We start from the raw sequence: 72,089 nt of genomic DNA, 5'->3' as shown, positions 1-72,089 counted from the left end.
TGAGTCTTCAATAAAGACTTAAAGGTCGAGATCGAGTCTGCGTCTCTCACATGGATAGGCAGACCATTCCATAAAAATTTACCTCTATAGGAGACCTTAACAGAAAGCCAGTGTAGAGGCTAGCACTGGAGTAATATGATCAAATTTTTTGGTTATAGTCAAGATTCTAGCAGCCGTGTTTAGCACAAACTGAAGTTTATTTAGTGCTTTATCTGGGTAACCGGAAAGTAGGCCATTGCAGAAGTCTAATCTAAAAGTGACAAAAGCATGGATACATTTTTTCTGCATCATTTTTGGACAGAAAGTGGACAGAAAGTTTTTGAATTTTGCAATGTTACAAAGATGGGAAAAAAGCTGTCCTTGAAGTATTCTTGATATGTTCGTCAAAAGAGAGGACGTATGGTTCAGAGTAACACAAGGACTTTCACAGTTTTATGATGACTGTACAACCATCAAGATTAATTGTCGTATCCAACAGCAGATCTCTTTGTTTCTTGTGACCGAGAACAAGCATCTCTGTTTGTCTGAGTTTAAATGTAAAACATTTAATGTTTCTGAATGACATCACTTAGAGGTAAAATACATAGTGAAAACAATAGTGGTCCTAAAACGGAACCTTGAGGAACACCAAAACTTACAGTTGATTTGTCAGAAGACAAACCATCCACAGAGACAAACTGATATCTTTCCGACAGATAAGATCTATACCAGGCCAGAACTTGTCCGTGTAGACCAATTTGGGTTTCCAATCTCTTCAAAAGAATGTGGCGATCGATGGTATCAACAGCAGCACTAAGGTCTAGGAGCACAAGGACAGATGCATCACCATCTAGCAGTCCGATGGACGAATCTGGGTTTGGCGGATGCCAGGAGTAAACTACCTGCCCAAATGGATGGTGCCAACTGTAATTTTTAGTGGAGGAGGAATAATGGTCTGGGGCTGTTTTTTCATGGTTCGGGCTAGGCCCCTTAGATCCAGTGAAGGGAAATCTTAACGCTACAGCATACAATGACATTCTAGACAATTCTGTGCTTCCAACTTTGTGGCAACAGTTTGGGGAAAGCCCTTTCCAGTTTCAGCATGACAATGCCCCTGTGCAATAAGCAAGGTCCATACAGAAATGGTTTGTCAAGATCGGTGTGGAAGAATTTGACTGGCCTGCACAGAGCCCTGACCTCAACCCCATCAAACACCTTTGGTTTAAATAATTTTGCACGCCCATTTTTTCAGTTTTTGAAACCACCAACTCCAATTTTGATTTTGGAAGAAATGAAAGTTTGAAATATCCAATAAATGTCATTCCACTTCATGATTGTGTCCCACTTGTTGTTGATTCTTCACAAAAAATACAGTTTTATATCTTTATGTTTGAAGTCTGGAATGTGGCAAAAGGTCGCAAAGTTCAAGGGCGCCGAATACTTTCGCAAGGCACTGTATATAGTACAAAAGTTTTGACACAACAACTCATTCAAGAGTTTTTCTTTATTTTTCCTATTTTCTACATTGTAGAATAATAGTGAATAAATCAAAACTATTAAATAACACATATGGAATCATGTAGTAACCAAAAAAGTGTTTAAAAACATCGAAGTAGCCACCCATTGCCTTGATGACAGCTTTGCACACTCTTGGCATTCTCTTTTCCAACAGGCTTGAAGGACTTCCCACATGAGCACCTGTTGGCTGCTTTTCCTTCATTCTGTGGTCCAACTCATCCCAAACCATCTGAATTGGGTTGAGGTAGGGTGATTGTGGAGGCCAGGTTATCTGAAGCAGCACTCCGTCACTCTCCGTCTTGGTCAAATAGCCCTTACACAGCCTGGAGGTGTGTTGGGTCATTGTCCTGTTGAAAAACAAATGATAGTCCCACTTAGTGCAAACCAGTTTGGATGGCGTATCGCTGCAGAATGCTGTGGTAGCCATGCTGGTTAAGTGTTCCTTAAATTCTAGATAAATCACAGATAATGTCACCAGCAAATTACCCCCACACCATCACACCACTTCCTCCATGATTTACGGTGGGAACCACACATGCGGAGATCATCAGTTCACCTACTCTGCGCCTTACAAAGACACGCCGGTTGGAACCAAAACTCTCAAATTTGGACTCATCAGACCAAAGGACAGATATCCACCGGTCTAACGTCCATTGCTCGTATTTCTTGGCCCAATTATTTTCTTCTTATTGGTGTCATTTAGTAGTGGTTTCTTTGCAGCAATTCAACCATGAAGTCCTGATTTACTCCTCTGAACAGTTGATGTTGAAATGTGTCTGTTACTTGAACTCTGTGAAGCATTTATTTGGGCTGCAATTTCTGAGGCTGGGAACTCGAACTAACTTATCCTCTGTAGCAGAGATAACTCTGCGTCTTCCTCTCTTGTGGCGGTCCTCATAAGAGCCAGTTTCATCAAAGTGCTTGATGGTCTTTGCGACTGCATTTGAAGAAACCTTCAAAGTTCTTGAAATGTTCCGCATTGACTGACTTTCATGTCTTAAAGTAATGATGGACTGGTATTTCTCTGCTTATTTGAGCTGTTCTTGCCCTAATGTAGACTTGGTATTTTACCAAATAGGGCTATCGTCTGTATACCACCACTACCTTGTCACAACACAACTGATTGGCTCAAACGCATTAAGAAGGAAATAAATTCCACAAATAAACTTTTAACAAGGCACACCTGTTAATAATAATTGAAATGCATTCCAGGTGACTACATCATGAAACTAGTTGAGAGACTGTCAAGATTGTGTAAAGCTGTCATCAAGGCAAAGGGTGGCTACTTGGAAGAATCTAAAATATATTTATAAGTTTTTTTGGTTACTACATGATTCTAAATGTTTTATTTAATTGTTTTGATGTCTTCACTATTATTCTACAATGTAGAAAATAGTAAAAATTAAGAAAGTAGGTGTGTCCAAACTTTTGACTGGTACTATAAGTGAATTTGTCCCAATACTTTTGGTCCCCTAAAATGGGGGTACTATTTACAAAAAGTGTTGTAATTCCAAAACGGTTCCCCAGATACAGATTAAAATACCTTCAAGTTATAGCTAATCGTCTGCGCTTTCACTTCATAGTCATTGTATAATTTCAAATCCAAAGTGCTGGAGTACAGAGCCAAAACAACAGAAAATGTGTCACTGTCCCAATACTTTTGGAGCTCACTGTAGATAGAGGGTTCCACTTTATTCCTTGAGTGCATATATTTGAGAAACCTTTCAAACTCTGACCATTGTTCTGTCTTTCCTAACTGTTTTGTCCCCTACTGACTATATAACACAGCTTTATTGTGGCATATATTTTCCAGAATGATTGACTGAAGTTGAGAGCCGCTCACTGTGCTGAGATGGAAATATAATAGAAATCATCACCATTTTCCATCTCAATAAAGATGAATAATCAAGAAGTTGACAGCTTATTTTGTATGCGTTTCCCTCGACAATCAGTTCATGTTTACAAGAAATATGAATACGCTGTTGCTCTTGGCAACAGATCACATCCGGTGTTGCACTTGAGAATATATTGAAATTACTTCAACCATCTTGGATTAATATTTCATTTGTGAGCAGATGCTTCAAAGGGTAAAAACAGATTAGACTGCGTACCCCTGGGAGGACTTTCAAAGGAATCACATAATGTATCTGCTCCAACACGGTGCCCTTCTCCACTGATCTGGGATCAGAACCTCCCACTCTTAGGGTGCTGGTATAATCTCCGGGGATCACAGCAGGGTTACTCAGGATCAGTGTGGTAGAGATCATAGGTAGAACCCTGTTGCTGGGTGAAACTCCCTATCCATGTTTTATGCTATGTTCTTCATCTCTTTTGTATTTTCTCCAATGACCAAAGAAAAATTCCTATAGTCTGTACAGTATTTGTGTTCACTGCTTCCAAAAGTCCATAATCCACAAAGATCTTGGATCTGACACTTGTAGGAGTGAGCAAACTGGGCAGACTGCAGTGGGTCTTGGGCCTTTTCATTCTTAGCTGTAAGTCCATTTCGCTGTCACTGACAGTAAGGTCTCCATTGTCTCAGAGAGTTTTGAAACTGAGTAAGTGACTGGATGAGGGTGAGTAAGTGCACTCAGGTGTGTAGTGTTGGAGTGGATGAGGCTCTTCTTCTATGGCTGTGGTTTTGCCTTAATCTGGCCTGACGTTTGTCTCTTCATACTCTTCCTGGGAGAGCTCTCCTTAAATCAGACACACCGTTGTGAAAACGATCCAAGGGAACCCAGGGAAGGGGAATAGACGGCCACATCTTCACTAATGGATACTGTGCCCTGCATCCTCTGACTGCAGAACAATACAGGACTTGATTTACGAGATGCACTATTTGATATTCCTTGCATGTTTTGTTGCAGGTGATGAGTGTCATGGTTATTTCACTTACTTGCTACCGGAATATGAATTCAAATGAGTTGGGAATCTTTTGTTATATCATTTTTATTGACAAACACAGTAACCCATTTTTTTAACATTTTCAGATGAATTGATGGAGCTTGGAAAACATAAACTTGTCAATGAACCACAGCACAGAACATAAATATATTTTTTAAATTCACTGAGATGTGGGGGAATACACAGGAGTTGCAAAAAAATCAAACGGGCTGTGGAGCAATTAATACTGCGTTACATGAATTTATTGGACGTGAGGATTAATGACTCAAGGTCACACAAGGTACCTAGAATGAATACGCTTTGGCACTACCAGTGCATGACTATAAAATCAAAATCATTGCAGGACATCACAAACGGATTGTTATAAGGGCATTGGGATATTACATTGATTGACAATATAATATTGACAACAATCTTACCCATACACATCTGTATCATAAGGCATTCATAATCTATATTGTATTTAAACAATTCTCACAACTGCATATATAAATCTTGACATTAAAGACGGTTGGGCTGCAATGATTTTATTTAACTTTTTTCATCTCCGGTACTGTTGTATACTTTTTAGCCAGTAGTTCTGAAAGTAGTGCTCACGAGCCAAAAGTGATCCCTGAAAATTGTGTACGACGTCACATATGTGCAGATATGGGCACCACTTCATTGCTCTCTCTCTCTCTCTCTCTCTCTCTCGCTCCGCTGTGTGTGCAACTTGCTAGCTGTCACTCAGATGACGAGGGGCTCAAGCTCATTGGTTGAAATTGCTAGGGGGCTAGCAATGTGGGGGAAATGTAGGGAAAATGGCGCTGCACACCTTCCAGAAAACAGTCACTTTTAAACTAGGGGATTTCGTGGCTAATTCGTGGCTAATTGAGGTAAAAGCTCATAGATTATGCATGCATGAACTACACATTGACACATCCAGCCCAAAGCGGGAGGTTTAAAAACTACTTAGTCGTCGTTAAAGTTCCGGCGCATGTCTTTAATACAGTCCCTTTGATGCCTCCATAAGCAGCTATTGGGAAAAATCCTCCTTTGAAGTTGTTTCCCAAGTATTGGTCGTCTTAGAGATCCCGGGAGAATTCTCTTACTTTCTAGAGAGTCTGTTACAAGAAATCCATTTCTGTATGCAGATAAAAAAATGTGGGTCGGTGTCTTTGAGCAAGTTGGTTAGATTGGGGTCAGCATGAAGTATAGATACATTTTTGACATTCCGTATGTAGATAGCTATATGTATTTTACAGGATTTTTTATTGCATACCTGTTTTATACTATGCAGGGGTACTATTACTATTACAGGGGCTGAGTCACTGGCTTACTGGTGCTCTTTCATGCCGTCCCTAGGAGGGGTGCGTCACTTGAGTGGGCTGAGTCACTGATGTGATCTTCCTGTCCGGGTTGGCGCCCCCTCTTGGGTTGTGCCGTGGCGGAGATCTTTGTGGGCTGTACTCGGCCTTGTCTCAGGATGGTAAGTTGGTGGTTGAAGATATCCCTCTAGTGGTGTGGGGGCTGTGCTTTGGCAAAGAGGGTGGGGTTATATCCTTCCTGTTTGGCCCTGTCCGGGGGTATCATCGGATGAGGCCACAGTGTCTCATGACCCCTCCTATCTCACCCTCCCGTATTTATGCTGCAGTAGTTTGTGTCGGGGGGCTAGGGTCAGTTTGTTATATCTGGAGTACTTCTCCTGTCTTATCCGGTGTCCTGTGTGAATTTAAGTATGCTCTCTCTAATTCTCTCTTTCTGTCTTTCTCTCGGAGGACCTGAGCCCTAGGACCATGCCTCAGGACTACCTGGCATGATGACTCCTTGCTGTCCCCAGTCCACCTGGCCGTGCTGCTGCTCCAGTTTCAACTGTTCTGCCTGTGGCTATGGAATCCTGACCTGTTCACTGGAAGTGCTACCTTTCCCAGACCTGCTGTTTTCTATTCTAGAGACAGCAGGAGTGGTAGAAATACTTCTGTTATAATCTCCACCTGGCACAGCCAGAAGAAGACTGGCCACCCCTCATAGCCTGGTTCCACTCTAGGTTTCTTCCTAGGTTATGGCCTTTCTAGGGAGTTTTTCCTAGCCACCGTATTTCTACACCTGCATTGCTTGCTGTTTGGGGTTTTAGGCTGGGTTTCTGTACAGCACTTTCAGATATCAGCTGATGTACGAAGGGATATATAAATACATTTGATTTGATTTGATGAGATTTCCCCATGGAGAGCAAAGTGTCAGAGAGGCTGACTTCCGTGAAACTCTCTCCCTCTCTCTCTCCGTCCCTGGAGGATGTAGCTCACTGAGATTTACATGTTTGAGATGGAGGTTTCAGAGTGTGTATGCTTTGTGATGCGTTCAGGCCAAGAAGCTCCTCTGTCTCATCTCAATTCTGCTCTCAAACACTCCCTAGGCTTTGTGCTCACTGAGGTTTCTTTATAAGCATGTTGCTATGGCCTCACCACAAACTACTGCATTCCTTAGTAGTTACCCTCCAGTGTTTACTACTTTTGGATTGTGATGTCACACCGGAGTATTACAAAATATTGCAGTATTAGTGGTAATTCCCTGATTTATCTAGCATAGTCTTTTTAAAATACATTTTCATACTAGTTCAGTATAGACATACTGTAAAAGCTGTATGCTTCAAGAGGCAATTCAAGAGCCTACAAAAACTGTTGTAAGGGCTTTCAGTAATGCTTGATAAACTTGTCACACCAGCAAATGAGGACTCCACTGATAATCTAGAACCTTATTGTGAAAGTATTGACTAAGACGGTTCCCTACTGTGTGAGGCGAAAGATCTCTTTATTACAAAACAATGTTCACCAAAAACAAAGCTTCTCAAAGTTTCTGAAGGTAGGATTTCTAAAAATGTCCTCCCCTTCTCCTTTATGAGCAGGATTATTTGACAGACTCTAGCACTTAATTGCAAGTCACAATCCTGCTGTTGAACCGCCAGTTATTAAACACGTCGTTATCACTTCAGTGATGCTGTCTGCTTCCTCTCCTCTAGTCCTAATCTTTGTCTTTTGAGTGAAAATGTTTGTTTTTAAAAAAACAATCACAGCGGTTCTAGCGAGCGGTGAAGGCAGCAACCCCTCTGCTGTCTGTTGTTGATATTTTCTATGGGATGGCGTTCGGAGGTGCCACAATTTCATCCTGTTGAGTGAGCAGTGGATATATGTTGCAAGCGTTCCTGAGCTGAACGAGCAGCGGGCACCGGCCGATCGGACTGTTTGAAGGAATCCATTAAAACAGGACAGATATCCCCTCCTGGGAGTGTATTGTTTCAACAACCTTCCACCATCATTCTCCCCCTCTGACATAGAGAAATGAAAGAGACAACAGCAAAAACAAAACTGAAATACGTTTTTCAAATGGACTCTTGTCGCTGGAAAGTTCTGATTCATTTAGAACCATTATCATTTATCAGTCAAATATGACCGTTGTATAATAAATGGAGTGTCAGTTTTCATGCTGAATATGGTTGGCGGGAACACTGGCTATGTGTGAGTGACATGGGAATATGAACAAGAGGGGAGAGAAGAACTGAACAACAGTAACTGACAGTTAGTTTACTGTCTCATTTCTCTGTTAATTCTTGATAGAGTGAATGAAATGTTAACCTTTTACATCGCTGATCAGTGAATTAACCCTATCACTCCCGAGACCACAGCAAAAAAAATCTGCTTTTCATTTATCTGACTTTCATTTATCTGCATGACCTGCCCTTATATTTAGCCTCACAATGAAGTGTTTTTACCATTTTATTTTCAAGACAACCAGGGCTACAAGTAGAACACAAATTAATTTGACATAAACAGTTGCATTCATGAGTTTTATTGACAAATGTCCAGAAAAAAAGGTCAGCCAAAGCTGTAAAAATTTACAGAAAAGTACAGAAATAGGATGCTCACTGTGTGGAGTTTGGAGTTCGTGACAGCAACTATGTGAGCTTATTACAGTACTATAGACACGATGTCCTTGGATTTCCTATGATCTATGTAGAAGAGCCCCTTACCTTCTAACTACTCGTGTGGCTTGTGAGCATCATAGAGCAAAACATGTCTCAGATTTTTTTCAATGGTTTGTAGCTCAAACCATTCAGACTCCACAGGCGTTTTTGTAAAAAAGACCCAGCCCCGGGGCCCTTTTGGGATCCTTCCTTGTGTCACAAGCACGCTCGAGCTCAGCCCCTGTTAATTATGATTATTATTAGTCATTTTTTTAAATCATTTAGCAGACGTTCTTATCCAGAGCGATTTACAGGAGCAATTAAGGTTAAGTGCCTTGCTCAAGTGCACATCGGCAGAGTTTTCATCTAGTCGGCGCAGGGATTCGAACCAGCAACCTTTTGGTTACTGGCTCAACGCTCTTAACCCCTAGGCAATATTTTTAAAGGGGTTAGAAGTCCACCACGGTGGTACTCATTAGGCAAATCCACTCACTGACTGAAGTATTTTGTGAAGGTAATAATATTTCTCTGAAAATAACGAGGCAGTGATTGCTTCCATCTGATAATTTGACATGACATTTCTATGAATGATGAATCCAATTCAGCCCACAAATCCCCTCATGTTTTCTGCTTTACCTGGCGAGCAACAAGAGAACAGAAGAATACTTAACTGCTCAAGACAGGAAGGTTGAATAGCAAACACACGGCCTCTCATTTTTACATTTTTTTTTGTCTCCAATTCTGTTTAACAGCTAAAAAAACAAAGCATAAGCCATGTCTAGACATGATGACTAATTGCTCTACTGGTACATTTTCAAAAATCCCCTTATTATCTATAATTTATGCCTTGCAATTTCAATCTGTGAGAATAGGCACCTTTTCATGCCACACCATACACAGTGCCTAATATGAAGGCCCTTTTGTGTTTGAGCAAAGCGGCATTTTGATGTCTAACACTGCCATCCTTAGCTGACAAATCCACAACCTATTCATTTGAATACACAGATCACTGCTCTGAGCTTCCATTTTTGCATTTCAGAGAAGACTTGAGCAAAACGTCTCGCACCGATGGAAATAATGGCATCTGTTATGCTTCCTGTGGAAACTGAAACAGCTCTTGTGTTTGTGATTATTGCTCTGTATTTTAGAACGGTGAAGTGACAAGTTCAAGCGGGGCCGTCTGCATCACAGAAAAGCTGTCGGAATTACGCCAGTGCAAATGCCTCAAACGCGCACACACACCTCCCCTCTCAAATCATATTAGGCTACGTCAGAGGAGACAGAGTGGGGCTGCTAGGGGCCCGAGGTCCTCCACTGACTATTTTAGCCTGGGCTGGCTGGGACCTTGTCTTTTGCCTGTCACTGGACTCTGGTCTCAGGCACTTGTATTGGTCCATTACTGTCAACCAGAAATATGGCAGTAATGGAGGTATTCTACTCTGCCACAATAACCATAACTGTCACTAGGAATATACAGTATATTCTATTGCGCCCAGATACACCATCACTGGGAAAGGGCAAAACGTTCCAAACACAGGTCTGAGTGTCACTCACAACAGCTATGTCGGAAACAAAATGTATTTGACTCCTGCTCTAACCCTATCAAATGACACCCTTTCAAATGACAACCATTGTTCAGATATTAAAACAGGTGTTAAAGAACCCTTCCACCCAAGTCCAATACTGGGCCTGCTCATCAGATATGACTGTTTTACTGCTGAGCAGGAAGACCCTGGGCACAGTAGGCTAAATCAGAGCCTCCAAGGTGATATAAATGCGCCCGTCAGCCCCGTACAAACCACCCATTTAAACCGAATGGACAGGCATGACTACGCAAGCCTCCTCTTCATCTATGAAGACAAGGACCACTGTCAGAGCAGGTGATGAGGTGATCTCTCTCCTACAGAACCGCCAAAGGAGAAAGATAGAGAGACAGGAGAGAGAGAGAGAGAATATCATCTGAGGTGTTAATAATGACACCACGTGATGGAGCCAAGGCAGATCAATTTGTGGGTGTGTAAGAAAAACAATCACCTCCTTAACTGTCCCCATCAACCACAGACATAAACCACGGCCCCTTTCTCAGGACGATGATCATGTCATCATGAGCATTGCACTGTGTGCCCAGCCACCATGGAGACAATCTGTGCCTGTCCGCTTTTTATACATTTCAATTCACGGCTTTCTGAAGTGCCATTAGGAAGATTTCCATCCGACCTTTTCATGCGGATGAATTACCTGACACATAAAAATAAAGTCACCACAGGGGTGATGGGACGCTGAAATGTCATATTCATAGATGTCGACAGACAATTTGTTCGTTCGACACGGCAAAATGCACTATGAGAGAAATGGCCATGGAAACGCCCTTATTCGCAGATATTGCTAAAATGACCATAACATCAACAACAACAACAAATGTGGAGTCACGCAATGATGTGTTAAGTTGTAGGCCTACCTCCACGAGGAGGAAAGGCATGAAGAGTTTCCAGGCATATTAAACATGGAACAAGGATGAACTTCAGAGGACCGAACAGTTGCTTTGTGATCATGCTCATTTCCAATAGGCTAAATAGCGAGGGTAGGCTATTTTTTTTTTTTAAATGCTGGTGACATGATGATCGGTGCTTGGCTGCCAGTTATCAAATCAAATATTCTTGCTCTTATCCATATCTCATCATATAAACGGTCCACTTTATCAACAAACAGTTGTCTAGAGAGCAGAGTGAGCACATTTTTATCAAGCACAACAGCTTTTGTGACGACCGTCGGTAAAGTTGAACATGTTTTTATGCCGATTTGATGAGTATTTGCATTCAAATCTGTCCCCAAATGAATGGGAACCTAGCTAATGACAGTTCAAGAAGACGATTGGGTTAATGAAAAGGTCAATGAGATAAATAGACACGGTATCCTTGGCTACTGCTAACAACATGATTCATGTTTAACCATAAACAGACATCTACCACGACTCAGGGTAATTCACTAGCTAGGTGTGCTTGGACATAACCTCTGCTCTTGTATATTCTAAAGAGCAACACTGTAGGTCTATGAATGTGCTGAAAGGAGGCTGGGATGGAAATTATATAATTCCTCCCTCTCCGACTGCGAGTCTCATTCAGTGAGAGAAAGGCCGAAATGATTACCGACTTGCCTCGCTAGCTCTCTCTTTAATTACTGATATTGTGCAGATGCAAATTTTGGATGATGGAATGTGTAATTTAAATCAGATGAACTGCAAAGTTCTCGACAGGATGCTTGTTAAGGCGCTCTCTTTGTCTGGGAGGCAAATGTGTTGCAATCAATCCATAGTTTGGTGACAAGCCCTCTTGAAAGCCTAGGCAACTTTTTATTATATTCTTCTCCAGTATCTATTTACTGTGATATAGTATGTCTGGAAGGTGGGAATCATATTCTAATTGTAGTGGCTATGGTTATGAAAATTCGTAATCTACAAAAAGCTCAGGTGGTAGGATCTGTAAAATAGTTGATACGTTTGTTTGATTTGCCCTCAGTAATGAGCACTCATCCAAATGTATATGAGGGTAATGAGGGCATACTGTGTGTGTGTGCACACAGGGTGTGTGTGTGTGTGCGTGCGTGCTCTGTCGATTGATATGTGAGCTCATTGCCACTCTGATCACTGGTTGCCGAGGCTCCAGGGCCACATCATTAATTAGAGCTGGTATAATCTGTGCCCCATGCTGAACTTTGCAGGGATTTCAGGGCTAGTGCAGCTGCCATCAAATTAATGTCAATGTATTTGTATGTAAATGAGCGTCTCCTATTTTTGTACTGCCCTCACAGACATCAGTGGCTCTAATGCTCATTTCTCTGCCATTCAAGAAGTGAAGCTACACTGATTGCATAATCCCTGACACAACTATTTTTGGTAAATACATAAGTAGAAACTGTATACAAAACATTGATTTAGCATGATATGAATATTGGTTAAGGTTATTGATTGGCACAAGGACAGACTTTGACCATGACAACAGATGGTTTACAAGTCTACCTACTGCTAATGAATGTAGCTTGACAGTAGCTCTCGATGTGAGGGCCACCCCTCCCCCTCTCCTCTCCTCTCCTCTCCTCTCCTCTCCTCTCCTCTCCTCTCCTCTCCTCTCCTCTCCTCTCCTCTCCTCTCCTCTGCTGGTCATGCCAGTGGGATCAATAGCAGCATGACGAATGTGAACTTTCCAGGGTTAATGAAACTGGAGGAATATTTCAAATGGTAATAGGAGGAAAGGGACAGGCTGCATTTACCATGCATGTCAGCGTCCCCACTGAATAATCAATCTCTCCATCTCCTCTTCTCTATTTCTTCCCTCACCTCACTCCATCCTGACTGGGACACCTCTGCACACAACAGCATTGGACTTTTTTAGTTATGTCATATTATTGTATTTAAATATTAGTTCAAATACATTGCCTGCAGTATGGTGCTAGGGGGTGATGCCAGGACTTGCTTTTACAGCTGCAGTGTGATCTGATTTTGTTATCTCTTTTTTTGTAATCAGCAGATGAGATGCTGTTGGCCGTCCGTCGCTGGTGAAAAAATATAGATGACAGAGGTCATGTTTATTGCATGGCTGAGCTCACCGGCCCATCCGATCTGATTACTCAGCCCATCTCGCTTACTGACCTTTCATCTCCTCTGTACAGGGAGAACTCCTGCACCTCACCAGGCCAAACTCATTTACTGTTGCACTTTTATCCCCCTCTCTCTCAAACTGCCAAACTGCTCCGCTGCTCATATCCAAAGGGGAATATCAAGACAGCCGACAAGACGCCATGGGAAAACGCCCTCGGTTAGTCATCGTAGCCATTCATATTAATACATTATTATTAGCTTTTGTTTAGCTTTATAGTTTGCCTGGCTAAGAGCTAGATTCAGACTTTTAGTGAGTCTGCAAAGCCTTGTCGTTATCAATCTAATCTCGTTGCATGACTTGCAGAGTGGACCACTTTTCCATGACTGGGAGCTTGCAGAGTGTACTCATACTCTGTGAGATTATGATTCATATTTGACTGGAACTGTCCCTGGACTCTTGTCTCTCCTTCCCCCAGAGGGGCCTGTATTGATGCATGAAGAGCACTAAGTTCAGCTTGTTTGATCTGCCCAGTCAAGGCTATACAATAGAGTACAGTTGCATCCCAATTCACCGGTCTCATCTATCTTTCACCCAATGTTGTTTGTCACATCCCCAGCAAAGCAGGCCAGTGATTATTTTTATTGCCTTATGTCACTGTAATAAATCATGGTGAGCAGTAAGAAAAAGTGTCTCTGTAATCACATTGCTTTTGTATGGACACCTTTATAAGGGTATCACTATGCACTGTATACACAAACTGTATTCATGTCAATAAATAAAGCACCTTATCACTGGCATCGCCAACCCTGGATAAAATAGCTTTTAAGCACGTTAGAGTGGTACACTCCACAAATAATGTCACTTTCAGACCGACAGGTTTCTTTCTCTACGTACACTACTAAATCCCTGTAAAAAAATGAGTGACATTCAGCTCTGACCTTTAAAGGGAGCCATTGTTACCGTAAAGTTTAGCATCAGCTGTTGACCGGGCGTGCTCCTCTCCGAACAATGTCTCTGGAGTTGTGACATTCAACAGTACAGAGCAGCTAACGCAGCTATGAACACTCTGACACTAGCCTGACATTTCCTCACACCAATACAAGCTGTCAGAAATAGCCCTCGTCTGCACACTGATGCCCATGGACAGCATTTGAACTCAAAACGCTTGAGCCGCAGGTGCATAATACTACGACAGAGAGTTAAACGCATGCATTGTGAAGAGTTAAAGATATTAACTACCTGTAAGGCCTATACTAATCCATCACGACTGGACTACCGATGTAATCTGCTCGAGGGTTCTTTTTCCAACAGGACCCTCCGTCGCAACGTCCTCTGAATCTGCTAGCCTGCTAGCCACGGCCCACTAGCTGTCTAGAGCATATAGGACTGTTAGCTGAATAGGTCCATCGGCCAATTTCTTGGGCCACTATACCTATTTTGCCAATTGGACTGGGCAGCTTTACGACACGGAACCTTACTAATCCATCACGGTGCTGGTCTGTCGACGGAACCACACGAGGATGCTACAACAAACTTCTTCCGTCACGACGTCCGAGCCCCGGCCCGCTAGCTGTCTGAATTGCCATTCTCCAGCCAGCTTAACTACTCACTGGACCCCTATGATCAGTCAGCTACGCATGCCTCTCCCTAATGTTAATATGCCTTTTCCATTGCTGTTCTGGTTGGTGATTATTGTCTTATTTCACTGTAGAGCCTCTAGCCCTGCTCAATATGCCTTAGCTAACCCTTCAGTTCCACCTCCCACACATGCGGTTATATCACCTGGTTTAAATTATGTTTCTAGAGTCAATATCTCTCTCATTGTCACTATTTGCCTAGGTTTACCTCCACTGTATTCACATCCTACCATACCTTTGTCTGTACATTATGCCTTGAATCTATTCTATCGTGCCCAGAAACCTGCTCCTTTTACTCTCTGTTCCGAACGTACTAGACGACCAGTTCTTATAGCCTTTAGCCGTACCCCTATCCTACTCCTCCTCTGTTCCTCTGGTGGTGTAGAAGTTAATCCAGGTCCAGCAGTGACTAACTCCACTCCCATTCTCCAGGCGCTCTCATTTGTTGACTTCTGTAATCGTAAAAACCTTGGTTTCATGCATATTAACATTAGAAGCCTCCTCCCCAAGTTTGTTTTATTCACTGCCTTAGCACACTCTGCCAACCCGGATGTCCTAGCCAAGTCTGAATCCTAGCTTAGGAAGACCACCAAAAACCCTGAAATTTCCATCCCTAACTATAGCATTTTACGACAAGATAGAACTGCCAATGGGGGCAGAGTGGCAATCTACTGCAGAGATAGCCTGCAGAGTTCTGTCATACTATCCAGGTCTGTGCCCAAACAATTTGAGCTTCTACTTCTAAAAATCCAATCTTCCAGAAACAAGTCTCTCACCGTTGCCACTTGCTATAGACCGCCCTCTGCCCCCACCTACGTCCTGGACACCATATGTTAATTGATTGCCCCCCATCTATCTTCTGTGCTCATGCTGCTAGGTGACCTAAACTAGAACATGATTAACACCCCGGCCATCCTACAATCTAAACTCGATGCCCTCAATCTCACACAAATTATCAATGAACCTACCAGGTACAACCCCAAATCCGTAAACACGGTCACCCTCATAGATATCATCCTAACCAACTTGTCCTCAAAATACACCTCTGCTGTCTTCAACCAAGATCTCAGCGATCACTGCCTCATTGCCTGCATCCATAATGGGTCTGCGGTCAAATGACTACCCCTCATCACTGTCAAACTGTCAAACGCTCCCTAAAACACTTCCTGGAAGGATATTGACCTCATTCCGTCAGTAGAGGATGCCTGGTTATTCTTTAAAAGTGCCTCCTTCACCATCTTAAATAAGCATGCCACATTTAAACAATGTAGAACCAGGAACAGATATAGCCCTTGGTTCACTCCAGACCTGTCTGCCCTTGACCAGCACAAAAATATCCTGTGGGGTACTGAATTAGTATCAAATAGGTGTTATGCAACTTTTCAGGGAAGTTAAAAACCAATATACACAAGCAGTTAGGAAAGCTAAGGCTAGCTTTTTCAAACAGAAATTTGCATCCTGTAGCACAAACTCTAAAACGTTCTGGGACACTGTAAAGTCCATGGAGAATAAGAGCACCTCCTCCCAGCTGCCCACTGCACTGAGGCTAGGAAACACTGTCACCACCAATAAATCCATGATAATTGAGAATTTCAATAAGCATTTTTCTACGGCTGGCCATGCTTTCCACCTGGCTACCCCTACTCCGGTCAACTGCCCTACACCCCCACATCAACTCACCCAAGCCTCCCCATTTCTCCTTCACCCATATCCAGATAGCTGATGTTCTGAAAGAGCTGCAAAGTCTGGACCCCTACAAATCAGCCTGACCCTCTCTACAAATCAGCCGGACCCCCCAATCTGAACCCTCTCTTTCTAAAATGATCTGCCGAAATTGCTGCAAACCCTATTACTAGCCTGTTCAACCTCTCTTTCATATCATCTAAGATCCCCAAAGATTGGAAAGCTGCCGCGGTCCCCTCTTCAAAGGGGGTGACACTCTAGACCCAAACTGCTACAGACCTATATCTATCCTACCCTGCCTTTCTAAGGTCTTCGAAAGCCAAGTTAACAAACAGATCACCGACCATTTCGAATCCCACCGTACCTTTTCCGCTATGCAATCTGGCTTCCGAGCTGGTCATGGGTGCACCTCAGCCACGCTCAAGGTCCTAAACGATATCATAACTGCCATCGATAAGAGACAATACTGTGCAGCCGTATTCATTGACCTGGCCAAGGCTTTCGACTCTGTCAATCACCACATTCTTATCAGCAGACTCAGCAGCCGTGGTTTCTCAAATGACTAACTCGCCTGGTTCACCAACTACTTCTCTGATAGAGTTCAGTGTGTCAAATCGGAGGGCCTGTTGTCCAGACCTCTGGCAGTCTCTATGGGGGTGTCACAGGGTTCAATTCTCGGGCCGACTCTCTTCTCTGTATACATCAATGATGTTGCTCTTGCTGCTGGTGATTCTCTGATCCACCTCTACTCAGACGACACCATTCTGTTTTCCCTGGCCTTTCTTTGGACACTGTGCTAACTAACCTCCAGATGAGCTTCAATGCCATACAACTCTCCTTCTGTGGCCTCCAATTGCTCTTAAATGCAAGTAAAACTAAATGCATGCTCTTCAACCGATCGCTGCCCGCACCTGCCCGCCCGTCCAGCATCACTACTCTGGACGGTTCTGACCTAGAATATGTGGACAATTACAAATACCTAGGCATCTGGTTAGACTGTAAACTCTCCTTCCAGACCCACATTAAGCATCTCCAATCCAAAATTAAATCTAGAATTGGCTTCCTATTTCGCAACAAAGCATCCTTCACTCATGCTGCCAAACATACCCTCGTAAAACTGACTATTCTACCAATCCTCGACTTCGGTGATGTCATTTACGAAATAACACTCTACTCAACAAATTGGATGCAGTCTATCACAGTGCCATCCGTTTTGTCACCAAAGCAAAATATACTACCCACCACTGCGACCTGTACGCTCTCGTTGGCTGGCCCTCGCTTCATACTCATCGCCAAACCCACTGGCTCCAGGTCATCTACAAGTCTTTGCTAGCTAAAGCCCCGCCTTATCTCAGTTCACTGGTCACCATAGCAGCACCCACCTGCAGCACGAGCTCCAGCAGGTATATTTCACTGGTCACCCCCAAAGCCAATTCCTCCTTTGGCCGCCTTTCCTTCCAGTACTCTGCTGCCAATGACTGGAACGAACTGCAAAAATCGCTGAAAATGGAGACTCATCTCCCTCACTTCACTAACTTCAAGCACCAGCTGTCAGAGCAGCTCACAGATCACTGCACCTGTAAATAGCTCATCCAACTACCTCATCCCCATACTGTATTTATTTTGCTCCTTTGCACCCCAGTATCTCTACTTGCACATTAATCTCTCATTAATCTTTCACTCCAGTGTTTAATTGCTATATCGTAAGTACCGCGCCACAATGGCCTATTTGATTGCCTTACCTCCCTTGTCTTACCTCATTTGCACACACTGTATATATACCTTTTTTCTACTGTATTATTGACTGTATGTTTGTTTATTCCATGTGTAACTCTGTATTGTTGTATGTGTCGAACTGCTGTGCTTTATCTTGGCCAGGTCGCAGTTGTAAATGAGAACTTGTTCTCAACGAGCCTACCTGTTTAAATTAAGGTGAAATAAAAAAAATACTATGCTCGGTACTAGCTTTGTTGCTAGTACGGAGCATGGTCTAAAAACATGACTGTTATTGGTTAGCCATAATCATCTATCATTCATTACAGCCTGCGCAACATGTGAATCCCAATGAAGCACAGCTGAGACGAACGCAACAAAACACGACTAAATCATGTTTCAATGCTGACCATTACGAGGGCTGAGGTGATGAGAGCACTTGAGTCAGAATGAGAGGATCTATCCATTATTTGCGCAGCGGTCAGGCCCTTCTAATGATGTCTCCAGCTAGTGACCTTTCTCCGCGGGTGTCTGAGACGTGAGGAAGTGTCCCTGCTATCATGTTGCTGTGATGTATGGCGAGGAGCTGCTCTGACTTATTGCCCTTCACGTGCGTTACACAGTGCCTGTTAGTCAGGTACTGCTCCTTCATTTAACGGATGTATCCGAGTGACACTGGTACAATCCGGGCTCTCTAGCATCTCTTATTCTGCAAGTGCCAGCCTATTAATTATGACTGGTTTGTAGCTTGATTTCCTGTTTCATTGTTTTGGATGGATACTTGAGTGTTGTTTGAAAACCTAATGTTTGCGGGTGAGTGTGCGTGCATGAGAGTGTGCGCGCTGTTATCAGTGTGTTTTCCTCTCTGTATTGCAGTTCAGGTCTGGGTTTCTTTGCAATTTCTCATTTATTTTTTCTTTCAGGGCTTTTGTTCAGTATTCTAACAGGACACATGGACCAGTGCATGTTGTGTGCTCTTTGCAAAGATGTCCTTCAACTGCAAAAGCAGAAGTTAAAAACCATATATTTTGTATAAATAGAAAGCAAAAGAGTTTTGACTAATTAAACAAGTGTTAAATGAGTGTTAACCTTTATCACTCACCTCAGTTGTACACCACCAAACATGTCTTGTTGGAAGCTCTTCATTACTACACTTCTGCCTGTGTCACCAAACCCTGACAGATGCAACAGACAGCCGAACAAGGAGGTATGGAATCTGGAATCTTTTGTAAAGAGGTAAAGAATATGAGGGTGCTGTGGTAGAGTGTTATTTGTGTGAAAGGGGAGTAATAAGAGCAAGTTGACCAAGGTGATTAATGCGCTATCGATCCACTCACCTCTCCTCTCTAAAGCGAGGAGTCTCCAAGCAATCTACAGGTCAATTTACAGTTCTCCTTCACAAGGTCTCCCAAAGGGTCAGAGTGCAACGGCTGGGATGACATAGAATGAAAACATGCAAAGCTGATTTCTTTGCCAGCCAGGTGCCATAGTCGTGCCTCTGCACCTTTCTAGTTCAGTCCTCCTCCACTGACCTGGGACCAGTGAGTGGAATAAACACTTTGGGAGTGTGGCCAATGCAGCGATTACAACTGATAGACACTTAGAGGGAGTTTGTTCGGCCGGGTTATCATTTACAGTTCACTTATTGCCTTTGGTTCTCATTCTACCATTCTACTCTCTCATGGGCTCTATACAAATCTCTGTACAAACGCTTACAACTGCTTTTCAAACGGCAATAAACAATAATGCGGATCAACAGTGATGAAGTCGAAGTGTGACTGTGGACTAATACAATTATGAAACGTTAGATCATGGAGGCATTAGATTAGATGTGGAGAAATGGATAGAGCATATATAGCCAACCACTTAGCCACTATGATGGGGACAGCAATGCCATTACAATCTTAAAAGACCAAGCAAAATGTTGCCTCGTGAATATCTACCAATTCAGAACCTGTGCCCATTATAAAGAATCTTTCCTCAAGAGCTGTTTCAAGTTTCCTGATTGGTCTCCTTATTATCTTGTCCTTTCAATCCAATTCCTTCGTCCACCTCTATCCAACGAAGAGAACGGAATGTATTATTTTCTCTCTGTCGTTCTGTTCTCTATCAGACGGGACAAACTGTCAATCTAGGGGTTGACGTAAGCAGGGTTTAGGCAGAGGGACTACGAGAGTCTACCTCTTGCATTTTAAGAAATTAAAGGGGAGGCAGCAATGGAATGGAGACTCAAGTTATGGAGTTTCTACCGCTGTGTAATGCACTTTTGGATCAATAAACAATTGCAAATTGTTATAGTCAGCAAAAACGTGGTTGTAAAATACTAAGTTAAGATGGCATCCAATGACCTATACTATTCTGTGAGTTGGTCGCCCATCAATATGTCTGATGTAATGGTGTGCGGTATTGAGTTGTTATTCCCAAACCAACCTGCTCTACACGCATGCAAGGTGAACAGTATACCGCACCAACATAGGCATTAGCAACCATTGAAATACAAGTACAAAATAAATAAATAAATAATAAAATCGTGAATCTGCTAAGAAAAGGCTTGGCATGGTAGTGTCGCACAGCAGCTGAGGGTGTGCCTTAATTACCACAATCAGTGTAATGATAACTAATTAGCCAATTCAAATGAGTTCCTGTAATTTAAAGTCTATCATTGAGATGAACTATTAGAGTCATCATTACCGTAAAGGTTGCTGTTGTCATTTCTAAAATGTAATCTAAGCGCCATCTCTAGCAGATGCAGCAGTGTTGGCCGATGAGATTTTTCCACATCATTTAAATAAACAGCTAATTACACTGAAACTAATTGATTTAGCACAACGGAATTATGGGACGTACCAACAGGGGACAAAGGACACTGACAGACAATCAAACCTAGACTGAATGTTCAATTTTATTTAACACATGGAGATCAAAGATAAATAAATAAAAGTCAAACTCATTTTAAAGCCTCACTTCAAGTGCTTATCGGGTAAACATTTTTGTGGCACTGATTTCTATCTCTTCTATCGACCTCTGCCCTACGTAGATGGTAAACAGTATATAATATTTAACAGTCGTGTTGGAGCAACTAAAGGCTTTATAACGATCTCATTCATTATTCAGAGGCGTTCGTATCAGATGGCTCAGCTGAAAGAGAGAGAGATGGGCTGTTTACTAAGACTTGTGACAACAACACGCTGCCTCTCCACGGTCACCATCAAGCCTCTCAATGAGGAGATTGGACCCACAACATAGATACACTTGGTAAGCGACACTTGTGACACGTACACAGACCATACACCTCCCATTACGGTTAGGAGCTTATGATCTGTAATGCATTGACGAGTAGAAGTGGAATTAAAAGGTGTGAACAAACAGTCATCATATTGTCTAGTGGAGGTATTAGTAGGGGCTGTATCGGATAGGAGAGGTCAGTAGGTTTACAGGTAAATATCATTATGCCCTTAAGGTTGGATTAATATAGAGAATGATCATAACATTTCAAGAAGATCTATGAAGATGTAAATAGACAAGAAAGTACGTCAAGCAAGAAGTTAATTACCATGTAATTCATAACATTCTCAATCCGTTAAATAATATGGCATACATACATTATATGCCACTGTACATCTTTAAATACGGCGAGAAATATCAGATCTTAGAGGTTAAACAATAAAAACATTTACAGAGAGCATACACAATATCAAATGTTAAACCCGTCTTGAGAATCCTTTACCTTGTTATAACCAGTCCCAGTGCAGCCTGGTGAGTGGAGACTATTGTGTGTCTTAGCACTGCTATCTGACTCTCTGGGAGATATTGTTCATGTCTGTCAGTACCATTGTTCTGTAACTGCGCTCCAGACCCTCCATGTACTCAAGGTAATTACTCACTCTGAAGCCTTGGATGGGTTCCTCCTGATGGAAATCAAGGGGAGAGAAGAGAACACAACAACTCTGGTTAGGCTCCTAGTCCAGAGCTTTATGAGCTGTGTGTGCGTGTGTGTGTGGTAAGGAGGGTGGCATAGCAATATACAACCAACAACAACGTGGACTTAACAACCTGTAATAGCGCAGCCAGTATGTGGTATGACCTAATTTGTAAGGACAACTTAACAACCCCAATTGGATCAAGGCCAAAATGCTAGGGACAAGAAGATAACATTTAATTTGGTCATTTGTACTGTCGGCAATTTACTTTAAGGTATTATAATTACTCTGAGTGACACATCCTTTATGGTGATTCTCAAGTTCACAGACAATGAAAATGAAAAACACTCGGTGTGCAGTGCAAGTGTATTCTGTTTGCTACCTACAGAACACAGCACCCAAAGGGCAGGTTCACATTTATTGTCATGAATCTGGACCTGGAGGCAACTATGCAGAGTGGTCACTAGCTAGCACAGTCCCAAAATCTTAAAATCTGATTTAAACCGAACCTTAACCATACTGCTAAGCCTAATCTGAACGCCTTCAATTAAGATCAAAAAGCACATTTTATTTTCATTACTTTTTCATGAACAACCCTGATCAAACAAGTGCAAAGCTAATTTCACATTCTTAAATTCATGCTTTAAATGATGTAGAGAGGTACAGGTACGAGGTCTTTGTGTCTGAGTACATTGCCAGACATAAGATAGACCTGTTATCTGCAGTATGTTCAGGAGTACATTCACTTAATCACCCTGTCAAAACATGAGAGTGCCGTGATGATAAATGTGAGATTAGCATGAAGAACATCCTACATCCTGTTTCTTTCTCTGTAGACGCCAATCTTTGTATGAAAATCCATCAAAATGACCAATGCAATTTCCCTTTATCACTTGTCACCCAGAAAAGAGCTGTAAACACCGTCAAACATGTGGAAATAGTGAACAGATAAGAAGTCATACAGCAAGAAGGTATACCAACTGTACCGCAGCCTTGATCTTATTGTTACCGTGAGAGAGAAGTAAGTAGGGGAAGAAGTGGACATGTTGGAAGGCACTTTAGAAAATGTTTCGGAGCAGTTCTTTGGGTGATAAAACCTATGGCAGCATTGTGTAATGACAGGCATCTTCTTTAGAATTTTCACAAAGAAAGGCTTTATTTTCAGTTTTTCCATGTAACATCTGAGTCACTGACGATGCTTTTTCACTTTGTGTCTTCCACCGCATCAGGCTGCAGACTGACATCAAGAACAATTGTAACAAGTCATTTCCATTTCAATGTTTTATTGACATGAAATATAGACTCAGAAGGTGTAGATACGTGAAAACCCAACAAACCCATCCGAAGTCCGGCTTAAACCCTTCTACTATTACTCAAAGTGTGAACCTCAATGAGCATATACAAGATGGCATGTTTCAAACTTTCCAAGTTGAACCGAGGACAGTGAAGAGACTGCGTAAGTGTGTTTCTGTCAAGCTGTATTTGCTACAAAAATGCATGCTACAATTCACCACAAGTATATCTCCAGATACAGCCATAACATGATCTTTTATTCAAACTACTGTCAGAGGCTGTTGATGGAGCGTGGACTCTGCTGTTATCTGCTGAAGATCCGATTCACTAACCCCAGGTAGACAAACAGACTCACCTTGAGGAAGACCTGCAGGTCCTGGGTCTGTGTGTGCTGCAGGATGTCCTGCTGCAGGTGTTTCAGCACAGCCACACACATGTACACCTGGTAGTCCGGCCCCATCACCACACAGGTGGACACGTAGTGGCAGATCTCAGACCAGTCCAGGTAGTTCCAGAAACACTGGCCTAGCCACTGCACACACATCTGGAAAAACATCCGCCCACACATTAAATCAATTATATTAAGAATGTAAACCATAAAATTAGATGGTTGAAGTGATGAAAATAAAGGGCTATGCTTTAAAAAAAAATCTAATGAAAAGAGTATTAAGGCTTTGAGGCAATAGCTTTGTGGAGCATGCAGGGTGGTTGTAAGTCGACCATGTGCTTTAATAACTGGGGTTACATGAAAAATAACTGGACAGTCTGACTGACCATAATAAACTGACTTAACACTCTACCTAGGATACTGAAGCACACAGTGGACAAGAGGTAAAAAAAAAAAAAAAAAAAATTCAAATAACTTCACAGGTCTTCATTGTAAAGGGTAACACTGTTTCCCATGCTTGTTCAATGAACCATAAACCATTAATGAACATGTACCTGTGGAACAGTCGTTAAGACACTAACAGCTTACAGTCGGTAGGCAATTAAGGTCACAGTTATGAAAACTTGGGACACTAAAGAGGCCTTTCTACTGACTCTGAAAAACACCAAAAGAAAGATGCCCAGGGTCCCTGCTCATCTGTGTGAACGTGCCTTAGGCATGCTGCAAGGAGGCATGAGGAGTGCAGATGTGGCCAGGGCAATAAATTGCAATGTCCGTACTGGGAGACACCTAAGACAGCGCTGGAGGTTCCGTCATGGTCTGGGGCGGTGTGTCACAGCATCATCGGACTGAGCTTGTTGTCATTGCAGGCAATCTCAACACTGTGGGTTACAGGGAAGACATCCTCCTACATCATGTGGTACTCTTCCTGCAGGCTCATCCTGACATGACCCTCCAGCATGACAATGCCACCAGCCATACTGCTCATTCTGTGCATGATTTCCTGCAAGACAGGAATGTCAGTGTTCTGCCATGGCCGGCGAAGAGCCCGCATCTCAATCCCATTGAGCACGTCTGGGACCTGTTGGATCGGAGGGTGAGGGATAGGGCCAATCCCCCCAGAAATGTCCAGGAACTTGCAGGTGCCTTGGTGGAAGACTGGGGTAACATCTCACAGCAAGAACTGGCAAATTTGGTGCAGCTGGTGGTCACACCAGATACTGGCTGTTACTTTGATTTTGACCCCCCCTTTGTTCAAGGACACATTATTCCATTTATGTTAGTCACATGTCTGTGGAACTTGTTCAGTTTATGTCTTAGTTGTTGAATCTTATGTTCATACAAATATTTACACACGTTAAGTTTGCTGAAAATAAACGCAGTTGACAGTGAGAGGACGTTTTGTTTTTTGCTGAGTTTATTTTCAATGCATAATGGATTACTATCAAGCTCATATAATGCACCAATAAAAACAATGACAAATCCTAATTGGTTTTCCTGTCAGAATTACCAGTACACTGGACACCCTTTACAGTTCTTTCTAACTGGGCCTCTAAGAGCATGTTGAGAATGCATTGTCTTCTCAAGTTATTTTCAATGACCGTATTTTGAAGGGTTAGAAAGAAGTGAATTCAACTTGAACTATTCAGTCAGACAGAGCTAACTCAAGTCCCAGCCTGTTCTGCTAGGCCCTCCACCTCTGCCCACCAACTCACACTGCAATTTACTCCATATGTTTACATTCTCTGAATATCTTTCCTAGCAACTTCAAAGGATGTGGCGTAGCTGCAGCTGGAATTTTAACGAGGCACCCAGGAGCACAATAATATCTTGCCATTCTTGATGGAGGAATGAATCTGACCTTCATCCGATGGTCAGATTCATGATGTGATTCCTGATTTGTCATATTTTCAAAACTCAACTTATTAGGGTATATTTTCATTTATGGCAAAGAATATACTGGATTTATATATAGAGCTGTGATTGGGAAACTGGGAGGAAGTGCATTCAATAGTTTCCACCCAATGACTTTGACTTAAAAGCTATATTATAAACTTTTTTTTATTGTGAGAGACTCTTTGGCTTATAGTCCCTGTTGACACACATTACGTCTGAGATGACAGTCCGCCTGAAACACTGAGCCAAAAGGAGATGAGATCAAAAGGAAGATTTTTCAAGGTGAACTCTTTGTTTGAGGATGAAAGTTGACGTCAAGGGAATCAACTGTGGCAAGTCGAACAACAGAGGGATTCCGCAGCCTCAGTTCTGAACTTTTATATGGAGAATAAGTACTACTGTCACCTTGAGGAAAACGTATTATGCCGGTTCATGAAAACTCATTTTCCATCCCATTTTCATGGTCATAAACATGGTCAAAATAGTCCCTTAGGGTGTCCATTTCATTATAATACCACCCTGACGAGTGAAACATTTGGACGAGTGAAAGGACGGAAGGTGATATACCTGGGAGGGAGTAAAACCGGACATCCTGAAGGCAGAGAAAACTAGAGGAACTTCAGTCTTCAGCAGCATCTCGACATAGTGTGCTGTGCATGAGTAGACCGGATGGATGCTAGACTGAGCAATCTCCATGGGCAGGTGAACCTAAAAGGCGAAGAGAAGTTCAGATTTACAATGCATAAGCCAAGCTCTGTAGGTCAATAGCTAAACTTGCCAAATGTGAACGCCAAATGCCACACAAACAGCAGACAGCGGATTGGTCTGATTTTCACTCCTCAATTTCCTCCAAACAGAATTGCCAGAGCCCAATGCTTTCGGAGAACGCAGTGTGTGTGCGTGCGTGTATGTGTTTCACTGGGTACACTGTGTGAATTTGCTACTATCACTTAATCACTTGTCCCTCTGTTCTTCTAGGTATTGACAGCATCGGCCGCATAAAATTTACAGAGGATTGTGCCGCCACTGTTTAGTAATTCTCCCTCATCTGCGACATGGTGTGCTTACTCCCATCTGTCTGCATACATCCTGATTTGCATGCACTGCTGTTCGGATGGCAGAGCCATGAAGATTTGTAATCAGTTGTACAAACGCTTCCACCATTTCCGAGACATATTCTTACTGCTGAAGCACTATTAACAGCTGAGTATTCAACGTCATCAGCAGCCAGAGATGGCTGTTTCCAAATGTAAGTGGGGACATTGATAATGACTATTCCAGCATAATCTTATCATATCCACCATTTCCCTCAAGAAAACACGCAGTATTAAGAATCCCTAGTCTACACAGATACAAACGATAACATAACTCAAACGTGTATGATTTGGCTTGTGGTGCATAAATTGGGTGAGAATATTTAGCATTAAAATGCAACTCTAAAATGCATCTTTCCAATGTATGGCCATACAAATGACAGTATTTCATAAGAATCCAATTTTGCAGCAGGATTCATTACACGCTCCCACCAAATGAAATACGTGTTTATCTCCTTACATACTTTTAACCGTCCTCTTCCTTGACTACTTCCAGAGCTGCCTGAAAATAGAAGGCAGGGAGAAACAGAGGGAGAGAGCAGGGGGAGAAAAGAGCTATGCTCTATCTGTCAGACTGGAGGCAACTTAGTATTCAGTCCCTTCCTGGAAGAACGAGGGGTGGGCTGCTGGACTCACCGATCCGTGGAGCCTGGCGGGCCAGAGGAAGGCTGATGTGAGCAGGGTGGAGAGGTGGAGGAGGAGGCGGAGTGCTCTCTCCATGTCTCCAGCCATGATGAGGAACACGGTGGAGACGAACCAGTCATGACCGGGGTAGGCTCCCTGCAGAGTGTCTGGTGGAGGGGAGTTATGGAGAGGCTTTGACAGAGTGCAACATCTGGGCCTGTCTGACTGGACATCACCAGGGCCACTCTAAAACCACACCTAGAGCACCATAGGTCAGTCTCAGCAGGCAGGAGAGGGGTTAAAGATTGAGGGGCCCGAGGCTGGATGCAGTGAGCCTCCTCAATGTGATTGACAGACACATACTGTAGGGGAGTGGACAATGATGATGATAAACATAGACGTATGAATCTGAATTTAAAACAGAGCATAGTCATATGAGAGGCTCTTATCAGGGAATAAAGAGAGGAATCTCAGCAGAACTTCAAGTATCATTCAATTGAGAAAAATGTAAGTTTCTGAAAGCCTCTTGAGGGTTCATGTTGCGTCCTTGAAAAAAGCAGGTGTAAAATATATTTTCTTCCTTCTGAGAGAAAACAATAGATATCACTTCACTGACTCTGGAATAGTCAGCGGATGCTTAGTCAGTCCCATTGTGATTCGTATGGTTGTCAACATAGCTGATAAGGATACAAAGCTCCGACGTGAGTTTGGCTCTCTGTTGAGATAGGAGCTCTTGGCAATGCTTCATCAAAAGACAGAGGTCCTGCTCAGAGTTATCCCTCAGTAAGTTCAGATGTCTCCCATACCTACAAACAAACAGACACAAATTCAAACATTCAGGATCCTACTGTAGATCACACTTTGACTCATCTATCTAACAAATTATGTGGTGTTCAATCAGAACAATTAGGTTTAATAGAAGGATAATTAGCCTAAATTAGCCTTTTCTTAACGCTCATCTCTCATTAGCATATTGCCCAAAGAGTATGCAATATCTCATTTGAGTTCATAGAATGCTGACCTATTGTTCTAGAATGTCTCTGCAATAGTGCTGATCACCACATCATCCTGTAATAATCGTTTTTTTTGTTATCTTTATTGGCCGTTGAGTACCTGCCCTCTCTGAGAAAATGGCTGGTGCTTACTGGGGAGATTGGAACAAAGCTGGGAGGTTCAGACTTTGAGGATGCAGATGGCGTTACCTGAGAGAAGCCCGAATCCCCAGCTGGTCCACAGACGACAGGCTGCCAGTCTTTATGCCGCTCCCCGACGCTATAAAACAGGCAATAAAGGAACTGGAAATTACCAGGGGTTTACTCACTAGCGCTCCCCAGCCATCAATAAAAATGTCAATTCAATGACTGTGGCAAAGCAAAGCGACTGTGCCTTTGACAAAGCTTGCTCATTTGGCGAAATGACTCAAACCCTAATCTCGCATCAAGTGATACATTGCAGAGATGATCAGACGAGCGTTCTGTATTCATCATAGAAACCAACGCATGCTTTAATTGAGAAAATGGCCTTGATGAGAGTGAAGTAAACCTGCAGCTCTGTGGAAACTACTCTTCCCTCTTTATTAATATCAGTGCCACTCCCTGATTGAAATGACTATCTAATGGAGATGAATGGCTTCTCTCTCCCGTCTGCCATTGTTTCTTCTTGATAGATGAGGCCCCTGAGAAAGGCCTGGGAGTGAGGTGAAGGAACTCCAGCAAATTATTCTCCACCACATAATGGCAGCCCCTCGACATGAGCAAATCTGCGAGCCTGTTGTTAATGTCAATCACAAGCCATGACAGGAGAGGGGAAGAGAGCTAAACCGCACAGGCTATGACAACTGCTCCCCTGATGGACCATTTGGTGAAAGGAATAACTTCTGGGAGGTAAGGACAAAAGGGGAAAACAGGACATTGGAGTGTGTGTGTGCATGTGTGTCTGAGGGGGAGATGGAGAGTGTGAGAGAGAAATGGTTTTCTTGACTTTTCAAGTTTCTTTAGACTTTTTCTACGATTCACCCTCCTTTGTGAGCTACAGTACAGCCCAAGAGTTGCAGCTCAGCTCTAATGAGCATGTCTCGCACAAAGAGACTCCAGTGTGTGTTTGAGTTAAGCAAGCGAAGCAGAGAAAGAACACTTCAAATCAAAATCAAATGTAATTTGTCACATGCGCCAAATACAACAGGAGTAGACTTCACAGTGAAATGCTTACTTTACAGTGTAGAGTTAAAAAGTAAGACACATATTTGCTAAATAAAAAAGGAAATAGTAACGCAATAAAAACAATAACGAGGCTGTATACAAGGAGTACTACTACCGACTCAATGGGCAGGGTTACGAGGTAGTTGAGGTATGTACATGTGGGTAGGGGGTAAAAGTGACAGGGCAATCAGGATATATCATAGACAGAGTAGCAGCAGAGTGTGTGAAAGTGTCTATCTGTGAGTGTGTGTGTATGGCATCAATATGCATGTGTGTATGTGTGTTTTGTGTGTGTGAGCGTATGTAGTGTGAGTGTGTGGGTATAGTTTAGTGAGTGTGCATTCAGTCAGTGCAATGGAGTCAGTGCAAAATAACTAAGATAAATAAATTATATTAAAGGGTCAATGTAAATAGTCCTGGTTTGTCATTTGATTAACTGTTCATCAGTCTTATGGCTAGGAGCTGTTCAGGTGCCTTTTGGTCACAGACTTGGAGCTCTGGTACCGCTTGCCATGTGGTAGCAGAGAGAAGAGTCTATGACTTGGGTGGCTTGAGTATTTTTAGGGCCTTCCTCTGACACTGCCTGGTATAAAAGTCCTGAATAGCAGGGAGTTTGGCCCCAGTGATGTACTGGGCCGTACTCACTACCCTCTGTAGCCCCTTGCGGTCAAATGCCGAGCAGTTGCCATACCAAGCTGTAATGCAGCCAGTCAAGATGCTCTCAGTGGTGCAGCTGTAGAACTTTCTGAGGATCTGTGGGCCCATGCCAAATCTTTTCAGGGGGAGGGGTGATGTTGTGCCCTCTTCACGAATGTGTTGGTGTGTTTGGACCATAATAGGTCCTTAGTGATGTGGACACTGAGGAACTTCTCGACCCACTCTACTTCAGCCCCGTCGACGTGAATGGGGGCGTATCGGCACTCCGTTTCCTGTAGTCCACAATAAGCTTCTTTATCTTGCTGACGTTGAGGGAGAGGTTGTTGTCCTGGCACTACACTGCCAAGTCTCTGACCTCCTCCCGATAGGCTGTCTCATTGTCGTCGGTGATCAAGCCTACCACCGTCGCGTTGTCGGCAAACTTTATGATGGTGTTGGAGTCGTGTGCGGCAACGCAGTCCTGGGTGAACAGGGATTACAGGAGGGAACTGAGCATGCACCCATTAGGGACCCCTGTGTTGAGGGTCAGCGTGGCAGATATGTTGTTGCCTACCCTAACCATCTGGTGGCGGCCCGTCAGGAAGTCCAGGATCCAGTTGCAGAGGGAGGTGTTCAGTCCTAGGTTCCTGAGCTTAGTGATGAGCTTGGAGGGCACTATGGTGTTGAACACTGAGTTGTAGTCAATGAACAGCATTCTCACATAGGTGTTCCTTTAAAACAGGTGGGAAAGGGCAGTGTGGAGTGCAATAGAGATTGTGTCATCTGTGGATCTGTTGGGGCGGTATGCGAATTGGAGCGGGTCTGCAATGATGGTGTTGATGTGAGCCATGACCAGCCTTTCAAAGCATTTCATGGCTACAGATGTGAGTGCTATGAGGTGGTAGTTATTTAGACAGGTTACCTTGGCATTCTTAGGCACCGGGACTATGGTGGTTTGCTTGAAACATGTAGTTCAGGGCTGCCCAACCCTCTTCCTGGAGATCTACTGTCCTGTGGGTTTTCAGTCCAAACCTCTTCCTGGAGATCAACTGTCCTGTAGGTTTCAGTCCAAACCTCTTCCTGGAGATCTACTGTCCTGTAGGTTTTCAGTCCAAACCTCTTCCTGGAGATCTACTGTCCTGTAGGTTTTCAGTCCAACCCTAATTTAGCATATCTGATTCAGCTAGTTAAGGTCATGTTGAGCAGCTAATTAGAATCCGGTGTGTTAATTTAGGGTTGGACTGAGAACCCACAAGACGATAGATCTCCAGGAAGGGGGTTGGGCAGTCCTGATGTAGGTATTACAGACGGGGTCAGAGAGATGTTGAAAATGTCAGTGAAGACACTTGCCAGCAGGTGCGCATGCTTTGAGTACTCGCCCTGGTAATCCCTCTGGGCCTGCGGCCTTGTGAATGTTAACCTGTTAAAAGCACTTAAAATTCTCTCACATCGGCTACAGAGAGTGTGATCATACAGTCGTCAGGGGACAGCATGGTTCAGTGTTTCTTGCCTTGAAGTGAGCATAGAAGGAATTCAGCTTATCTGGTCGGCTCACATCACTGGGCAACTCTCAGCTGGGTTTCCCTTTGTAATCTGTGATAGTTTGCAAGCCCTGCCACATTCATGGTATTGATCAGGACTAAAACTCAGAGGGCTCAATGAGAAACACTGACGCACCTCTGCATGTTACCAAGTCAACCATATACTATTAGACATTTTTTAACAGAATTCTACAGGAACACATAACGGAACATATATAAGGGAAGGGGTCTCAAACAATGATAAAGGTAGGTTAGCCTAGGTTTGAGGAAACACTAAAACTAAGCTCCAAGAAAACATGAAAATAAAGATTTCAAATCAGCACCAAAGCTTTAGAAATGACAGACCATCATTGACTGGTCTAAAGTTATTAGCTAGCTCCCATTAATAGATAATGGGCAGTGAGGTCTCATTGGACCCTGAAAATGTTGATGTGTGTTGATAGCATAATGAGGCTAAAAGAACACCAAAGCACTGAGGATCCTTTGAGCTTCAAGGGAAAGTTAGTTAAATAACTAGTGATGAGATAGAGAGAATGAGCTCACTGAACAGTAAATAACCTGCCTTTGGATTTCTGGACAAAGAGCCAGATGTCATGATGGAGCACATTGCATGAGATAAATAATACATGGGAAATGATTATAACACTAGGGGAAAAAAACTATATTTGAGTTGGATTTAAAATGTTCCATTCTATATGAGTGGCGGATGGATGCTGATTTGTCCTGACATTAGATATCCACATACATTTGAAGTCGGAAGTTTACAAACACCTTAGCCAAATACATTTAAATTCAGTTTTTCACAATTCCTGAAATTTAATCCAAGTAAGAATTCCCTGTTTTAGGTCAGTTAGGATCACCACTTTATTTTAAGAATGTCAAATGTCAGAATAATAGTAGAGAGAATGATTAATTTCAGCTTTTATTTCTTTCATCACATTCCCAGTGGGTCAGAAGTTTACATACACTCAATTAGTATATGGTAGCATTGCCTTTAAATTGTTTAACTTGGGTCAAACATTTCGGGTAGTCTTCCACAAGCTTCCCACAATAAGTTTGGTGAATTTTGGCCCATTCCTCCTGACAGAGCTGGTGTAACTGAGTCAGGTTTGTAGGCCTCCTTGCTTGCACACACCTTTTCAGTTCTTCCCACAAATGTTTTATGGGATTGAGGTCAGGACTTTGTGATGGACACTCCAATACCTTGACTTTGTTGTCCTTAAGCCATTTTGCCAAAACGTTGGAAGTCTGCTTGGGGTCATTGTCCCTTTGGAAGACCCATTTGCGACCAAGCTTTAACTTCCTGACTAATGTCTTGAGATGTTGCTTCAATATATCCACATAATTTTCCTACCTCATTATGCCATCTATTCTGTGAAGTGCACCAGTCCCTCCTGCAGCAAAGCACCCCCACAACATGATGCTGCCACCCCCGTGCTTCACGGTTGGGATGGTGTTCTTCGGCTTGCAAGCCTCCCCCTTTTTCCTCCAAACATATTATGGCCAAACAGTTCTATTTTTGTTTTATCAGACCAGAGGACATTTCTCCAAAAAGTACGATCTTTGTCCCCATGTGCAGTTGCAAACCGTAGTCTGGCTTTTTTTATGGCAGTTTTGGAGCAGTGACCTCTTCCTTGCTGAGAGGCCTTTCAGGTTATGTCGATATAGGACTTGTTTTACTGTGGATATAGATACATTTGTACCTGTTTCCTCCCACATCTTCACAAGGTCCCTTGCTGTTGTTCTGGGATTGATTTGCACTTTTCGCATCAAAGTACATTCATCTCTAGGAGACAGAACGCGTCCCCTTCCAGAGCGGACGGCTGCGTGGTCCCATGGTGTTTATACTTGCATACTATTGTTTGTACAGATGAACGTGGTACCTTCAGGCATTTGGAAATTGCTCCCAAGGATGAACCAGAATTGTGGAGGTCTACATTTGTTTTTCTGAGGTCTTAGCTGATTTCTCTTGATTTTCCCATGATGTCAAGCAAAGAAGCACTGAGTTTGAAGGTAGGCCTTGAAATACATCCACAGGTACACCTCCAATTGACTGAAATTATGTCAATTACCCTATCAATTAGCCTATCATCCTTCTAACCCACTGGAATTATGATACAGTGAATTAGTGAAAAGTGAAATAATCTGTCTGTAAACAATTGTTGTAAAAATTACTTGTGTCGTGCACAAAGTGGATGTCCTTACCGACTTGGCAAAACCATAGTTTGTTAACATGAAATTTGTGGAGTGGTTGAAAAACGAGTTTTAATGACTCCAACCTCAGTGTATGTAAACTTCCGACTACAACTGTAAATGAGGGACTCATCACTAATTAAAACAGTTAATTATAGATAACAAAACTGCGAATGTGACACCGATAGCAGCATTTTATCATTTGCTCTTTACTTTTGATTGACAAATGTGTCACCACTGGGAAAGCTTCAAGGCAAATTCCACAAAAATGCAAGATGAATCACTCACTCACTATGCCACACTGACCTATGTAGTCCGCAGGTGGGAAGAAACGTTCTGATGGCAAAGCAGAAAGGTACGACACAGCCTTCTCCAGTAGATCAGCCAGGACTGGGGGCGGATACAGGAAACACATAGTGGGTTTTGGGAACATCACAGATGCCTTTGAAAAAGCCATCTCTCTTCAATGATACATCATGCAAGTACAAATTGAGCTGCTTTTACTGTACACACAGCCGGGAAAATAGGAAGGTAATCAAGCGTCTTGTTTATCTAATATATGAAGAGAGGAAGCTCTATGTAGACAATTTTTTATAATTTAAGCTACATCAAAGGCCCTCGTCCTGGGCGCTTCTTTGTCTCTGAATTAAATAAGAAATCATGAAGTCTCTTACTCTGCACTCCGTGATCCCTTCACAAGAAATAATTCAAAATGTAACTACTTTCAGAGGAAGCAATTGAACACACAATGAATCATGACGGTTTCAATGATTAGCAACCAATGAATGACACGAACACCCTCAGAGACCGCAACAGTTGACACATGACAAGTATGGTCAATTACAAGTACAGTAAATGAAAATCTTATGTGGGAAAGATAGTAATCTTAACAAATTGGTCATTGATACACTTGCAGTTATATGGAGAGAGCTATTGGTTCTTCATTATCTAGTTGTCAGAACACTCAATATGGGTCTATCATTTCATTCACTGACAAATTGATCATCCACTGACAAACTGATCGTCCATTTATTCATGGGAACTTAAAACGGACTATCAAATGTTAACATACTGTGTCTTCCGTCTGTGGTTTGAATAGAAAACAGATGACTTATAACCCAACAGAACTATCGTTCTCAAATACAGTGTGTAATTGATTAATTGTGTAAGTGTGTATTGATTGTAGCATATCATGTAATGACAAGAACTTTGAAATATTGATTCAGAGTTTTTATTGATCAACTATTCAGGGTCAGAAGTCTAGGTGAGTTTTTTCCCTTCTGACCATGTGACCTGACCAGGAATATCTCTGTATCGTATCTCGGGCCCAGAGGTGTTCCTGGTTAGACCATGTTGTCTAGAAAAAACGTATTGCCCTACACATAACATCATTGTATATCACCCACCGTTCCCTGAGACAATGTTGGACTTGGTGGTCATGACTTTGCAGTACTGTCTCCTACAGGTATCCATCCAGCTCCCATCCCTCTCCGTGTTCTTGGTGGAGGACAGGAAGGCACTTATCTCACAGTCTACAGACAAAACAAAAAGACATTGCTCACTCCGACTACCAAATGCATTAATTCACATTCTTATTAACTTCCAGGAGAGACTTTTGCCTCTATTATGCAATCAGAGATATCTTTTCTTTCTTGACCCTGACCTTTTAAACAACACTGACATACAGTTGAAGTCAGAAGTTTACATACACCTTAGCCAAATACATTTAAACTCAGTTTTTCACAATCCCTGACAATGTATAATGTAATATTTACCCTGTTTACCCCGGGTAGTCTTTGGAAGATTCAGTATGTAATATTTACCCTGTTTACCCCGGGTTGTCTTTGGAAGATTCAGTATGTAATGCTTACCCTGTTTACCCCGGGTTGTCTTTGGAAGATTCAGTATGTAATATTTACCCTGTTTACCCCGGGTTGTCTTTGGAAGATTCAGTATGTAATGCTTACCCTGTTTACCCCGGGTTGTCTTTGGAAGATTCAGTATGTAATATTTACCCTGTTTACCCGGGTTATCTTTGGAAGATTCAGTATGTAATGCTTACCCTGTTTACCCGGGTTGTCTTTGGAAGATTCAGTATGTAATATTTACCCTGTTTACCCCGGGTTGTCTTTGGAAGATTCAGTATGTAATATTTACCCTGTTTACCCCGGGTTATCTTTGGAAGATTCAGTATGTAATATTTACCCTGTTTACCCCGGGTTATCTTTGGAAGATTCAGTATGTAATATTTACCCTGTTTACCCCGGGTTGTCTTTGGAAGATTCAGTATGTAATGCTTACCCTGTTTACCCCGGGTTGTCTTTGGAAGATTCAGTATATAATACTTGGGCAGAGGGTATGATGAAAACATCGGCCATGGATAAGGGTCAGTGCCCTAAAAAAGATAAATAATCATTATGTTAAAATGTATGTGATCTCTCTGTTTACAAACTCCTACAAGCTTACGTATCTCATATTATTGACACGCCTAATACAAATATGGTGTATTACTGATTGTCTGTAGATGCAATGTAATAAGTGAAATCTGAGCTATTCCACATGTAAAGATTTAGAATATAAATCACATATGAACCATGGTTTACTTTTCAGATTCAGTGTACTCTAAATGTTAATGGAGTTTTGTTTGCTAATCCTTATCATCTTGTCTGTGCTATTTACATTCATTGAAGACATGGTGCTATTGAAAGCCTGTCTTTCCAGGTCACGGAAGATCACAGCATCCCTGGAACAGGTTACCATGATGAACCTTTTGTATGCAGATGATAGCACTTAAGTGTAACACACAGTTCTGGAAAACCATTCCTTCAGTCATCAGGACTGACCTTCTGGAGGACCCTAAGGGGAAGTCTCCTCTCCGATGGTCCTCCAATCACACTCATACGCACCAGGATGTGGTTCCTCTCCACAGATAGACCATCAATGATGAAATCTCTGAGAGAGGAGAGGGGTGAAGGAAAGATGGGAGGAGAAATCTCCACTTCACAAATAAAACTAGCGTGCATGCAGATACATTTATTTTGTGACCCGACAATATGGAGCATTTCAATTCATGAACAATTGCAATATCCATTAAGGAGGCATTCAAAACACCCTTTTGGAAATTGCCTTTTGTTTACACTTGTTTACACTTTACACTTTATTTCCAAGGCAAATGATCCATTTTTTATTTTGTTGTGATTAACCTCTAACGGTGGAACTAAAGCCTGCCATACCACTATGAGGCACAGGAAAACAAAACCCTTTTCAAATACCCTTCACCGGACGATGGATCGGTGATGTTGTCCTTCTGACATTGCAGCAACATGTCGGAAATGTTGTACTGTGACTCCAGAAGAAGGAGGGAGTCTAGGTTGCAGCACATCACACTAAGTAATCTGAAAGTACACCAAAATACATAGATAAACACATTTTTACTTCTCAAGGACATAGAATTACAGATCGTACAGACGTAATTGTTTTAAAATGACTCAGCCACAACCAAATGTTGCTCTGACAACCCATTGGGTGCTTGCTCTGACAACCCATTGGGTGCTTGCTCTGACAACCCATTGGGTCTAGCTGCCTACTGCTTACACACCTACAACGGACAGCATGTTGTCTTTTTCCCAGGTCTTATGAAAGCTATCATTTGTTTCTGCTTGCCTGCCTTATTGCCTTGTATATTAACAGACTCCGCAGAGGACCAAGCCAGAGGGCTTTGCATAATAGGGAGAAAGAATCCCTAACTGAGTTGTGGAAATAGATTTCAACATTAATGCAGCAGTTGTGAGAGTAATAAATCATGAAAGCGGATGCAGGAGCAATGTGACGGAGACATTGTGTACTTTTGGAGAACATAGTTGGGAAATAAAACAGGCAGGTGGAAGTGGGCAGTAAAATATGACAACCTTGGGTTATATTGTTAAGTGACAGAGATGTCCCTCTCTAATGGCTATAATGAAGGGATTTCCTACCTAGCAGTCAGTTCATATCAGCCTGGTCCTTTTATAGTGACAGTGACACAATCCTACTGAACAGGATTTGGGCAGCAAACACAGCATACTGTACTGAAGCTGCACTCAACCAAAATGGTTCTTCCATTGCAGCCTGCTCTTTAACTCAAGACCAAAACAATCTTGGGACCCTCAGAGCAATTCTAGATATAATTCTTTCAACACAGACACCAAACTGCAGGAATGCAAGTTCTTGTAAACAGGAAAAAATATCCAGTCCTTGAGCAGAAATAATCCCACCAGTCAAATCATTAACTACAAGTGAAAGATTGTGTAGAAGCCAGCCAGGAGGCAGTAAACATTATAAATGCTTGTTCTGCATTCAGGGAGTAAGGAGCTCCATCTTTGTTCATATCATTACAGGCTCTGATAAGGAGTGCAGCGTGAGGGCAATTCATTATCATTATTTTAAGCATGAAAAATGGGAGCCAACGTGTTACTGAGACACTTGTGAAATGAACACTGAATAAACCGTTCAAGCAAATTACACAGCCACAGCGTTTTGTCAACAGGAAGCCATCCTCTTCAAAAACAAGAGTCTCCTAATTGATACATTTTGCATATTTGGTGGAGCTGAGTGGGGCCCTCCTAAGAGAATGTAGCTCAGGCTCTTTCATCTGCAGTTTCCGCCACGCTCCCTGAAACACCAACACTGACTTGCCCTCCTTCTGACTGGGGCGGACATCGCTAAGGATTCACTTAGACTTCAAAACCAGTGTGTGTCCCTCTGGCAGAAAAATACAGAACATTCAAAACAGCAGAGAGAAAATAAGTCTAAAGTAGTGAAAAATTCAGGGGCAATGTGTTAAAAAAACAATAAGGTGTTTGTAAGAGAACAATCTAGAGACAGCCCTTTGAGATGAGGTACACAGGGATGTGATCTGGTTTAAGCAAGGAGAGGTGTGAGTTGTGGCTGTGATAGAGCATTCTGTCAAAGCAAGATGATTCATTTCTGTGCTGCTGTCAACTGTCATCATGCCCTCAGTGTGATGGGCACCTTCAGTCATTCAGTTTGACGTCGATCGGAAGACAGAATGGCTTTGGTGAGTTCTGAAGGCTGTCCGTTTCCCAACTCATCCTTCATTGTTTAGCATGCAGGTCAACATCTAACCTATATCTACAGTTCTTTTCAAGATGAGGATGTTGTGTTCAGTTCCAAGGACAATTAGCGTGGAGAAACCCTAAAAAACAGTGGGTGAGCTAACACCCAGTCAAGCCTGAGTAAGGCAGCTTGGAAGTGGAACAAAAAATACTTTCCTCATTTCCAAGAGCTACTTCCATGCCAGAGAATAAATACAGCCCCTCAGCATTGAGAAATGGTTATCAGGTGGTCTGTACTCACATTGCTGTGCATTATTTATCCACTCTTCCTCCACTAGAAAACTGGTTTACTCACCCATAAACACATAGCAGCTGCTACATCTACACTGTGCTGTGCTGTCAGAGACTAGACATGTCTAGACTGTCCTATGGACACCGTACACGTCACTCTGACAGGTCCTCCCTGTGATATCCTGCCAGCCAGTCCAGTGACACACAGGCGGCTGTGACAGTTGTTGGGTGAAATGAGGACGTGAGGAGGGACAGTGGCTCAGTAATGATGACCTCTCCTCAGAGAGACAGAGAGTGAGGCATAGGTCATCCAGTGACAAGTCTATAACCACTAGAAGTGTGTAAAAGTGAAAGAACCAGCCAGCAGTGTTAACACTGAGGCAGCCTGGTGTTTGTTTGAAGTCAATGTGGAATACATTGCCCTTTCTAATCCATATACATCACTAGGTTGATGGAAGATTATTTTCCGAAGAGTTCACAAAAGATGTGAGCGATATAAACAAAACAAAACATGTTTAGAATGAAAAAAATGACTTATCAAAAATAGGAATATCCTTTGTGGTAGCTTTAACAGTTATGGGGTCTAATCTGTAGCAAATGATTTAGTGTTATATTAATTTGCTTTCTCTGTGTCTAAAATAGTGACTCAGTAACACAGCCTTAATTCAACTAAGAAAACAGACGAGTCAATTCTGAGAAAAGCTCTTTTTATACCGTGGAATAATTCAGACAGTCGATGTCGCATAAAAATAGCATAAAGCAAAGAGTCAATCTCATATTGATCAGGCCAATCAGATGATAAACCACACAATGCATGCACTGCTGTGCCTTTGTGCTCCCACCACCCATTCATTCTGAAAGAAAGGTCGGAGAACAGTATTGATCTTACCTCAGGCCAAACGTGTGAGATTGCTCGTAGTTGAACAGTGAATGAATTTTCACATCTGAGTTCACAGCAATCAGCCTATCAATCAAATCCTGTGGCAAAGAGGTACAACACAGAGTGAAAATGCTGAAAAGGTTGTGATGATGTGAAAGGTTGATAATTACATTTCTACCTACATCCTGGTCGTGTGCAGTAGTTATTGATTGGGCTATGTCTGTAGAAGTACACATGTAGGACTATGTTACAATAGCCACGTTTGCACACAACCTATGTAAGTGTGGCCTCCTATGGCAAAACCTGGAACTGCAACCACATTAAAAAGTTCTACCAGAGACAGAAGAGGAAGCGACACACCCCACTCCCTCATTTTTTTCTGGTTACATTACATTCAATAAACTAAGCAGACCAGACCCAGCTGCTACTGCATTGGTGTCTATGAGACAACCACCCCGTTAAGCAGACCGGAACTGACCATTGTTTTCCAATGGTAAATGGCCCGAGTGAACAATCTTAATTTATTCACCTTTTGGTACTACCTTATCTTTGACATTGTCTGCATATTCTTATATTTCACATTTTCAAATATCTGAAGCAAATACATTTTATTTATGGGTAGCATAATCCGAACAAACTGATGTTAAAACCATATCCAACTTAGGAAACAGATACAAGTGTATGTCAAGTCCAGCATTCTCCTGGTAGGGTGTGAGGGTCGGGACTGACTGTAATGGATGTGGGCATCTCCCTTAGGTTGTACTCAGCCTTGTTGGGCAGAGGCTGCTGTCCCAGGAGCTCCCACACAGCATGGGGGGAGGACAGCAGGTTGACCAAGGACAGGAACAACTGGGGGGAAGGGAAGGGGTCAAAACTATCATACATCATACAGTCATACAGTCATACATCATTTGGTTGTTCTGAATAGCTAAGGTCAAGATGAAATGAGTTTGGGTTTATGACAAGGTTGGGGTGCAGCAATTCTTGTTGTTTCTTTCCTACATTCTATTTATTCAAAGAGCTTTTTTTGTTGCTGAAAATGGAACTTGGAACGTTATAAGTCTAAAGATCTATACTGCATTTCAATAAGAAAGGATCAAAGGGATGACAATTACATTCACATGTTCTCCAGACAGTGTGTATTGCGGAGGTGTATCAGAGGACTGACATATTGCTAGATCATCTCAAACTGATGAACACCAACTGTGAATACCTGAGTAGATTACTTCCTGTAGATTGGTGAATATAAAAGACCGTATTGAAATAAAACATCTGAAAACAAGAGCTAGGCTATTATCTGTTAGATCCCGTTATATAATTTAGGGGATAAATGGCAGCAAAACAAAAACATAATTGTCTTTCTTGTCATTCTGGTTCCTATCCTGTCTGAATATGTATATAGACCTACCACTCAACCTTTGACCCACCCACCATGAATAGCTAACAGAACAGGGCCCACAGTCATAACACCAATGTCAATCAGAGCACTGCTCACTAAAATAAACCATCCATCCTGTTCATGAGCACTCTCTGTAGTAAGTCCTCTCTCTGACCTGATGACCAAGAAAGGCTGACTGTGAATACCAAGGTTGAGTTGTCCTGCTGATAATCCTCAGGAGGCTGCATGAGGAAACCAAGGACGTTGAAGCACACGGCACTGTAAGGATCTGAGCAAAATAAATGTACCTTCAGACAGCTCCTGTCAATGGGGTCCATGGGGGTGGACATGGGGTGAACGACCCTCACATCCTCTCTCCCACACTCCAGGACCGACCATATCTCCACCACTAAGGCCTGCACAAAACCTGCCAGGACATACTGAGGGGTAACTCATGTGTTAACACTGTATAACAATATGCTCTGTTTTACTGGTAGTATTACTGTACCAGAACTGTGTAAAGCCACCACACCGGGGGCTGTTGCTGCTACCTGTGTTACCATCACACCGTAGCCAAACTTCTCACATCGGCTGACCTGGAGGAAAGCGTTTTCACAGATTTGAGAATAGCCCATGATTGCTATTAGCCAAAAGCTATTTACTATCTTGCATAATCAAAAAAGTGTATGTGTGTGCATGTCTTTGTGTGAAGAATATTAGTTTATTCTGAAAATGGGAACACATTAGTTAGGCCAGAGGCATGGTTCTATCCTCTGGGTTATCGAAATAAATACACTGTATTTCTGTTAATTGATTTGATGTAAATCACTAGCTCAAACAGTTGATCGAAAATAAAAATGAAAGTAAAACAACAAGTGGAAAACGCAAGAAAGACCTACAGAATTTAAGCCTCAGATATAGTGGATGAATCAAAGTAATGAGCTACTACAGATAGGACTAAAATCTGAAATGCAAGATTTAAAACATGTATAAATGTAAATACAAAGTGATTTCATGTGTAAAGATTCTTAACTAATTACAAAACAATGGCGCAAATGAAAAATAGATTAGCTTAATTACAATCTGGAGCAAAATGTGTGCAAAACAAGGAAGGTAATTAGGAAGTGCATGTTAACAATTCTAGTCAATTAAATCAGCAGGGAATTGTGCCCACGTTTGCAGTACATGATTTATACATTGGGCAGTAAGGCTACATAAAAATACATTAATACTTCAAATTCAGTGTAGAGGTACGCACAGTTGAAGTCAGAAGTTTACATACACTTAGGTTGGCGTCATTAAAACTCCACAAATTTCTTGTTAACAAACTAGTTTTGGCAAGTCGGTTAGGACATCTACTTTGTGCATGACACAAGTCATTTTTCCAACAATTGTTTACAGACAGATTATTTCACTTATAATTCACTGTATCACAATTCCAGTGGGTCAGAACACACTAAGTTGACTGTGCCTTTAAACAGCTTGGAAAATTCCAGAAAATGATGTCATGGCTTTAGAAGCTTCTGATAGGCTAATTGACATCATTTGAGTCAATTGGAGGAGTACCAGTGGATGTATTTCAAGGCCGACCTTCAAACTCAGAGCCTCTTTGCTTGACATGGAAAAATCAAAAGAAATCATCATTGGGAGCAATTTACAAATGCCTGAAGGTACCACGTTCATCTGTACAAACAATAGTACGCAAGTATAAACTCCATGGGACCACGCAGCCATCATACCGCTCAGGAAGGAGACGCGTTATGTCTCCTAGAGATGAATGTAATTCGGTGCGAAAACTGCAAATCAATCCCCAAAGGACCTTGTGAAGATGCGGGAGGAAACAGGTACAAAAGTATCTATATCCACAGTATAACGAGTCCTATATCGACATAACCTGAAAGGCCACTCAGCCATGAAGAAGCCACCGCTCCAAAACTGCCATAAAAAAGCAAAACTACGGTTTTCAACTGCACATGAGGACAAAGATCGTACTTTTAGGAGAAATGTCCTCTGGTTTGATGAAACAAAAATAGAACTGTTTGGTCATAATGACCATCGTTATGTTTGGAGGAAAAAGGGGGAGGCTTGCAAGCCGAAGAACACCATCCCAACCGTGAAGCACGGGGGTGGCAGCATCATGTTGTGGGGGTGCATTGCTGCAGGAGGGACTGGTTCACTTCACAAAATATGGCATCATGAGGCAGGAAAATTACCCAACTTATTGTGAGAAGTTTGTGGAAGGCTATCTGAAATGTTTGACCCAAGTTAAACAATTTAAAGGCAATACTACCAAATACTAATTGAGTGTATGTATACTTCTGACCCACTGTGAATGTGGAAATAAAAGCTGAAATAAATAATTCTTCCTACTCTTATTCTGACATTTCACAATCTTAAAATAAAGTGGTCATCATAACTGACCTAACACAGGGAATTTTTACTAGGATTAAATGTCAGGAATTGTGAAAAACTGAGTTTAAATAAAGTTGGCTAAGGTGTATGTAAACTTCCGACTTCAACTGTATACTATATATAGCTGGGCGTTATAAATACTAAGTAGGGTAGTGGACTCAATTTAGCCTATTCATCCCCACCATGGTGTTTTCTCTCCATACCTGTAGTTTCTTGGTAAACCTGGAGAACATGTAGGTGACACACTCATTGATGGCTCCAGTCTGCTGGAGGAGCAGCAGGCCTTTCGGTGTGGCAGCGAAGTTCAGCAGGTTGTCCAGCAAAGTCTCCTCCCAAACCACTCTGTGTGAACAGACAGCAGAAGGAATGATTGATGGGAAGACTCATTATTTTCCATCTTATTTATCCTTCCTAACAACATGCTAGAGGGGTGACTGAAAATAAAATCACAACATAATTATTATAGATGCTGTTTGCCTGCAGGGGGTGACACAAAGAAACTTACACATTCTGCAGCTCCTGAGAGGACGTGCCAGGGATGGCTCCGGGAACCGGGGTGGGAATTCTTTCTGACAGGGAGCTTGTCTGTGAGAGAGAAAAGAAACCTTCAGCTTGAGCCTTTGTTTTTCTCCCCTGAACCCGTACACTGAACTTCAATAATGAGGAGTTCAGCAGTCATGTTAGAGGCTCTGCATCTCATTCCTCCAGTCTTTATACCTTCCTCCATAGAGGCACAGGGCTCACAGGGATCCATTATTAGCAGTGTAGAAAGTTCTCTGTCTCCTGTAGCTGCCTGCCTGATACGCAACACCCATCACAAAACAATGGCCTTAGACAATATGGTTTTGTTTAAACTTTCATGAAATTTGGCTCGTGGAGGTGCTATTGTGAAGGCAAAGTTTTGTTCTGGGGTTTGTGAGGGTAGTTGACAAGCTCTAATTGAGAATTGGTTAACACTCGCAAGGCCGCCAGACGGAACACCAGGACGCGTTCTCAAAGCATGCACAGACCAGCTGGCAAGTGTGTAATCCCAACATGTTTCAAGCTGACCACCATTGTCTCTGTTCCCAAGAATTCCAAGGTAACCTGCCTAAATGACTATCGCCCCGTAGCACTCACAGCTGTCATTATGAAGTGCTTTGAAAGGCTGGTCATGAGACACATCAACACCATCATCCCAGACACCCTGGACCCAGTCCAATTAGCATACCGCCCAGCAGATCCACAGGTGACACAATCTCAGTTGCACTTCACACTGCCCTCTCCCACCTGGACAATAGGGGAAATAACTATTTGAAAATGCTGTTCATAAAATACAGCTCAGCGTTCAACATCATTGTCCATCACCAAGCTGTGGACCCTGGGACTGAACACCACCCTCTGTAACTGTTCGGTGGTGAGGGTAGGCAACAACACTTCCGCCACGCTGACCCTCAACACGGGGGACCCTCAAGGGTGTACTCCCTGTTCACCCTCAACTGTGTAGCCACCCACGACTCCAACACCATTATCAAGTATGCTGACGACACTTCGGTGGTAGGCCTGATCACCGACGACGATGAGACAGCCTACAGGGAGGGGTCAGATATGTCATGGGCCCAAAGATCCTCAAAAAGTCGCACCATGGAGAGCATCTTGACTGGTTGCATCACCGCTTGTTTTGGCAAATGCACCACCCTCGACCGCAAAGCGCTACAGAGGGTGGTGCGGACAGCTGCCATTCAGGACGTGCCAGAGGAAGGCCATAAAAATTGCTGAAGTCTCCAGCCACAGACTGTTCACTCAGCTACCGACCAACAGGCTCCGAGACCATTTCTACCCCCAAGCCATAAGACAGCTAAATAGCTACCTAATGGTTACCTGGACTACATGCACTGACCCTCTCTTGCACTGACTCTATGCGCACTCACAAGACTACACACACACACACACACACACACACACACACACACACACACACACACACACACACACACACACACACACACACACACACACACACACACACACAACTACACTGATACACTCACAGAAAACCCACACACATACACTACATACACACACACACGCTTACCTTCGACACACATACACACACGCATATGGACACAACATCAAGACACATTCACACACACTTTTACTCTCATCATATACTGACGCTACTCTGTTCTTTAGTTTACTCTTATCATTATCTATCCTGATGCCTAGTCTCTTTACCCTGCCTTCATGTAGATAAAGTACAGTGTCTACCTCATACATCTCTCTGCACATTGATCTGGTAATTGTACTCCCTGTATATTGCTCCATTCTTGTGTATTTTATTCCCCTTGTATTACTATTTTTCTTTTTATTATAAATCTCTGCATCATTGGAAGGGCTCGTAAGAAAGCATTTCATGGTCAAGCCTACACCTGTTGTATTCGGGGCATGTGACAAATACAATTTTGTTCAATTTTTAAGACACCACGGATGCTGGAGGTTTACAGATCAACAAAATACAGCTTGTCCATCATAACGTATGGTTTTCGGTAACCTCCAGCATCCTTGGTCATTTAATGACTCCAAATATTTTATAGGACTGCAGGAACTTTAACTTTCTGACATTTGACTCAATAGGTAAAATAGTATTTTTCTGATGTCTTCCCCCCACCAAGTACAATAGTTAATACTGTATTTCACATGTTATGTTTATGAGAACATTTTAGGAGGGTGGAGTTTGGTATCTGAATGTGGGATAAGAATTACTTAGAATTCCTATTGATAAAGGCGTAGACAATGGCTCATAAAAGCAAACAGCATATCATACCTGCTTGCTGGCAAATGAGTAATCAAACTAGTAAAACTGCTGATGCACTGGGAGTGTCTTAGGATAAGTTAAAGATCTTGCTTATGTAACCATATATATATCTACAAACTGTCGAAAGCGTTCCACAGGGATGCTTGCCCATGTTGACTACAATGCTTCCCACCGTTGTGTCAAGTTGGCTGGATGTCTTTCGGGTGGTGGACCATTCGTGAAACACACGGGACACTTTTGAGTGTGAAAATCCCAGCAGCGTGGCAGTTCTTGACTCACTCAAATGGGAGCGCCAGGCACCTACTACCATAACCCATTCTATGGCACTTAAATATTTAGTCTTGACAATTCACCCTCTGAATGACACATACACACAATCCATGTCTCAATTGTCTCAAGGCTTAAAAATCCTTCTTTAACCTGCCTTCTCCCCTTCATCTATACTGATTGAAGTGGATTTAACAGGTGACATCAATAAGGGATCATATATTTCACCTGAATTCACCTGGTCAGTCTATGGCATGGAAAGAGCAGATGTCCTTAATGTTTTGTACACTCAGTGTTTAATGGCTCAACACAAGTTGAGTCTCAGTGATACATCTCAGTGGAAGTACTTTTGTCCCAATACTTTTGGTCCCCTAAAACGGTGGGACTACTACAGTGGTTCTCCCTTTAAACGTTTTGAGCTTATGCCGTGACCATTTGTGGTAGATGGTGGCAGATTGTGGTAAATTGCATCATTCTGGCAACAACGGCTGACATTTAAAAAACGTGCCATAGAATTCTGCGGCAACCCGCAAGCTGTGCTGCAGTACGCAGCAACTTTTAAAGGAAGAACCACTGTATGTACAAAAAGTGCAGTAACTAAAGCTGACAGTCTGCACTTTAACCTCATAGTCATTGTATCATTTCAAATCCAAAGTGCTGGAGTACAGATAGATACATATAGATTGCATCAGGATTACTGTTAAAGTGCTATTTGGGTTGTTAATTGGATTTGTTTCATTATATATTTCTTTCTTGTTCTTTCTATTTTTAATTGATTATTTGTGTACCTGTTTGACATTTTACTGCATTGTTAGGAGCTAGTAACATAAGCATTTCGCTGCACCAACTATAACATCTTCTAAACTGTGTACGCGACCAATACATTTAGAATTGATTAGTATGATGGAAAATTGCTTCCTTTTTTGGTAGAGTAAAAACATACCTTTTTCCAAGCTGCAGCGATGCACTCATGCAGGCCATAGGGCCTGAGCACCTGCAGTCCTTCACATGTGTTGTACATCTGCCGACACACGAAGATGAAGGCCCCGCTCACGCCATAGGATGTCTCTGCATTCCGTAACAATGGCAGCTCTTTAGCCAGGAGCCTCTGGGTGAACTGAACGATTACATGGGCAGCTGAAATACTAGACCACAAATAAAACACCCTGATCGATTACATGAGCCGTCACTCATACTGGTATACCATTCAAATGTTTGATGTATAAGGATTAACAATCCAACATAAATTGTTGTGCTCTGTAAGTACACGAGAAAAAACGTCATACTTTTTTAGTACACTTAAGATGCTGAAAGTGCAATATTCATAATAATAAACAATGAATAAGTACCCTGTGTATAAAATACGTTTTTACTTACCCTTCCCCCTCACCAGAAACTAGATTTCTTTCATCTAAGAAAAGTGATAATCCTCGCTCAGTGGTGGCAATTCTTGCGAGAGTGTCTGCTATATGAATCAATGTAGTTTCTGGGGAGTTTAATTTAGCCTGTGACACAAAACACTTAATTGAAATGGCTTTGGGCACATTGCGGAATTAATACAAAATAACACAGACAACTCATACAGTGCAAATGTAACTAACTTACCACATACCATCAACACATTTCTACAATACTAATAAACATCATGCTGGGGATGTTGGTTCATTCATTTGTATATAGAACTGAAATATTGTATAAATAAACACTTGGATTTACCCCAGCTTACACTGCATTACATATATTGAATAAATATAGGTTTATAACCATTAGAGCTGAGAGATTGTATTATTTTAGTGTAGTTATTTAGTGATAATGTACCAAGTAACCTAAAATGCAACAGATGCTTTATGCTGACCTGCTTTACGCTGACCTGCTTTACGCTGGCCAGCTTTACGCTGACATGCTTTATGCTGACCTGCTTTACGCTGACCTGTTTTATATAGACCTGCTTTATGCTGATCTGCTTTATACTGACCTGCTTTATGCTGACCTGTTTTGTACTGACCTGCTTTATACTGACTTGCTTTATGCTGACCTGTTTTATACTGACCTGCTTTATGCTGATCTGATTTATACTGACCTGTTTTATACTGACCTGCTTTATGCTGACCTGCTTTATCCTGACCTGCTTTATACTGACCTGCTTTATGCTGGCCTGTTTTATACTGACCTGCTTTATGCTGACCTGCTTTACGCTGACCTGCTTTACGCTGACCTGCTTTATGCTGACCTGCTTCATGCTGACCTGCTTTACACTGACCTGTTTTATACTGACCTGCTTTACGCTGACCTGTTTTACACTGACCTGTTTATACTGACCTGCTTTATGCCAACCTGTTTTATACTGACCTGTTTTATACTAACCTGCTTTATGCTGATCTGCTTTATACTGACCTGCTTTATACTGACCTGCTTTATGCTGATCTGCTTTATACTGACCTGCTTTATACTGACCTGTTTTATACTGACCTGCTTTATACTGACCTGCTTTACGCTGACCTGCTTTACGCTGACCTGCTTTACGCTGACCTGCTTTACGCTGACATGCTTTACGCTGACCTGCTTTACGCTGACCTGCTTTATGCTGACCTGCTTTATACTGACCTGTTTTCCTTTGAGCAGGGTGATGATGGGTGCCAGCAGTGTCTCTATGACAGGGGTTTGGTAAAGGCACTCTACTGCACACTCTGTGCGGTCACCCAGGGTCCTCAGCAACTCCATTACAAGAGTGGTGGGAGAGAGAGTGTCTAGAAACACAATTGCAACGACACACATGCAGACATGCACATACACCCACCCACACAAACACACGGGACAGCTCAGTTTAAGATTTCACGACACAGGAACGAAAATTCCTAAGTATCAGTAATCATTATTTGAACAAAGACCATGAAAGATATGTTTATTTTAAGCTATAGTTTGTGGCTTTAGCGGTGGAGCACTGGCAAAGGACATGCTGTTAGACAGAGAAGGTACATTACTATTGATCATTTAACTGGGGTAAAGGTAGTGTAGTGTTGCTCATGAAAGTGAAGGGGCAATAAAATGGGTGTTGGTGTCACCAACAGATAATATACAATGAGTGTACAAAACATTAAGGACACCTTCCTAATATTGAGTTGTGCCTGGCACCTACTACCATACCCTGTTCAAAGGCACTTAAATATTTTGTCTTGCCCATTCACCCTCCGAATGGCACTCATACACAATCCATGTCTCAATGCTTAAAAATGATTCTATATCCCGTCTCCTCCACTTCATCTACACTGATTGTAGTGGATTTAACAGGTGACATCAATAAGGGATCGTAGCTTTCACCTGGATTCACCCGGTCAGTCTGTATCATAGAAAAAGATGTAGTACACTCAGTGTATAACGGCTCAACACAAGTTGAGTCTCAGTGATGTAATGTCTCATCTCAGTGAGTATCACAGTGTCACCTTGACAAAGGTCTGACAGACACAAAGTGGGTGTACTCTAGAATACACATATCAAGATAAAGGGCTGTCATAAAAACTAAGCCACATACTGGAGTATCTGAGTTGTTCCACCAAATTGGGTGCCTTTGAGTAGTGTAACTTGGGCAAAAACAAACTTAGATTTCACGTCATTTTTACATTCTGTCACAAAGAACTAAATCTTAAAAAACACCGTTTCCCATCTCTCGAGGTGATAACAGCCATAAATCCCCTTATGACAGTGGAATTGGAAGTTTGCTGTGGGCAACAGGGAGGGGGAATTGAAAGAAAGCTTAACAAAAAAGACTTCAGTCATTATAAAAATCTGATGTATTGAATTCTCCATGTGGTCTATATTAAAGGGCACGTCCATTAATATAACTTGCTTTTAAATGCAATATTTCTACTTAAAATATGAAAGGGATGCAAAAGGCACTCATTCCGTGGAACAACTCATCTGTTGTTGCACCTTCTTGCATAGTTAAGTCATCATCTTAATGAGAGGGTGGGAAGCATGTGTAAAAGAAGGCTGGATAGTGAGTCAAGGGATGGGAGAGGCAACGTGAACCACACCTGCATGTGATGAGTCACTGTGAGGAGGCTTGGGGTGTTGGTACATGATGCTAATCAGAATGACAACCAAGTCTGTCAGACTGACTGGATCTGTAAGAAAATGACACATGTATCAGACAGTTAGGGTGGCAACCGAGAGTAATGCAACAGCTCTTCCTCCAGGATGGGGGTCAATGCAACTTCTGTGAAAAAACTGTCAAACTACGCTTTTTTTTCCAGTTTAAAAAAAAGTATTCACTTCTGTTAATACCTTTGCGTTTCCACACTGTGACGGGAAAGAGCTTTCTCCCATTAGTGTACATGAGAAGCCTTCCAAGCACACATAATGAGTGGACGAAATACATATATTCCAGCTCCTTGGTAGTGTAGAGAGTCCTTTGAGCAGTGCCTGGACAGAAACAAGATTATGCTTCAACAGTGGGAACAAAAGAGATAACATGCTGTCTAAACTCCTTTAACATTTATTCAGGTGAAACTCCATTCACGACATGTAACAAATAGCATGCTGATGTAATTTGATATGAAACATAATACAATTTCTTCACCAACCTATCTTTTAGCATATGCTGAAACAAAAAAAACACTACGGGCAGTGCTGATAATACAGGCTCAAACAAGGGACAAAAAAAAGCCTTTTGCACAATCACTGACAACGGGGTCAGTTTATCTGTGTTCATCCAATGCAAGGTCAAGAACGCAGCCTCACTCTACGGCAGAGCTGCCCCACAGAAGACAACACGAGGCACGCTCTGTTTTAAGGAGAACTATAAGGGAGAGAGACATTAGGCATCTTTTTTATTAGGCCTTCCATTCTATACATGAGGCTGTAGGAAATATCAACGGCACTGTATTCAGGAGAAACAGCGTATGGGAGAGAAATAGTGGGCCATTCTTAGGTCTCAGTGGATATAGCATTGGGAGAGGAGAGAGAAGCTAGTCTGAAATAGAATACAGGCTTTTTAAAAAAGCCTAAGGGATGCTTAAATAATTTCTGCACTTCCATAACCCCAGTCTCCCTTACCTAATTACCTCCTACATAGCTTACAATTAGTTGTTTAGCACAATCATGGTGTTGTCCCGCCTACACCCGCTCCCCATCTCCAGGGCTTGACGTCGCCGGTCTACTAATCACTGGTCCTGGCAACCACCATTACCCACACCAGCTCTCCATCATTACCCACACCCGCTCTCCATCATTACCCACACCCGCTCTCCATCATTACCCACACCCGCTCCCCATCATTACCCACACCCGCTCTCCATCATTACCCACACCCGCTCACCATCATTACCCACACCCGCTCCAAATCATTATCCACCCGCTCCCCATCATTATCCACACCCGCTCCACATCATTACCCACACCCGCTCTCCATCATTACCACACCCGCTCTCCATCATTACCCACACCCGCTCTCCATCATTACCCACACCCGCTCCACATCATTACCCACACCCGCTCCACATCATTACCCACACCCGCTCTCCATCATTACCCACACCTGCTCCCCATCATTATCCACACCCGCTCCCCATCATTACCCACACCCGCTCTCCATCATTACCCACCCGCTCCCCATCATTACCCACACCCGCTCTCCATCATCCCCATCATTACCCACACCCGCTCCCCATCATTACCCACACCATTACCTCCCCATCATTACCCACACCCGCATCCCCATCTCCATCATTACCCACACCCGCTCTCCATCATTACCCACACCCGCTCTCCATCATTACCCACACCCGCTCTCCATCATTACCCACCCGCTCCCCATCATTATCCACATCATTACCCACACCCGCTCTCCATCATTACCCACACCCCGCTCCCCATCATTATCTCCCCATCATTACCCACACCCGCTCCCCATCATTACCCACATCCACACCCACCCGCTCCCCATCATTACCCACACATCCCACACCCGCCCATCATTACCCACACCCGCTTCCCCATCATTCTCCATCATTACCCACACCCGCTCTCCATCATTACCCACACCCGCTCCCATCATTATCCACACCCGCTCCCCATCATTTCCACACATCATTACCACACCCGCTCTCCATCATTACCCACCCGCTCCCCATCATTACCCACACCCGCTCCCCATCATTACCCATCATTACCCACACCCGCTCCATCATTACCCACCATCATCATTACCCACACCCACTCCCCATCATTATCCACACCCGCTCTCCATCATTACCCACACCCGCTCTCCATCATTACCCACACCCGCTTCCATCACTCCATCATTGCCCACACCCGCTCCCCATCATTACCCACACCCACTCCCCATCATTATCCACACCCGCTCCCCATCATTACCCACACCCGCTCTCCATCATTACCCACCCGCTCTCCATCATTACCCACACCCGCTCCCCATCATTACCCACACCCGCTCTCCATCATTACCCACACCCGCTCCCCATCATTACCCACACCCGCTCCCCATCATTACCCACACCCGCTCCCCATCATTACCCACACCCGCTCTCCATCATTACCCATCCATCATCACCCACCCGCTCCCCATCATTACCCACCCGCTCCCCATCATTACCCACACCCGCTCCCCATCATTACCCACACCCGCTCCCCATCATTACCCACACCCGCTCCCCACCATTACCCACACCCGCTCCCCATCATTACCCACACCTGCTCCCGATCATTACCCACACCTGCTCCCGATCATTACCCCCACCTGCTCCCCATCATAACCCACACCTGGACTTCATCATCACCTTGATTACCTTCCTTTATTTAGCTTTCAGTAGCCTCAGTCATCAGGCAGAATTGGTTTGTTTTCACATTCAGTACACTACTCCTGGTTTGTTCACCTGCCTTGTCTTATTATTAAACTCTCTTTCTACACCTGCTTCCTGACTCCCTACATATTCATTACAGGTGAGCTCCAGTTTACACAAGTCATTCTTTGTATCATGGATCAAATGATGAATACATATCACATGGTCATACATAATCTGGGCTTCTCAAGACTCAAAAGACCAGAATTGAATATACTCTGGCTGCTGTTATAGACATTTTGCTATTCTACTCCCTGAGCTTGGCCAGTCAGTGATTTCCGCCATCCCTAACAGTATTTCACTATGCAGCTTCTCTGCTCTTCCCCAGACTACACAGTATACACAGTGGTAATCTCTTTCAAAGCATGGGAGCCCTCCTCGGCCCTGGCGATAGATAGATAGCAGCAGAGCCATCGGGCCTGGAGAGGAGGAGGACAGACTGTAAGACCACAGACAGAGGAAAACAAACCACCGGGTGTCTGATAACTGCAGATATGGGCCGCCTCAACAAGACTTGACTTATTCAGCATCTAAACACCCCACACTCAGTGGGATAAGGAGGCGTGTGAACCAGGTGAATAGGAAGAGGTGGAGGCGAGCTGGGAGGGAGGGCCTGGCGCCTGCATTGAGTTCTCAAGGGATGTACAGCAGGTGAAAAGCCACAGAAAAAGCTATTAGCCTCTAATGATTAAAATGTCCTGTGTAATAATTAGAAATGTTCTCCAACAACCAAATACACTGCTCAAAAAAATAAAGGGAACACTTAAACAACACAATGTAACTCCAAGTCAATCACACTTCTGTGAAATCAAACTGTCCACTTAGGAAGCAACACTGATTGACAATAAATTTCACATGCGGTTGTGCAAATGGAATAGACAACAGGTGGAAATTATAGGCAATTGGCAAGACACCCCCAATAAAGGAGTGGTTCTGCAGGTGGGGACCACAGACCACTTCTCAGTTCCTATGCTTCCTGGCTGATGTTTTGGTCACTTTTGAATGCTGGCGGTGCTTTCACTCTAGTGGTAGCATGAGATGGAGTCTACAACCCACTCAAGTGGCTCAGGTAGTGCAGGTCATCCAGGATGGCACATCAATGCGAGCTATGGCAAGAAGGTTTTCTGTGTCTGTCAGCGTAGTGTCCAGAGCATGGAGGTGCTACCAGGAGACAGGCCAGTACATCAGGAGACGTGGAGGAGGCCGTAGGAGGGCAACAACCCAGCAGCAGGACCGCTACCTCCGCCTTTGTGCAAGGAGGAGCAGGAGGAGCACTGCCAGAGCCCTGCAAAATGACCTCCAGCAGGCCACAAATGTGCATGTGTCTGCTCAAACGGTCAGAAACAGACTCCATGAGGGTGGTATGAGGGCCCAACGTCCACAGGTGGGGGTTGTGCTTACAGCCCAACACCGTGCAGGACGTTTTTCATTTGCCAGAGAACACCAAGATTGGCAAATTCGCCACTGGCTCCCTGTGCTCTTCACAGATGAAAGCAGGTTCACACTGAGCACGTGACAGGCGTGACAGTCTGGAGACACCGTGGAGAACGTTCTGCTGCCTGCAACATCCTCCAGCATGACCGGTTTGGCGGTGGGTCAGTCATGGTGTGGGGTGGCATTTCTTTGGGGAGCCGCACAGCCCTCCATGTGCTCACCAGAGGTAGACTGACTGCCATTAGGTACCAAGATGAGATCCTCAGACCCCTTGTGAGACCATATGCTGGTGCGGTTGGCCCGGGGTCCTCCTAATGCAAGACAATGCTGGACCTCATGTGGCTGGAGTGTGTCAGCAGTTCCTGCAAGAGGAAGGCATTGATGCTATGGACTGGCCCGCCCGTTCCCCAGACCTGAATCCAATTGAGCACATCTGGGACATCATGTCTCGCTCCATCCACCAATGCCACGTTGCACCACAGACTGTCCAGGAGTTGGCGGATGCTTTAGTCCAGGTCTGGGAGGAGATACATGGAGGCCACACACACTACTGAGCCTCATTTTGACTTGCTTTAAGGACATTACATCAAAGTTGGATCAGCCTGTAGTGTGGTTTCCACTTTAATTTTGAGTGTGACTCCAAATCCAGACCTCCATGGGTTGATAAATTTGATTTCCATTGATCGTTTTTGTGGGATTTTGTTGTCAGCACATTCAACTATGTAAAGACAAAAGTATTTAATACAAATATTTCATTCATTCAGATCTAGGATGTGTTATTTTAGTGTTCCCTTTATTTGTTTTGAGCAGTGTACAAAATAGGTCTACATGTTGGTTATTGGTGTTGTGCTACAGTAGATTTTGGTTACAATATAATTTGAATAGAATGGAGAAATACCAGTGTAGATGAAAGTTTAATTTACCGATGTGCTGGTGCTCCATAGAGTGGATGACCTCAGCCATCTCATCTCTGACTGGGTCACAGGAGTCATAATAATGAATGCACTGCTGAAGTGCTGCCACAATCTGGGATAGAACAGCGCTCATTACAATCATCAAAGGAATGTTGAAAACACTGAAAAAATACAACTGAAGACCTGTAAACTAAATCATTTGTTTGAAGGTAATACATTTTCCAGCACTCTACCTGCGAACAGAATATAACTAGATATATAGAAAGTTTAATGTCTTCAACATTCATCAACTGTATATTGCAAGACAATAGCTATAAAGGCAATCTAGACTTTAATCTTAATAAAACTGGAAACAAATGTATCATCACGAAGGAGGACAATCAGAGACAATCATCAGCTCGTCATCAATCGCGTCACCACCACCCTCACTGTCACAGAACCATAAAGATGAGTCATCACTCACTCACCAGAGACTTGTACTTCCTCTCCAGGAGCCTAAAGACCACGGTCCTGCTGTAGTAACCATGCTGAAAGAGACAGGAATGACATCATATTCACTCAGCACTGACAATTGGTTTGACTACTTATGGGGGAGATTGTTTTTTTTGTGGTGTTTAGAGAAGGTTAATATTGTGCTCACCATCCACTTCTTAAACCAGGTGGCTTTGATATCCAGTAAGGCAATGAGGTGCATGGGCTTCAAGGCTTTTTCTGACCCTTGTGTCTCTAACCCGTGTTCAGGGTTTATAGACAGGAGGGAGAAAGTACTCTCTATTATCTCCTCCATGTACCTAGTGACAGAAAGAAGAAGATACTATATCTAATTCTAGATTAAACTATTAATTTGGATCACTTCATAAAATAGAACAAACATCTCACTTCTCTGGGTGCCGAATCCAAAAGGTTGTTACTTCCTTCTGAAAATCATTCATTAATCGCATCTGGCAAAAAAAAACAAAAAAAAGGGTAATAATGACATCATTTTCATATAGGTATAACTGCCATGAAAGTATCCCATTAGAGAGGGTGCATACTTGTTTTAGGAGACGGGTAATGTCCTGTCTGTTTACATCAATCCCCGCTGATCCAGTAGGGAGGCTCAAGTTATGGTACAGGAAGTCAGACTCCAGACTTTTGGCTATTTATCAGAAGGCAAAATATGTATTATCCACATCAGACTTTGATTATTTTTTTAAAAACAATACATTTCAGAAACATATATGGGAAAAACAAATGAATTACCTAAACTGGTGTAGATCTCCCTTGTTACATTCAGTGGCGAACAGGAGAATGTTTTTGCAAAAAAGCGCAGGACCTTATCCTGAGTAGAGAGTAAACAAAATAATACTGAGAAATATGAGGAGAGAAACAGACGACCTTTGGAAAAATAGGACACATACAACTGTGAATTGTTGCAATTTCACTGTGACAAATGTTCATCAGACTGAAAACAACTAAAGTTGACCACAAGTTCCCTAGGGGGTGAATTCCCATATCAGAGTATCTGTTTCTATTTATGGACCTTGTATTCATCTGAGGTTTCAAATGTATACTCTAAGTATGCCTACAAGAAATACCGACAATGTGTAACTATACTATAGGCTTACTTTACTTTGAGTTAATATATTAGAAATCATCAGTTGCCAAACTAAGCTGGCCAGCTCTTTTCCTTGTATAAGCAAAACAAGGATGACAGTATTCATTCTCCTTTGTTGGCTCTTTAATATGATTTTCAAAATGTCACAAGAAAGGCATCTCTCTGAGAACATGTTATCTTCACTCATAGGAGCCAACCTTTCTGTGAGCATTATTCAGTGACTTACACTGAGGTCAGGGTCTGGGTCAGCCAAGGCAGCAGAGAGGTTCCTGCGCAGGCCACTCCAACTCTCACAGCTTAGCACATCCGAGGGTGGGGCACAGCACAGAGCCTGCAGGGCCTCCCAGCGCACCTGCACAACACATCACTTTCACTCTCAAGGACCACACAACATTGGCTCCAATCAATTAAATCTCTGCCGCTAGTAATAACCTAGCAAATTATACAGGATAGAAATCATATTGAAATCCTTTTACCTCTTTAGGCCTACTAGGGTCAAGCTTTTCAGCAAGAACTTGCAGCTGTTCTTGTTTGATAAATGCATAACTCTGTATGGAAACATGGAAGCATTTGCAACTGTAGTTAATGTGTAATTACTGTACATTCCCTTTTTTGAGCTTGGTAAGCTAAAATTAGACAGCATAAATTACACTGATTACAAACGCAACTCAGAGGCAACACAAACAAATGTAGCCTATAATGTAATGATTTACACGTTTAATAGTATTACTTATCCAAACCAAAATAAATATGTTAATAAGGTATAATGATACAGTTCTGATAGTGTATAAAAAGCCATTCAGTGGATAGTTGGGTGGATCCTTACTTTGTCCCGGCCTAGATTAAACCCCCTATAAATCAATATGAACTCTGCCAGCACAAACGAAAACACATCATGCGTTTATATAGCAATGCTGAGTAGCAGACCACAAAGTTGCAGACCAAATTCAATTAGGGCATCAAAAGTGACTTGTAGGCTATTTATTTTACATGCTATTACCTGATTGAAGGATGAATCACTGTCGGAGCAGTTGTCTGTGTAATGGCTGTTTGACTGCTGATGTTGGCTCTCCCTGTGCATCTCCTCCTTTCTCAGTTGGTCCTCTTCAAATTTATTAATCAAGGATTCAACGACTACCATCATCGTGTTCTTCAATGTCTGCATCATTTGCTTGTATCTACACATGAGAAAGTAAATGTGATGGGTGAATGCAATGCCATATCTAGTCTACACTCCTGCTTCAAGATTGTATTCGTTGTGAAGCATACAAGCACATACAGACTCCCCCTGTAAGCAGTGGAATATTCGGTGAAATAAGTGGCGAGTCATGTTAGTCATCTCATCTTCACTGGGAATGCTTAATGGACACTGGAAAGAGACACCATACATACTCTCCAGATTCTCTAGTCTTCCTTGTAACAGCATGGACCAAGGTGTCCTGAACAGACCCAACAGCATATCCCTCTCCTCGGGCACAGCTCTCTGTCTCCTCCTCGATGACTGCTCCCAGAGAGCTTTCCACATACTGCCGCAGGTACTTAACAAATTCATAACTAAAAAAAGAAACCAATAATAAACAAGAATGATATGAAAATAGACACAAATTACTACAGATTTGATGGGAACAATCGAGAAAGCAATTTATTTCTGAATACTTATGGAAGTTCTTGTCTGTCTCCTCCAGATGAAGCAAGATTTCCTCTGCACATTCAATGGATGGTGCACCAGAGATTCTGTCTTTGATGCTTTTTAGAAGTTGCCTCAACAGAGACTGAAGTTCAGCCTCAGCCTCAGCTGAGAACTGAGACATGGTCTTGATGTGGATTCACTCTTCTCTGCAGAAATACTGTAACGTTATCTGCAGAATTCAGATTAGAATGTGCCAACTTTGTTATCTAGCTAGCTACTACAGCGCTTCTTCAATGCGATAACTAGCTAGTTAGACAAGCGATGTAATTGTATTAAAAACCTGTACACGCATTGTATTGCTATGTAGCTAGTTGATGATGTGTTTGTTGACATTTCTGCAATTAGGGCGCTAACATAGTTTGCTAACGACGGTAGCTAACGTTAGCTTGCTAGCTACGAAGGAAATGAGATAAAGTCATTTGCATGACCTAACTTCGTTCAACATTTCCCCAAACCATTGCAAATGTATCACATTGTAATAAACGGTGTAAGACTTACTAGCTACATATGGTACAGCGTATTTAGTCATTATAGCTAGCTAACGTTAGCTAGTTGAATAGTTTGTAAACATTTCGAACCTGCTGTAGCTTGGCTCGACCACTGTCTCTATGGAAACAGGTAGCTAGCTCACACTCGTGCATTGTGGGATATTCAAAGCAGATGAAGGTCACAGGCAAAGATGATGCTGAGAAAAGGGTTGCAAACAAACACCAATGGTGGAGGATGTTTAAGGATGTTTGAATTTTTATGAAGTTAATATTGGCAATGATGATATGCAATAAATTACAGCTTCTACTTGGGTTTCAGACGTTATGCTTGTTACTGTGCCTTTAAATCCCGTTCCTGCGTTAGGTGTCACATGGTCTCCATGTTTACAATCCCTTCCGGGAAAGGAGCGTCTGTCAAAAGCCAAACTAGCTCAAGATTGCACCTGTCAGAACTGCTATTTACCTAGATGGCATAATACGAGTCAAAATTGTCCTAAGTATCAAGTCAAGTATATAATCAGAAGAGCGTTAGCTGGCTTATTGACGTATATAAGTAGTACAGATTGGCTAGGATTGGAAACCATTGTAGTTTTTTTTTTGTTTAAATACCAACCCGTGACTGCTATGGCTGCTGTTGACAGTTTTGAGCTTTTGTACAAAGAAATTGCTCGGTCATGCAATTCATGTGTGGAAACCCTAGCCGTTGTGGGTGCTCTGTATACAGCCAGCAAAGCTGTCATCCTCATGCGGGACTGCTACAGCTTTGTCAGGGTGCATTTCCTTCCTCGACTGATGCCAAGCACGCGCCTTGGCCGCCGTTTTGGTGAATGGGCTGTCATTTATGGTAAGGTACATACAATAGAATAGACAGAGAATAATTCCACAGTTCACATAAAGGGTTTTTATGTTGTGGTTCTCATCATGTCTAATATGCCCATGTATTGCAGGTGCTTCAGAGGCCATAGGGAAAGCCTATGCAGAGGAACTTGCCAGGCAGGGCATCTGCATCATCCTGATAGGCCAAGAGGGTGTCAGTGTCAGTGACACAGCCAAGGCCATATCTGAGACTCACCAAGTGGATACAATGGTGCTTGTGGCAGACTTCAGTCAGGGCCATGCAGCTTGCAAGCCTGTCAAAGATGCATTGCGGGACAAAGACATAGGCTTTCTAGTTAACTGTGTGGATGACTCCCTTCGCAACTCGCCAAACTTTACTGGCCTGTCTGAAGACCTGTTATGGGACGTAATCAACAGAAATATTGCTGCCACCACACTGATGACGCGCCTGGTTCTACCTGGCATGGTAGAGAGGAGACGTGGAGCAGTAGTGAACATCTCTTCTGGGGCATGTTATAGACCCTCTCCAAGCAAAGCTGCTCTCTCTGCGTCTACGGTCAGATTCTACACACACACATACACCCTATTAGGTGTGTGTGTGTGTGTGTGTGTGTGTGTGTGTGTGTGTGTGTGTGTGTGTGTGTGTGTGTGTGTGATCCTAATGACGTTCATGTTTTTAAATGCGTTGAGGCCTACTGTTTTGTTGTACTGAAATGGCTGTGATTCTTCTCTTTTTTTCTCTCAGGCTTACCTTGACAACTTTTCCCGTGCTCTGCACCATGAATATGGTCGTCATGGAGTCTTTGTGCAAAGTCTGGTACCTTTCCAAGTGGCGCCCCACGGAGCATCAGCAGGCGGGTGGCTAATACCGCAGTCAGATGTGTATGCCCGTCATGCCATCTCCACCCTGGGCATCTCACACAGGACCACAGGCTATTGGCCTCATACACTGCAGGTACACAGATCAGTGCTGATTTAAAATGGGTCTTGGTAGAGTTGAGGGATTGACATTTAGTAGCCATAGTCCATTTTAAACTATAGACTAACCATGACTCTCTTGTTGGTGTTCTCTTTTCCAGTTTCGACTTGTGCAGTCAATGCCAGAATGGATTTGGGTCTTGGGGTCACGTATGCTCACAAGCTCATGCTAAAAGTTCTCCAGAAACGGAACTCCAGCCACTAAACTCATGACAACATAGTTATGCCGTACTGGTAGTCATACAGTCATCATACAGATGATATTACACTAGTGAGTGAATTAGTTTGTGTAATGATTGTATCTTGAATTGCATAACAAAATGATATTTATTCATAGTTTATAATAATACTAAAGTATCTCCAGGAGTGTAGTGCCCAAATTATGTTGATGACGTCCGTGAAGTGCACAGATATGGGAGGTGATGGAGATATTTTTTTGCAGTGATTTGAGGTTTATTTGACCAACTGTGATCACTGAGGTGTTTAACTGGCATTCCTATGTAAAGAGTTGTTTTGGTACAACTGACAGTATACTTGAGAATAGATTTTGAAATGGGTTATTTTTTATTTAGTGAGGTGCTGTGATTATAATTATTGGTGATATGATTGCAGAAACAACTTGTGTGATCGTGAATGACTTTTCATGTAGTCGATGCTTGGTGAATATGCATATGTTATGCATAGCATAATAAAAAAAATGTATCTCAATAAAGATGGTCCTTACTAGATAACTATTTGTTGATGTACTTGATCAGGGTATCATTTTTGAACATAACATATCTATGTTTTTAACAACAAAGATAAGATAGTTTTGTAAATCATTTCTATTTAGCAAGATCAACCATCTTGACATATGTAATATTATTTAGAAAAAATGTGGTCAGTCATTGTCTGTAATCCTCACAAGGACATGTGAAGCAAAGTCTGCTGTTAAAAACAACAATTGATGGAAGAATTGGAAAGTAACAACTGACAAAGAAATGGCAAAATGTCTAATTATTAGACACATAAAATGCATATTGTGTATGAAAATCAATATTTGATATGTAGTCAATTCAATCTTGTTGCAGGTTGGCACTGTCTCACTTGTGTTTGTTTTTTAAAGCTTAATTTCTTGGATATTGGCATGCCCTGCCTCTATGTTTGGTATACAGTAGATATACAGTAGATATCATATGAACCTAAATTATAATTTTATGGTTTCACCTTGGGCAACAACACTACCACAGGTCATTGAATGGTGTCATGACTAAGAGGTGGGATATGTAGTCTTTGTTGTGGTTTGGATGGTGCCTCCATAAGAGGGGAAGGTTGAGAGGATTCTCGGCTTCACTCTGACATCACCCTCCTGAGAGACTGAGAGCTCCACACTTTCTGCAAGTCTTGTCCGTTGGTAAGTTGAAAAAGCAAGCAATTGACTTATGATTATTACACAATCAAATACCAGGTTTGTGCAAATTGCATTCATGACATTAGAAAGTGAGATCTAATGGTCTCTTCTTTTATTACGAAAATGCAAAGGTCTCTTAAAATAGTTAAGTGCATTGCCTCTGATTGGTAATACTATACTAGACAGTCATAATGCATAGACAGTGAGGTTAATCAATTGAAATGTACATTAAAGGGATATTTTGTAAGGGTTGATGAGATTTGCTGACCATGACTAAAAAGTAATGACATAGCCTATAATTGTAGTATTTATAACATGTGAACATACCTGTTTAACAATACTTAGACTACGCTTACATTTTTGATGAAAAACTATCTGCAGTGAGAGGTTTTTCCTCAGAAAAAGTTGATCGGCAAAGATTCAATTTTGAGTATGCGTTCAGTAAATGACCCTGAATTAAATTGTGGCACAGGAAACTGTAATGGAAAGGCAGGAAATAATTGTAACGTCTTGTGCCTCCTGAATAAAGCAATCAATGTTTGGGGGTTTAACAAGGTCAGGTCCTTGGTTCCCACCAGATTGCAAAGGTCTGTTATTGTAATGGCTCCTGATATCTGGGCCTCATGGGCCTTCACTTATCAATGTACTCAATGGTTCAAATTAACCGATAAAGAAGGTCCTTGATTGACAAATCATTGATACATTTTAAGTAGTACAGTTTACTTCATGCTGTTATGAGATCTATTCATTCTCTAAAACATTGCTTAAAACATGAAAAACATTTGACAGTTGTGGTCATAACAGTAATCCACCATGTGATAAATCAATTGTATGTTTTTCCACAGCAAACTGTCTAACTGATTGAAATGGGTGAATGGGACTTGCTGGGCCGGCTGCTGGACAAAGTGCAGTCCCACTCCACGGTCATAGGGAAGATCTGGCTAACGGTCCTGTTTGTCTTCAGGATCCTGGTCCTTGGGTCCGGGGCAGAGAGGGTGTGGGGGGACGAGCAGTCAGACTTCGTCTGTAACACAGACCAGCCGGGATGTGAGAACGTCTGTTATGACCACGCCTTCCCCATCTCACACGTCCGTTTCTGGGTGCTTCAGATCATCTCCGTTTCCACCCCAACCCTGGTGTACCTGGGCCATGTCCTCCACATCATCCACGTAGAGAAGAAAGTCCGGGAGAAGATGAAGAAGCAAGCACAGGATGAGCAGGCCAATAACTTCCTGAAGAAGGGCTACAAAGTCCCCAAGTACAGCAACGACAATGGAAAGATTAACCTGCGTGGCCGTCTGTTACGCAGTTACGTACTGCACGTACTGGTGAAGATCCTTCTAGAGGTGGGCTTCATCGTGGGGCAGTACTACCTGTATGGCTTCACCCTCCAGGCCCGCTTTATCTGTGCTCGCTTCCCCTGCCCTCACAAGGTGGACTGCTTCCTGTCCAGACCCACAGAGAAAACCGTCTTCATCTGGTTTATGCTGGTGGTAGCCTGTGTGTCTCTACTCCTCAACCTCATTGAGCTCTTTTACCTGTTTGTCAAATCGGTCAAAGAGTGTCTGGACAGGCGGCAGGACTACACGGTGACCCCGGTCACCCCTGTCATGGAAAGGAAGGCCTTTGATAACAAAGACCAGATGATCCAGAACTGGGTCAATCTGGAGTTGGAGCTGCAGGGGAGGAAGCTGGGCAGTGGGGTGACGAAAAGTGTGGCTTCTGAGGAAAACACTGCTAACATGGGGGAAGTACACATCTAAGGTGTCAGCTTTTGTACAAATTCTTTTTCACAAAATCTTGCTTGGCTCAATGATTCGCATGCCAGTCTACAGCCATATATATTTCTCCTAAACATTAAGTAACATATTCATCGTGTTTTTATGTGATAAAGGATTCATGTTTGAGCTTGTACCACGGGAAATATATTGTCTAATATAAATATGTTTCTTTATATTAGATGCATTTCTTAATTTTCTAAATATTTCTTTGGGATTTGTATTATTGGTTGTGACATTGCATGTATATGTAAATGTCATTCATATAACACTATAATCTTGATTTAATAAATTATTATTTTATAAGGAAATTATTCTGGCTTGTATTGTGTTTGGTTTGAATGTTTCGGACACCATGATGCCTATTTTAGGAACAACTCTGGGCTCTGTGTTATCAATTCATTACAATAATACAATATTCTTTCTTTAGATGTGTTCCTGGTAAGTCTGTCGAGTGCATGCTTCTTATTGTTGTGGTGTGTATCTTTCTGTCAGTCATTATATATGGCTCTTCCTGTTAGTCCTTTACAGGTTAACTTTTAAAATTGAATTAGCTGATCATGACAACGTGACAGGGAACCTGACGCAATCCTTACCACCCTCCTCCAAAACTCAAGGTTCAACTCATGTTAGTGATCAGTTGGTCTAAGAGGTATATTCTCCATAGAGTCAGGACCAGGTAGGAGGCAACTTTTTTTCACTTCACATTGAGTCATTTTTTTAAAAGAAAAACAAGTAGTAGTTTGTTCTGTAATTCTTTTGGATCTAATTCATTTTTATTTAAGTTATTATAGTAGTAGACTGTTCAGTACGTAAGGTGTTTGTGGTGTACTGATTACCATGCAATATCATAATATATGAACATATTATTAATAGTAAATAAGGCATACATCAACTTTTCCTCATAATCAATACATACTAGACATGAACTATGATCTAGCCTGTCATGTGCGTTTTTGTTGCTTTTCATTATGTGACTAACTGCTTACATTTTAAGTTTGTTTTTGAATGAGGGTTATCTTTCAATACAGAAGGGTTATTGCATACAATGTTGTAAAATATATATATATATATATATTTTACAACATTGTATGTAATATATATATATATATTGTATTGTCTTAATGATAGAGGGATATCAGTTTTAGGAACTTGGTCTTGATGCCATTGTGTACGTGCCCCAAAAATCAAATGAATGATTAAGGATAACAAGAGAAGTGGAAAACATTGACAACCTGACTCATGAATAAGATGAGCCTTCTCCTGTCAAATTAAATGAATTGGTTATTTTCTTCTCCTCTTCAGAAAGCCATTGAACATCAGCAAACATGGGAGACTGGGGTTTTCTTTCCACGTTACTGGACAAGGTGCAGTCCCACTCAACGGTCATCGGAAAGATATGGATGAGCGTTCTGTTCCTGTTCAGAATCATGGTTCTGGGTGCCGGAGCGGAGAGCGTGTGGGGCGATGAACAATCTGGTTTCATATGCAATACGCAACAACCTGGTTGTGAAAATGTCTGCTACGACTGGATCTTCCCCATATCACACATCCGTTTCTGGGTCATGCAGATCATCTTCATCTCCACTCCAACTCTTCTGTACCTGGGCCATGCCATGCATGTCATCAGCCAGGAGAACAAGCTGAGAGCCATACTGCACAGCCAAGAAGATAATGGCACGTTGAAGAAGCCCAAATACACAGATGAAGCAGGGAAGGTCAGAATTAGGGGAGATTTGTTGGGCAGTTACATGACCCAGCTATTCTTTAAGATCATTCTAGAGATCGCTTTTATTGTTGGCCAGTACTACCTGTATGGGTTTGTCATGGTTCCCATGTTCCCTTGCTCCAAATCTCCCTGTCCCTATACTGTAGAATGCTACATGTCTCGTCCCACAGAAAAGACCATCTTCATCATCTTCATGCTGGTGGTGGCCTGTGTGTCTCTGGCTCTGAATGTGATTGAGGTGTTCTATCTGCTTTACACAAGAGTGAGATGTGGCGGCTCCAAGGGGCGCACTCATCACACTACGTCAGCAGCGAACCCCGCCACCCTCCACTCCTCTGGGTGGTCTGGTCGCGTGGATACTGAGATGGACCCACTGAGACAGAACAAGATGAACCTGGGGTTTGAGAGTGGGCAGAGTTTAGGGGGTAGCCTGGATGGAGTCACACAAGAGAAAAGGTTGCTAGGTGACCACTAAGACACTTGAAAGTTAATTAGCCATGATTGTATCTTGATCTTTTGTATTGTTGAAAATCTGAATGAATACACTACCTGCTTTGCTTTCTTATGTTTATTGATTTAAACGCAGTGCACTAGTAGTTAGTGTATTTTATGTATTGATGTTGAATGTTTACTGTTCAATTGTGAATGTTTACTGTTCAATGCCAATACACCTTGAATAGAAATGCAATTCAGTTATTATATCCCAATGGTATGTTCTATGTAACATTTTCTGTTATAGGAAGCTTTGGGATTTTTCCCCAGTCAGATGAATTCGTGGATACTATTTCTATGTCTCCATGTCCAGTATGAAGGAAGTTAGAGGTTTAGTGAGCCCATGCTAACTAGCGTTAGCACAATGGCTGGAAGTCTATGGGTATCTGCTAGCATGGAGAAGTTGATAAAGGGCCTCATTGTCAAAATCCCTACCACCTGGAGTCTTGAAATGATTTGTATATTGCCTGATGAATGTTAACAACTGAGATATTGTCTATCCTACAATACAATCTAGATATGCAGTGTTTATTTTTTTGAAGGAATAAATAAAATATATTGTAAAAAAAATAACGTTTTAAATGTTTGTATTAATGGTGGTTGCATGAACCTTAGAGACTGAAAACTCATCAAACAATCACTGAAACATGTTACAATAATACACATGAATAGTTGAGTCTCTTAGGACAGCATTTATGGAAATATTGCTTTTAAATGAACATCACTGAAGAATAAGATCTTAATTTGATCACTATTTTCTTGCTGTAGTGTATTTAAGGTTTATCAACCCCTACAAAAAATCCATTAATTATAATCCACCTAATAATTCACATTTCCTGTTGCTGCAGGATTATTTTCCTGCTGTAGTAAACTGGCTCAAATTAAGATCCTACATCTGTATGTCTCCCAACCCTCAAAATAAAGTGGCTTATTTTTATACCAGAACTTTGCCAAAATACCAATCCAGATAAATGTTCTAGGAGTGCAAGACTGCATATGAAAATATTGCTATAGGCACAACTTGAAAATGAAGAATGGCACATCCTCCAACCCTCACAATAAAGGGGCTTATAGCTATAGTATAATAAAATAAGTATCCTTATTTTTTGCCAGAACTCCATTAATGTCAATCATGACACATATTCTGAGAGAGCATTGTCAACAACAAAAATACAATTTCATACAGTATACTCTGAAAACTATCCAAAGAACCCCCCCCCCCCACAAGATATTGATTTCATGAACTTATATTACCCTTTGCCTACCTAGACCTGGACCACCCACATTGTCAATGAGAATCATTAGCAAAGGCTATGGCTTAGATTACAATGCCATTTCATGGTTATTATTGACTCATTTGGAAATACAAAATGACTCAACATTAAAATGTACCCTATCATTGTTTTGCCAATTATTAACTTGTACAATCATTCCCAGGAACACATAATTCTAAACAGAAGATGTATCATTTCCATGCACAACGTGTCAGCTCGCACGACAAGACAATTGTGTAATTCGACAAAACTAAAGTTCAAGGTAAACTAGTAGCAGTACGTAGCATTTGAACATTTGCTACTTACAACTGGTGGATATTGTGTTCTGCCCAGAAGGTGTCTGTATAAAGGTAAGACATATTTAATTAACTATTTCTTTTATCTAATTTCAACAACACCAAAATTATTTCTGGATACACTTGAACCATTGTAAGAGGGACAACCTAGGCTTAAACATATCTTTAACCTAGAAACAAAAGTTTGAGTTTTTATTGAAATATTGATTTTGTGGTATTTGGGACATTTTACACTTACATACTTTGGGCATATCATATAAATAAATCGAAATCATTTGTAAAAAAAAAAAATGATACTCAAAACAGAATGTACAGTCGGGCCCATCATTATTGGCACCCTTGATAAAGATGAGCAAGAAAAGGGAGTATGAAATACTGAGCTATATTGCATTCTCAAACAAATATAGAAATGATTTTATTCTATGACAATTGCTCAGAGAAAGAAATATACAGTAGTTTAGAGATTTAGATTAGATATCAGATTGGGAGGTATCTTAGACCATTCCTCCATACAGAATCCAGATCCTTGATATCCTTCGTCTGTGCTTTTGGGATCCCCTCTTCAATTCAAACCACAGGTTTTCAACGGGGTTCAAGTCCGGAGGCTGAGATGATTTTGTTGTCAATGAACCATTTCTTTGTGGATATTGATGTTTGCTTGAGGTTATTGTCTTGCTGGAAGATGCACTTTTGTCCGTTTTAGCCTCCTTGCAGAGGCAACCAGGTCTAAAATGTCCTGGTACTGGGTAAAGTTCATGATGCGTATGACCTTATTAACAATGGCCCCAGGACCAGTGGAAGTGAAATAGCCCCATAACATCAAATATGTTGGTGGTGGATCTTTGATGTTATGGGGCTATTTTGCCTCCCACTGGTCCTTGGGCCCTTTACCAAGTACCAGGACATGTTTAGTGCCATTATCCTCGCAAGGTGAGGTATTGAAAGCTATTGAAAACAGGGTTGCCAGTCATTTTGACCAGTATCTTTTATTCGATTTTTTAAATGACTTGTTTAAACAAAATCTCTGAGCAATTCTATTTGTATAAAATAATATTACAATATACTGTAGCTTAGCATTTGTATTATTTATTTTATAGAGTGTGCATTTATCAAGGGTACCAATAATGTTGGGTCTGACTGTAATGCACTGCCTTTATAAAAAATAAAAAAACATACTAAATTTTCCTATTGAAAAACTGAATTATAATGTCTGATGCTCAAATATTATACATCAGATTTTGACTTAGAATACACTTAATCTCTTGATAACAGACAGCATGTGGAATCTCTCCATTTAGGCAATGTGTTTTATAGCTTACTTTACTCAAAGAAATAACCTTACCATCCCATAAACAGCTGGTGTTCTTCTCTCCGTAACACAGACTGCTCTCTGTTCATCTACTCTGGTATTTTTTTTCATTCATTCTCATCATAGATTTCCAATCATTTGTCAGAATGTTGCCAATAGAGTAACTGAACCTTTCGCTTTGTTTTCCCAAACGTATACATTTATGTTTTTTTTCTACGTCTTTCCAGCCAGAGCTTCAACAGAAAAAATGGGAGAGTGGGGATTCCTGTCGTCGCTGCTGGACAAGGTGCAGTCGCACTTCACGGTCATTGGAAAGGTTTGGATGACCGTCCTGTTTATCTTCAGGATCATGGTCCTCGGAGCAGGGGCGGAGAAGGTGTGGGGTGATGAGCAGTCCAATATGATTTGCAATACCAAACAGCCCGGCTGTAAGAACGTGTGCTACGACCACGCCTTCCCCATCTCCCACATCCGCTTCTGGGTCCTTCAGATCATCTTCGTCTCCACCCCAACGTTGGTGTACCTGGGACATGTCATGCACGTCATCCACAAGGAGAACAAACTGAGGCAATGGCTGAGTCAGGCAGGCAATGAGATGGGGAAAATGCCTAAGTATTCTGATGAGAAGGGTCATGTCAAAATCAAAGGTGAATTGCTGGCTAGTTACACAGTCAATATATTCTTCAGGATTCTGCTTGAGATAGCTTTTATAGTGGGTCAGTATTACTTGTATGGGTTTATTCTGGACCCCAAAATTGAATGCAGCAGAGCTCCCTGTCCGTTCACTGTAGAATGTTTCATGTCACGACCAACAGAGAAGACCATCTTCATCATCTTCATGCTGGTGGTGGCTTGTGTATCTCTGCTGCTGAATGTGGTGGAAATATTTTATCTGATATGCTCTAAGTGTGGCTCTGGCTCAAGAAGACGAGCCCATGAAGTCCCAGCCATCGCAATGCGCAGCTGTCTGGATGGGGGCAGTACTGCCTGAAATCATTGATCACCACTCAGCTATTCAGTGGCAGAGAAAGGATGACACTGAAACTGTTCCGTCCTAAAATAATGCAGTGTCTAAAAAATATTGTTAGGCTTGGTTTGATTCTATAAGTATGGGTAAATACGATGCAGTAGGTGTAACAGGACTGAAACTTTGAGCTTGATTTATTGTCCTCTGGTAAACCAAGCCAACATGTTGTATTTGTTCATGGTTTGCACTAGAAGGAAATCAAATGCAATGCAACCTAATTTTCAGCAGTCTTGTCGCTCCTCAGTGAGATGGTCCTCGAATTGGCTTTTTGTGATCATGTGATTATCTTAATATAATGTGATTCATCATACATTGTTTGGGTTTTTGAAACCACACTGACCGAAGTGACCAAAACAAAATCCAGAAAATATTTGTGACTTTCAACATTTGTAAATATGTCAGATTGATTTTTGTATTTATTTTATGTGGTTGTAAATAAATTGTAAAAAATGTGAGCTTTGCCTAGAGTGTATTTTATGTTATAAGGTGAGGAAAAGATTTAAATAACTATAAACAGGTGACTGGTGTGATGTTTTATACCATAATATTTTCTCCTGTCAATATACTGTATGCACAGCATATAAAAAAGTAAATTGTGCAGCAAAACTAGACTATGATGTGTATATTGTCTCACTGATTTGATTGACTCAGACCAAAATATAAGCTGTAAATATAGCATAGTCTTCTTCGGTCAAGAGGTGCAACAAAATCTTCATGGTGATAACGGACTATAGCAAATGTGTGTGCAATGAGGCTGTAGACTACATGCTGTATGTATATCTGCAGGAATGTACAGTATATTACAAGTCAGTTATGGTTTAATTTTATAAGACACATGTATAAGTACCTCATCTGTTAGATTTTCAATACAAATGAATCATCTACTGTCTGTACTATTCAGTGAATGTTTGCTTGAGAGTCGGGAGATGATGTGGAAACCGGCCACTAGGGGCAACAGTGAGCGCTGTTACCTTCAAGTAGATTTCGGATTTGCAAGGGCATTGGGGATGGTGGATCGGTGTACACATCTGCCTCTGATTCCAAAGGTTGCAAGTTGAAAGCCAGCGATAGAAAGATGTTTTTGAGATTTTTGTTTTAAGCCTATCCCAAACCTTAACCCTGACCTTAACCATTTGGCGTTAATGACTAACCTTTAGGAATTAATGCCTAAACT

The 72,089-nt window shown here is 42.2% G+C and overlaps 5 protein-coding genes across 10 annotated transcripts; 4 read left to right on the top strand and 1 right to left on the bottom strand.

The window, feature by feature from the left end:
• Positions 1 to 20,850: 20,850 nt before the first annotated feature.
• Positions 20,851 to 59,949, bottom strand: tbc1d32 (TBC1 domain family, member 32). 6 transcript variants are annotated; one of them, XR_010458230.1, is made up of 34 exons: positions 59,284 to 59,920; positions 59,020 to 59,181; positions 58,628 to 58,805; positions 58,104 to 58,175; positions 57,854 to 57,979; positions 57,273 to 57,351; positions 57,065 to 57,168; positions 56,910 to 56,971; positions 56,671 to 56,821; positions 56,498 to 56,557; positions 56,040 to 56,142; positions 51,107 to 51,244; positions 50,857 to 50,946; positions 49,430 to 49,572; positions 48,203 to 48,330; positions 47,769 to 47,970; positions 44,270 to 44,349; positions 43,968 to 44,106; positions 41,861 to 41,948; positions 41,661 to 41,779; positions 40,704 to 40,823; positions 39,984 to 40,072; positions 37,022 to 37,144; positions 36,593 to 36,701; positions 36,051 to 36,144; positions 35,156 to 35,281; positions 34,038 to 34,139; positions 28,384 to 28,453; positions 27,872 to 27,987; positions 27,194 to 27,348; positions 26,031 to 26,171; positions 23,535 to 23,723; positions 21,694 to 21,874; positions 20,851 to 21,104 (listed from the first exon to the last, which is right to left on the bottom strand). XR_010458230.1 is itself a non-coding variant. In XM_064990957.1 (34 exons), the coding sequence occupies exons 2-34, from the start codon at positions 59,436 to 59,438 to the stop codon at positions 21,755 to 21,757; spliced, it is 3,933 nt and encodes a 1,310-aa protein (XP_064847029.1). In that variant the 5' UTR covers positions 59,439 to 59,486; positions 59,896 to 59,949; the 3' UTR covers positions 20,851 to 21,754. The 6 variants fall into 6 exon arrangements, 4 of the variants coding, with proteins under 4 accessions (XP_064847029.1, XP_064847030.1, XP_064847028.1 ...); XM_064990957.1 differs by having other exon boundaries at positions 20,851 to 21,874; positions 59,284 to 59,486; positions 59,896 to 59,949; XM_064990958.1 differs by having other exon boundaries at positions 20,851 to 21,874; positions 59,284 to 59,463; positions 59,896 to 59,926.
• Positions 59,950 to 60,187: 238 nt separating this feature from the next.
• hsdl1 (hydroxysteroid dehydrogenase like 1) lies at positions 60,188 to 62,345 on the top strand. The gene is made up of 4 exons (XM_064990955.1): positions 60,188 to 60,649; positions 60,753 to 61,198; positions 61,388 to 61,597; positions 61,722 to 62,345. The coding sequence occupies exons 1-4, from the start codon at positions 60,430 to 60,432 to the stop codon at positions 61,791 to 61,793; spliced, it is 948 nt and encodes a 315-aa protein (XP_064847027.1). The 5' UTR covers positions 60,188 to 60,429; the 3' UTR covers positions 61,794 to 62,345.
• A 1,515-nt stretch (positions 62,346 to 63,860) lies between these two features.
• On the top strand, positions 63,861 to 64,923 carry gja11 (gap junction protein, alpha 11). The gene has a single exon (XM_064990394.1). It carries the CDS (start codon positions 63,877 to 63,879, stop codon positions 64,771 to 64,773), a length of 897 nt encoding a protein of 298 aa, XP_064846466.1. The 5' UTR covers positions 63,861 to 63,876; the 3' UTR covers positions 64,774 to 64,923.
• A 477-nt stretch (positions 64,924 to 65,400) lies between these two features.
• Positions 65,401 to 67,572, top strand: gja13.1 (gap junction protein alpha 13.1). The gene is made up of 2 exons (XM_064990953.1): positions 65,401 to 65,467; positions 66,094 to 67,572. Exon 2 carries the CDS (start codon positions 66,117 to 66,119, stop codon positions 66,990 to 66,992), a length of 876 nt encoding a protein of 291 aa, XP_064847025.1. The 5' UTR covers positions 65,401 to 65,467; positions 66,094 to 66,116; the 3' UTR covers positions 66,993 to 67,572.
• A 910-nt stretch (positions 67,573 to 68,482) lies between these two features.
• gja12.1 (gap junction protein, alpha 12.1) lies at positions 68,483 to 70,879 on the top strand. The gene is made up of 2 exons (XM_064990466.1): positions 68,483 to 68,633; positions 70,116 to 70,879. Exon 2 carries the CDS (start codon positions 70,136 to 70,138, stop codon positions 70,877 to 70,879), a length of 744 nt encoding a protein of 247 aa, XP_064846538.1. The 5' UTR covers positions 68,483 to 68,633; positions 70,116 to 70,135.
• Positions 70,880 to 72,089: the final 1,210 nt, after the last annotated feature.

This window comes from Oncorhynchus masou, chromosome 16 (genome assembly GCF_036934945.1).
Source record: "Oncorhynchus masou masou isolate Uvic2021 chromosome 16, UVic_Omas_1.1, whole genome shotgun sequence".
Lineage (NCBI taxonomy): Eukaryota > Metazoa > Chordata > Actinopteri > Salmoniformes > Salmonidae > Oncorhynchus > Oncorhynchus masou.
This window is presented reverse-complemented; position numbering and strand designations above follow the sequence as displayed.

Coding starts and splice junctions, on each gene's coding strand:
- tbc1d32 (XM_064990957.1), bottom strand. CDS start 59,438: ATGTCTCAGTTCTCAGCTGAGGCTGAGGCTGAACTTCAGTCTCTGTTG. Junction 56,972..57,064: donor TTACCCGTCTCCTAAAACAA/GTATGCACCCTC, acceptor TTTTTTTGCCAG/ATGCGATTAATGAATGATTT. Junction 35,282..36,050: donor GACAACCCGGGGTAAACAGG/GTAAGCATTACA, acceptor TTTTGTCTGTAG/ACTGTGAGATAAGTGCCTTC.
- hsdl1 (XM_064990955.1), top strand. CDS start 60,430: ATGGCTGCTGTTGACAGTTTTGAGCTTTTGTACAAAGAAATTGCTCGG. Junction 60,650..60,752: donor TGAATGGGCTGTCATTTATG/GTAAGGTACATA, acceptor CATGTATTGCAG/GTGCTTCAGAGGCCATAGGG. Junction 61,598..61,721: donor ATTGGCCTCATACACTGCAG/GTACACAGATCA, acceptor TCTCTTTTCCAG/TTTCGACTTGTGCAGTCAAT.
- gja11 (XM_064990394.1), top strand. CDS start 63,877: ATGGGTGAATGGGACTTGCTGGGCCGGCTGCTGGACAAAGTGCAGTCC.
- gja13.1 (XM_064990953.1), top strand. CDS start 66,117: ATGGGAGACTGGGGTTTTCTTTCCACGTTACTGGACAAGGTGCAGTCC.
- gja12.1 (XM_064990466.1), top strand. CDS start 70,136: ATGGGAGAGTGGGGATTCCTGTCGTCGCTGCTGGACAAGGTGCAGTCG.